We start from the raw sequence: 72,089 nt of genomic DNA, 5'->3' as shown, positions 1-72,089 counted from the left end.
TGAATGGGGTAAACACTGAAAATGGGTTAATTCACTGAAATTGTTGAAATTCTCATGGGAGCCGCTTTGTATGGTATCAGACAAACGCGAGCAATGAGTTGAGAGCAATAAGCAAGTTGAAAACTTAATTTTGAGGTCGGGTGCAATGAAAAGCTATTTTACACGTTATTGATTTTACCGAATTAAACATTTGCGGCAAACTTTTCCGTGCGCGGTAAGCACGATTGCGGAAAAACTATAAGGAGTTGAGATGCGGTTTTGGGTTCATTGGAAAGCTTAGGATGTTAGCTTCAAGTAGACTTTTTTCTAGCATAAAGTATGAAGAAGTTATGCACATTTTCGTGGAGGTCGTATTTTTCAGATAGAGGCAAAATGTGAAACAAGATGCGCTTTTAAAATACAAACAAGGTTTCTTTACACTAGGGATGGACTATGAAGATACAAACTACACGACAGCACAGCCACCATACCAGGATGTCTCTGAATGGTTTTTGCCCGACGAGACGCTTGCCTTCTTCAGATACAATATATCAGAGCAAAGATGATTTCAATAATATTATTACAGAAGGACTATAGGATAAGAGAGAGAGTTCAGGCAAGACAAAAAGGATTTCTAGCAATACAGTTCTGGATCTAAGATAGATTTGATTTGGATAGGGATGGCTATGGACTGTACATAGGCTAGTGACAATCCTATACTATGGATACTCACTACCAATGTTTTGACTGGAATCGTCAGGGATCTGGTTCTGGTCAAAGATTTCTGGGACAGACTGCTGGGCACACCGGACTGGACGGGTCAGCGATCAGCAAGGCCCTCTGGACACCACACGGCAGGAATGGACAGCAAGGCGCTCTGGTCTAGACAGCACAGCACAGCCCCAGACAGGGTTTAATCTTCCCTTCTGGTTATGAAAATGATTCTTTGGCAGGCAAGCAGTTACAGCACAGCCTGGCTGCTTCTTTGGTTTCCCCTTTAAGTTGAGGGATGGGTTCTGGAAGTTAGGCCCAGCTGAAAGTGGTTCAGCTATGCTCTGAGCCTTTCTGCTTGCAAAGTTTTTGGAGTCTGGAACAAGGAGTATGGATGGATCTCCTTCAAAGTGCTTCACCAAATTCGGGATGGTAAGTGGATAAGTGTGTTTTTCTAGGTCCTCAGCTGTCTCTATTTATGTGTTTGATAAAGGGATGGGTATGCCGAATTATCTAAGGCGCACCCCCTAGGTAGTCTATTGGCTAAAGTCTGCTCTCTCCCTTGACTGGACGAGAAAACAGTGTGTCATCATGATGATGTAGTTTATGAAGCTAAACATCCTCCCCTTTGCCTTTTGCACATAAAATCTTTTTTTGATATAATACATCGTTACATCTGTAAAAACTTGATACCAATAACATACATAGATCACATATTTTGTGGAGCAAACCCTCTTCCAATCCTCTTTGCGGTGGGATCTTGGGTCTGGATTTGACACATTTTTGTACACAACATCTGATTTGTTCAGAATTTTGTACATATGTGCGTATGATATCTGGGCATAATCGTATGAAGCTTCATGCTTCTGACATAAATACAATTGCTACAAAACCAGAATTTTCACTGTGCCTACCCTGAACATCGCACAGATTTCTGGCACCTCTTAAAATGTGTACAAAAATAACACATTAACACTGCTACTAATTCTACAATTTTTACAAATTCGCACATTCCTTTATCAGTATTTTTAGAAATATGCTTTCTGTGCTTTGTGAATCAACAAAAAGTCTGTCTCCGCCTCCATCTTGTAGCTCAAGAGCAATCCCCGCCTTCTTCCTCTGGCAGAGGCCACTGTTGACACTTACAATCTGCATATCCTTTCAGCCAAGGAAGGTTCATTGTCTCTCCCAGGAGCAGCCCCAGTGCCCAACCCCTCTTAACACCTGAATGTGAGTTGCTGGGTCAGAGAGCAGAATGGAGGTGCCTTTCCCAGTGGGGAATTTGCTTTGTAGTTTGGCTTGCATCAGGCTTGCTTTAAAAGTCACTTTGTTACATTTTTCTTTGTTGAAAATAAACTTGCAATTTTAAAACAGGCAACCAGAACTCTAATTCCAGTCTCTAAAACATGGAGATTAAATAGTTGCAACCTATATTACTTTTGATAGCAGGTCACTTAATTTATAGACATTTGATTTTCATTGCAAAAGTTTAAGCTTCTGATGCAACTAATGACATCTGTCGTACAGGCGGCCCCTCGTACTACGCCCATATTTTGACAGATTTTCAAAGGCAAGCACACTTTTTACTGCGGATATTTTGGTGATAGATTCTGCTTTTCTGACATTGTGTCTTCCTTAAATGAAGTGGCGGGTAACACCCAGCAAAGATTTTGGATGTTTTGTGGTGTTTTGGTCAGGTATTTTATGTTTACAGCGACCAAGAAAAAGGTATTTATGAGCAATTTCTGGGTATCTTGCAATAAAGCACTGCCTTTCCTGCAGTGTTTTTTTTTACTTGGTAGGCAGCCCAGTAACATGTTTCAGCAGTGAGGTCTTCTTTCCACTACTGACAACAGGCAAAGTAGATCTGGCAGCCATCTTTTCCAGTTTCAAAGCGCAATTTTCATAGGTTTTGGCGCGCATGGGGTTTTTGCAGTCCTTTTGCTGATTCAGGTGCCATCAGCACACAGGGATGTCGCAGGGCAGAGCCTAGTGGGTTAAAACATCCCCCAAAGCCCCCCCTCACAATTTGACTTTTGACCGCCCGTCAAGGGGAAGTAGCGAGATTGGGATGTTCAGTTTTTTTTCTTTCTGGTCTAAAATTCATCTGCTTCTTGCATCAGTGGTGGATCGACAGGTTCCCCTCGCCGGTTCTGGATGAGAGTTTGGAGCGATACCCCGGACGCCTTGGGTTTTTCCTTCCGGTCCCCCGAGTGGTCCTCCTTGATGTTCAGGATCCATGGTTTCAAATTCTAGGATGACAAAACAGAGCATATTTGTAGACATTTCCCCACCACTATTCATGTAGTGGGGCAGACACATACACTTGACATATAGTGACAATCTTTTCTGTTTGCAATTTATTACTCATTTTCAACAGGTGGAATAGTTTTATAGTTGGAATTCTAGGGGTCTGGAAGGTCCCCCTCTGGGTTTCCAGATTAATCCTCTAGTTGCTGCAGAGTGTGCCTAGGATGGCAACACTTCAGCTGGTTGATGTGGACCCAATTATCTTCCCCCTCTGCCAAACTGCCTTTGGGGATGTGGATTTTGTAGGCAACTGGTTGAGATTTTGTCTACAATTTCAAAAGGTCCCTGCCAGCTAGGAAGACATTTGCGCTGTTTGGCCTGGTTCCTTTGGAAATTGTACAAGTAGACCCGGTCTCCTACTTGGTATTCTTTTCTAGTAGTCTTAAGGTCATAGTGGGTCTTCATACTGTCTGCAGATCTTTCTAGATTTCGCTGACCATAGGCAAAAGCATGTTGAAGGTGTTTTCTGAGATTTTCAACATACTCATGAGTTGTGGAGGCATTTATCAATGTCTGCTCTTGGGTTCTGTAGAGCAGATGCTGGGGAAGCACCAGCCTTCGTCCAGTCATCAGCTCAAACGGTGTCATTTTAGTTGCAGATGAAGGGGTAGCTCTGATGGCCATCAGGACAAGAGGTAGTCGAATGTCCCAATTTGGGCCAGAATCTGCCACAATTTTTTTTTAATATGCTCACAATTGTCTTGTTGTATCCCTCTACTGAACCACTCGAGGCTAGTCGGTAGGCAATGTGTAGTTTCCTTTTGACCCCAAGTATCTCCCACATCTTTGTCATTGCTTCACTAGTGAAGTGGCTACCTCGGTCTGACTCGATCCTTTGGGGTAGTCCGAAACGCGAGAAGATGTGGTTGATCATATGGGCAGCTGCTGTTTCTGCCTTGCAGTTTGGGGCCGGGAGACATTCCACTCATTTAGTGAACAAGCATGTCACGGTCAACATGTACTTGTTCCCCATAGAGGAGCGAATCAGGGGCCCGATATAATCGACTTGTAAATCTGCCCAAGGCAGTGTCATCCTCCTCTTTTGGAGAGGCACACAGTGTGTGAGGGTTTTGGCTGAAATTGTGCACACAGACACCCCTTCAGGTATTGGTCGAGGTCCTTCCCCAGTCTGCAACCTGCAACCTCTCTTAAGATTTCAAGGGTTGTTTGAAACCCACTATGACCGGCTGTGGACGCATCATGGGTGTGACTTAGCATCAGGCTTCGGAATGAGGTAGGGCCCACCCACTGATCATGGACCTATGGATCTCCTCACCAACAAACCGTCTTGGATTCTGAACATTTTTGGACATTTCATCAACACTCCGAGGTCCTCTTTCCCAATGCAATCGGTCTCCGTCAGGGGAAAGTTCTCAGGGTCCTCAATGTGCTGATAAAACTTACCAATTATTGGATCCCCTTTTTGAGCCGTAATCACATCAGCATCTGGGGTCTCCTTACTCCATTGTGCAGTTGAGAGTTCATTGTGAGCATTTGTCTGGGACCTAGTGATAGCAGTGACCTTGATTTCCCCCAACAAGGACTCGATCTCAAGTAGATCCCCTTGGATGGCGCCAGTTTTGGCCAGCTGATCAGCTAGGTAATTTCCAGTTTTGTCTGGTCCCTCTACTTTAGAATGACTCTTGATCTTTTTCCAGTAGATGGTCATTTCATTCGTGATGACCAGATCATCAATATTTTGGATTAATTTCCCATGTTTCAATGGTTTGTCATTAGCACATAGCATGCCTCTGGTTTTCCAGTTAACCAGGTGCTCCACGAACACGTTCCGTACATGATACGAATCTGTGATTATGACCTGTTTGTTTAGTTGGTGTTGGACATTAGTGAGGATGGCTTGATGTACAGCCATCAACTCTGCCACTTGACTACTTCGAGGACCGATTTTGTACCCAGCGGAGGGTTCTGGGGTATCATTCACCCATGCATTCCCTACACCGGCCACAAGTTCTTTTTCCCTGTTGTCAACACGGAAAGAGCATCCATCCACATAGACAGTGGGCATTCCCTCACACTTGTCTTCTTCAAAGACTTTGTGTGGGGTTTTAAGGTATGGCTCCATGTTGTCCTTGATTTTAAGACTTTCGTCCTCGCGACAGTTTTCTCTGGCACAATCATGCAAGTCAGCCAGACCTTGCGCGAGGGGACTCTTCTTGTTTTGGCCATATCTGACCTCCACAGGAAAGCCATGCATTGACAGAATCCAGAAGTAATTCAGGAATTACTCACATTTCCGGCTCGGATTCTGTCACTTTGGAGATATTGCAGAGGCTGGTGTGGAGTCTCCACTATGATGTGTTCCCCCTGGATAAACGGGCGGTAAGCCTTCAATGGGTTGTAGGTCAAAGGATCGACAGTGAAAGGATCGACAGTGAAAGGGTCGACAGGTCAAAGGATCGACACCAAAGGGTCGACAGGTCAAAGGATCGAATTCTTTTTGGTTTTTTTTCACATTTTTTTTTTGGGGGGGGTCCCCCCAACCCCCTTTTTTTGCCAAAAAACACTTTTTTTCCCTAAACGAAAATCTAAAAAAATATATAATTAAAAAAAAATTCGATCCTTTGACCTGTCGACCCTTTGGTGTCGATCCTTTGACCTGTCGACCCTTTGGATTTGATCCTTTGACTAGACACCCCTTCAATGCCTACACCGTTGCCAGGAGTGTCTTCTCACAATCGTTGAATTTTTCCTCCACAGAGGATAGTTTTACTCGGATAGGAGATGACCTTATTGACCTTGTCATGCTTTTGATATAATACTGCAGTCAAGCATGTATTTGAGAACCCTGTCTCCAAGAAGAACCCCTTGTTTTTGACAGGGTAAACTAGGCAAGGTGCTTGTGAGAGGCTTCATTTGAGTTGTCTTACTGCCTCTGCTTGTTCTGGACCCCACACCCACTTGACCCCCCCCTTTCAAAAGATGGATCAGGGGACTTGTGATCTCTGCCTAGTCCTCAATGAACATGCTGCTGTAATTAGTTAGTCCAAGGAGGCTCCATAGTTCCCACAGAGTTCTGGAGTCTTTCAATTTCTGAAGTGCTTCCATTTTCTTTTCCTGGGGACCGAGACCCTGAGGAGTAATCTCATGCCCCAAGAAATTGACACGCGTTCTGCACCACTGTGCCTTTTGAAAGGAGAGTTTTGCTCTGGCAGCCCTCAACTGTGTCAGGACATAACGGATCTCCGCTATGTGTTCTTCCACAGTTGAGCTTTTGACTAAAACATCATCTACATAGGCCAGGTTACCCCTTTCACCCAGGTAGGGCATAGCCTTGTGCAGTAAAATGTTAAATTAATTGCCGGAGTTGATGTATCTGAAGGGAGTCCGGGTCCATGGGTACGGCTGCCCCCCGAAGGTGAAAGCCAGCTTGTATTGGTCCTCCCTACTGACAGGTACAGTCCAGTACACATTGGTCAGGTCTATTGCAGTGAATACCTGTGACCCTTGGATCTGGGCCTGCCGTTGGTCAATGTAGGGAAGAGGCCATCGGGAAGTATGGACCCGTTTGTTGAGCTCCCTTAAGTTGGCACAGAGTCTCCACTAGCCGCTTGGCTTCAAAATCCCCAGCACTGGATTATTGAAGGTGCTGTGGACTGGACGAATTATCCCACAGTACTCAAGGTTCTTAATTATTTCAGTAAGGTACTCCATTGATGCGAGAGGCAAGCAATATTGCTTCACAAACACTGGAGTCATGCCAGGGTCTGTGGGAATTGTTGTTGTGTGGATTTCGGTGCGACCACAGTCATATGAGCACTGCAAAGAGATCATGAAAATCTAAGAAAACCTGTTTCAATTGTTGCTTTTGCTCCAGAGTCTCACAGGCATCAGCTAGGTTGACTATCTCTTCAACCATCTGCCTGAAGCCTGGAAAGACTTCCGGTTTTGCTATCTCAGCGGCCTCCTCCAACTGGGCGGAGAAGTCCCTGGTCAAAGTGCTGATTTGGACTGGTGGTTTCAGGTGGGGAAGGCAGTCCTTGTGGACTTGGAATATCACCTCATCCCTCCTGAAGTCACAGGTCACGTCTTCCTTACCATAAGGGCAGGAAGTGTACACCAGGGAATTCCCCCCATGCCGGATGAAGATCCTGTCTGGTGTTGTGTCATCGTCGCTATCACTGTCAAAACAGTCCTTGGGTTTTGGCCCTAACAGCTCATTACCTAAATCATTGGAAAAATGTCGGTCATCAACCACCATTCCAATAATGGTGCCTGCGGCTAGAGTGATACTCTTTAAGTCGATGTTATCCACCTCTATTGGAATGGTTTCATGTTCTATATTGACTAGTGGTGTCGGGTTTACCCCCAACCCTTGCTGTTGGAAGTGAGCATTGAGATGAATATAGGCGTCAGGGTTTTTCAGTTTCTGTCCTCTTTTAACTTTCACTTCCAGTGAGAATTGTCGGGTCCTTTCTGGGATGGTGACTTCCTCTCCAATCTGAATTTCAACTGCATAGGCAGCAGTTGAGCTGACCTAAATGCTTTCTCTGGGTCATCAAAGCCCATGGAATTACCCGCTAATCGGGACCAAGCTTTGAAGTTTATTAGGTCCAAATTAATGGCAAAGTGATTGAGAATGTCACTGCCTAAGTAAAATGCGGCTGGGACATCTCGCACGACCCAACAATTATGGACTATGCTCTTGTTGCCTATGGAAATTTTGAGCATACACCTGCTAGGCAGGAGATGTTTGGAATTGGGTGTTTCCAGGTCCATTTCCCATTTGTCTATCAGTTTAAATGTGGGAATGGCTGGATCTTTTGGGAGTTTCTGGAACATAGCTTCGCTGATGAAGCTCTTCCCGTTGTTCACACACACTCGGGCGAGAACAGAGTCCTTCCCTTCATTTAACTCAATAGGGATGAACAACTGCTCTCCAATTTTCTGAATATCAGCCAGGCCTTGAGCTGATCTTTCATCTTTCTGGACTATAGGAGTGGGATTTTCTGATTGTGAATTTGTAAATAATTTTAGAGTGTTTTCTTCCAGTGTGGAATGCCACCTTAGACTGTAAGGAAGGTTGATTTTCAGAAATAGAGAGGACCCCCCATCAACAGTTTGTTGTCCTACTGCAATTATTGTCACGTCTGTGATTTGGTTGTTCTGGAAGTGAAATTCTATTTGGTCAGGTTTTTGTTCAACCATATGGCAAGTTCCGTTTAAACTAACATGGTTGACACACTGTTTCAATTTTATTGGTCGGCTAGTCTGGGTCCAGAGGACCTTGTTTACACAATCTATGAGGGGTGACAGTCTTCGCAGGAGGTAAATCCCTAGTAAACAAGGGGTGCCCTCTGGAGTCACAACTATGACCGGGTGTTTCACCTTGTTTTGCCCAATGTTAATGTCCAAATCCACAGTCCCCTCGACGGGAATTTCCTTCCCATCGAAGTTCTGAAGTTGTCCAGGAAGAGGGGTGAGAGGAATTTGGTATTTCTCCCCCCTTCCCGAATTCAGTTGGTCAAAGGCCAAAATTGTACACTGCTCCTGTATTTGAACCGGGGCATAGAATCTTCCCTCCTTCTCCTCAAGGGGGCAAAGATAATGTACATTTTTGGACAACTGGTGGGTTAGTTTCTTGGTTTTGGACACTGACAGGAAGGTGATTTGGGCAGAATTCTGTTTGGAGTCTTGGGAATCTGAAAGAAAAAGGTGACAGCTAGATATGGAAGAAGTTTTGGGTTCCCCTGGTTCTGATTCTGGGCTGCCCCCCCCTTTTTTGGAGGCAGTCACGAGGATGGGTTTGAAGCAGGGGATTTGTATGCTGGTGATTCTGGGGTTGGATGATGGGCGGTGTTAACTCAGTCCCCACATCTACCCAGTCTGGATTTGGATCCTTTGGGACCCATTTTTCTTTGGGAGGAGTTCCCCATCCCTGAAGGAGAAGATCCTTTCCCCAGAATCCTCTGAGGACCCCTCTCCTTCAAACTGGAAGACTTGCACCTCCTCCTCAAAAGGGGTCTTTTTTGGCTCTTTATTTCTCCTACCCCATCTCTGTTCCTTGGGTTGCAGATTGTCGGGGGCAGGAGATTTTGTTTCTGGTTCCTGGGTTTCCAGGGGCGTTTTACAAGTGGGGAAGGAAGCTTCCTCCAAGACTTTACTCCCCCCTTGCCCTTGTGCCGCCTCCCTGGGAACCGGTGGGTTGTCGGGGTTCTTCCCCGTCATTGCTCTGGAGCACCAGGTCCTGGATTTGAGGCATTCTGCGCCGCCATGCTCATCTGAGGGTTCTGTTGAGCCCTCAGCAAGTGACCCAGATCCTGTGCCATGTTTTGGACCTGGCGCTCTAGTTGTGACACCCGCTCTGGCTGATACAGGATTCTCATGTCTCCCCTGGGCTGATCCCGGGAAGGGTAGCTATCCCTTCTCACAAAATACCCTGGGTTCAGGAAGTTTGGGTACCCTCTCAACCCTTGGCCTCCCCTCTCCCGGATTGGGTTGTCTGGGCTCAGGAAAGTGGGGACAAAAGGATGGATTGTTTTGGGGGTTAAAGTTTGGCGGGTACCTTGGGAAGAAATTCTGTCCGGTATTTGGGGGATTACTGCCCTCCTGGGGGAAGTGAGGAGGGAAGTTCCCTGGGTTAGCTGCTGTCCAGTTGCCCCCCCCCCCAACCCGCTTGGGCTGGAGGAGTCCACACATAACCCAGGATGGGTCTATTCCCCTTGTAGCATGGGCTGATGCAGTCAGGGGAGTTAGGTGCCCATTTGTGGGACTACCTCCCTGGCTCCCTGTTTGTGATTGGCCCGAGGGCCTTCTGGGTTTGGGGTTGTTTTGATTCTGTGCGGGCAGGTTTTTAGGCCCCCCATCTCTAAATCTAAAATGGGGGCAAGCTTCACCTCCGCCACTTTAGTAGCAGCAGGGGTGTTGGTTGTTTTGGGACTATTTTTGTTCCACTGGCTTTTGCACCTCATAAATGCATGCAGCTTGTTCAATGACCCAGTCTAGTGATCTTTTCTCGTGAAAGTCCCTCACTAGCTGGGTCATGATGTACTTAGGTAGAGCATGGAAGAAAGGATTTACAAACTCTTTGCTGTCGGTGCGCACCCTTCTAGTGGGATGCGCAAAGGCATGCTTTAATTCTTGAACAAATTCTTGTGGGGCCTGATCTTCCCCACATTGCAAGTTATAGGCCGCCTTCAGAGCCTCATGGGGATCCCTGTGTACAGAAAAGTGTTTTAAGATGGCCGCCCTATAGGTGGACCATCTGGAATGATTCTGACCCTCCAGCCCAGCAAAGAAGCTGGAGTACTCGGGAGAGAAGGTCCTCTTTACATATTGAATACAGCTTTGGCTGTCCTTCAAATGGAAAGTTTCCATCATTTGTTCAAAGAGCTTAAGGTGCTCCCAAACTGAATATTTTGCATTCTTATGATAGGGCGTGATGATGCTCCTAAAGGCCTTTATTTGTATTAGGGGATCCTTGAGCAAGGCCCTCTTGACCTTGTTGGCTCTCTTGGTTCGGGTGACCCTGGTCCACTCATCCTCTGACTCAGAGGCACTGCTACCAGAGGTGGCTGTCTGGCCTTCTAGGCTCTCCCAGATTCTATGAGCTAGAGAATGGCTGGCAGAATGTGGGGGCCTAGTTTCTTGAGTCCTGTGGCACTCAGAGGAGTCTTCTGATTCCTCCTTCCTCCCAGGATTTGCTGAGTATCCCCCCCGCCCAATGTCCTAGATGGGCAGAGGTTTTCAGGATGCCCTTAGTGGGCCTACTCTCATGGAGTTCCCCACAAAATTTTACCATCTGGTCTCTGGGTAAATGGTATTTTTGAGGATCCATTTCTCTGACCCTCCCCTCATTGGAGTCTCCCTGATCAGAGAATAGGGCCCTAGCACTTGGGAACCCATACATAGATGCCCGCCCATCCATTCCTGGGAGGTGCTGATTTATGAGCCCCATATTCCTCATTGGATTGAAGTCTGCCATCCCCGTGGCCCTTGGCTCATGTGTGCCAGTGGACGAGATGAAGGCCTCTGATACTAGGGTTCCTGAGGTTATGCTCAGGTGTTTCCCTTTCCCAGCGGACCTCATCTCTCTCAGCCCCTGCTCCCTGTTGCCATGCAAGAACCTGACCTTTTTGTTCCTCTATCAAGGCCTTGCTAGTCTCTATCAGTTGTTCCTGCATAGCTACCTGTCTATGGAGCCTATCATTTTTCTCACAGAGAGCCTCATTGTCTCTCTGGCCTTCCTGTGTCATTTCTGAATATTGGGCCAATTTCTGCTGCAGGAGGGTTACCTCCTGAGTCCTGTCCTTACTGGCCTGGTCACTCTTTGCCAGAGAATCTTCCATCCTCCTGGAGTTCTCTAACAGTTTTGTGTAATCTTTTTGGAGCTCACCCAGTCCCTGGAGGGCCAGGTGATTTTCGTCCATCTTATCATTTAAATAACTGACCTCCTGGCCTAAGGTGTCCCTTTCCTGAATAAGAGTATGCCTCTGTGCAGCCAAGTCGTCCCTTTGTTTTTGGAGTGCACCAGCTTTCTGGCACTCCTCATCGAATTCTGTCTGGGTGTCAGGGTCTTTGAGGATTAATTTATAATTTTCTTCTTTTTCTTGGTCTAGGTGGTTTTGCAAGGTGACTACCTGCTCTGCGCATGCACTGTTAAAATGTATTTGCTGTTGCAGCTTTTTCTGGCTCTGCAGTAGAGAGTCCAAACTTTCTTGGCACTCTTTCTGCAGCGCCAGCACTTTGGTATCCTGCTCTACCTTCTCCTGCTGCAGGATATCCATATCTTCTTTTATTTTTATCAGGTACTTCCTGGTTTCATTTTCTGATGCATGGTTCTTTTGTAGCCTTTGCTCTGCAGAGTCCAGATCAGTTTGTGCCTTTTCTAGTGATTGTAATTGCTTGTTTGCCAGATCTAGGTTTTTGGTATATTTGTCCTGTATTGCTCCAATGTGGAGGTACAGATATGCCGCTATTTTGGCAATCTTACTTTGCTCTTCTTTTACCTTAGGGGACATATACAGTTCACTCAGTGCCATATGTAATGGACCCTGATCTTGCCATATATTTAATCCTGTTGCAATGGCCTGTTCCTTGATTTCCTACAACCACACATTCTGATCCTGCTTTGTCCATTCACCCCTGACAAATAATTTGTGCAGTGGGTGTTCTTTTGCCATATTGATTTCTACTAAGGTCGCCATTCCGGAAATATTAATTTCCTCTCGGACTTACAAGAGTTTATTTTATTTTTGCAAAACAGACCAATTCCTTAGAGCGTTCCCATTGAAAGGTGCTTTTCACAGTGTAACACAGTGTGGTAGCCCAACAGGGTTTCTGTACCCTGTCAGTTAGCACGCTGTATTACACTGTCACAAGTGGTATGTCTAATTCAAGATCTCGAGACGAGGCCCAAATCTGGGAAGTGATTTCAACCTGACACATCACCTAAGTCAATACCTAGCGTGTGATGCACAGCTGAAACCCTTAATTATTTGTGTCTATAAATTATTTTATTTCTGAACGATGTAACACTTCTATCACGCCCCTCTCTTTTAACCCCCCCCCGGTCACACTGAACAAGGAATCAGGCTGGTTTGCAAAGTTAAAATATTTATTTATGGATTTCACAATATATATCACACTATTTTTAATGTTTATACAATAATCACCAATGGGATGATGTCACTAACCATCTCTTTAATCACAGGGAGCAATGGTGGGAAAAACAATGCAGAGTAGAAATAATACTTTTGTGTGTTCAATCAAATGGTAATGTGATTACTATTTCCCCCTGCACACCCCTCAATCCCCCCAAGATGCAATGTAAAGAAATAGAAGGAGAGAGAACAGGTTTCAGGAATGCAGAAGTCAATACAATATATTGATCCCAATTCCCCCCCCCCCCAACAAACACCAGAGAAAAACAGAATTGATTGGCAAATTTGTCAGAAATGGTTTTAAAGTTGGCTTTGAATGAATGGGGTAAACACTGAAAATGGGTTAATTCACTGAAATTGTTGAAATTCTCATGTGAGCCGCTTTGTATGTTATCAGACAAACACTAGCAATGATTTGAGAGCAATAAGCAAGTTGAAAACCTAATTTTGAGGTTGGGTGCAATGAAAAGCTATTTTACACGTTATAGATTTTACCAAAGGAAAGATTTGTGGCAAACTTTTCCCCGTGCAGTAATCGCGATTGCGGAAAAACCATAAAGAGTTCAGATGCGTTATGAAGTTTTCGTGGAGGTCGTTTTTTTTAAGATGGAGGCAAAATGTGAAACAAGATGTGCTTTTAAAATACAAACAAGGTTTCTTTACCTTGGGTATACTAGGGATGGACTATATAGATACAAACTACACGACAGCACAGCCACCATACCAGGACGTCTCTGAATGGTTTTTGCCCGCCGTGACGCTTGCCTTCTTCAGATGCAATATATCAGCGCAAAGATGATTTTAACAATATTATTACACAAGGACTATAGGATAAGAGAGAGAGTTCAGGCAAGACAAAAAGGATTTCTAGCAATACAGTTCTGGATCTAAGATAGATTTGATTTGGATTTGGATAGGGATGGCTATGGACTGTACATAGGCTAGTGACAATCCTATTCTATGGATACTCACTACCAATGTTTTGACTGGAATCGTCGGGGGTTTGGTTTTGGTCAAAGATTTCTGGGACAGACTGCTGGGCACACCGGACTGGACGGGTCAGCGATCAGCAAGGCCCTCTGGACACCGCAAGGCAGGACTGGACAGCAAGGCGCTATGGTCTACACAGCACAGCACGGCACCAGACGGAGTTTAATCTGCCCTTCTGGTTATGAAAATGATAGGTCCTCAGCTGTCACTATTTATGTGTTTGATAAAGGAGTGGGTATGCTGCATTTTCCTAGGCGCACCCCCTAGGTAGTCTATTGGCTAAAGTCTGCTCTCTCCCTTGATTGGAGGAGAAAACAGTGTGTCATCGTGATGATGTAGTTTATGAGGCTAAACATCCTCCACCTAAAATCAATTTTTGATATAATACATCTTTACATGTGTACAATCGTGATACCAATAACATACATAGATCACATAGATGTGAGAATAGTATCCTATTACATCATTGTAAGTAATCATTCAAGCTATGCACCTATACCTTAATACTCTGTTTTGAGGTCAAGGTTGAATCTGATTATCTATTAACGGGTGTGCCCCGTGCTTTTGATTTCCCAGGACCAGACTGAATAGTTTAGATCTAAGGTACCTGCGAGGGATTGATCCCATTACATCTTCCATAGCTCTGAATATTTTATGCGGAGGCGAGTAAGATGTACGCTACTATTGAGAGAGTTGCCAATGTCACACCTAAAGTGTATATAAATAAATGAGGATGGCAAGAGACCATGATAGGTTTTATAGATTTTATGATATGTTTTTGTAGATGATGGGGCTCCAGTCCATGAGCGGCAAGACATAACAGGATCTTCGCTGTATGTCCTGATGAAGGTCTAAGACAGCAGATGGGCGAGATTGATAGTGCCCAAAATATATGACTGAAACACGTGTCGACTATAAAACTGTTTGTAATACTAACAAACGGATAACGACACCTGTATTGAAGAAAGGGTCCGAATATGATGCTAAAGTACTTGTCCTAAAAATTGTGTAATATAAAGTTCCATTTACACAAGAAATTGGAGAGTTGCTGTGTATATGAGAGTGTGTGTGTGTGTGTGTGTGTGTGTGTGTGTATGAATGACGGAGAAATTGTGTGAGCCCAAAATTGTATAAAATTGGTGTAGAAAGTGTTTGAATAGTATTGAAATGTACTGTAGAATATTAATGATGTACATACATATATTTTTGTATTGATGAAATAAAACTGTGAAGAAACAAATAGAATTAGAGAATCCTGTCATCCTCAATCTACTGGTTCATTGTGCTATATTCCTTGTTTACTTACCTGAAGGACTAGAGATCAAGTACAGGTAATCCCTATATATATTTGGGGACGTCAGTAAACTACAGCGGAGACTAAAGTGAAAGCTAAACTGGCAATATTCCTTGACTACACTTTTCAGGTACGGAGAAGAGCCCAATTTATAGCCACAAAGGAGAGACTGAGGCAAGCAGGTCTGAAATAAATGCTAATTTATCCGGCCAGGCTGAAGATACTACATAATGGTCATGCCCTGTTCTTCGACAACCCAGCAGAAGTGCAAGACTGGATGGACAGCGTGAAAATACTGACAATGAAAAAGGACTGATCAGCACATGTGCTTGAGTCAAGATCAAGCGAGAGTAGCAACAATGGTTGAAGTAACTGATGGCCTGATAATTATAGTGGGGTTAGGTCTCACGTACGAGGTGAGATCAAACCGTGACCACAAACAGGGCTGGACTGGGAACTAAGAGAGGCCCCGGAAATAATTACTGGGGACCAAAAGAGGCCCTGGAAATAATGTTCAAAGTGGCCCCATATGACACATTTTCAGAAAACCCAATGCTTTTCCTATGAGAAAATCTGAAAATACCACAGAAATTAGGCCCAGGGTGCAGAGGCCCACCGGGAAATCTCCAGAGTTCCCTATAGGCCAGTCCACCCCTGATCACAAATAATGGTTGCCGTCTCGGAAAAGCGGGTTGGAGCAGGAATGCAGAAGAGAGGGCCCAAGCTTCTTGGTATAAGTTGCATGGGACAGAGGGACGCTCCGACTACCCCATTCATTTCTGTTAGGGTACCCGCCTATTGGGCAACGAACGCCTGGTATGTTGACTAGGAAGCGAAGGAGTGGAAGCGGGTTAGCCTGAGCATGAACCACATTGCTGGACAGTTAAAGTTGGGAAGGGTTGGTTGGGTAAATGGGTGGGTGGGGAGTTGTGTAAGGGAAAGTGTAGAACACCAGAGTATTCCTAAGTCCTGACACACATGGAGTCACAATCTTTGGAACAGCTGTGGCATTCTGGAAGCAGCTACAAAGGCCATTTAAACATGCACATGATGGTGTCATGGTCATGAAGTCAGGGGCACAGGCATGCAGGGGTCGCATGCACAGGAGACCTGGGCGGACACTGTCCTGGCGCCTTTGACACCAGGCTCATGAACAAAAGTAAACAAGAACATCAATTTAACACCAAAAAGCCTTTATTAGGGAGATAGCACTTCAGATGCATTAACATTGAACATTCCATCCATTAAGCAGGATGCCTTAACCTTGAACATTTCATCCATTAAGCATCCCCAAGTGTATTCTTGGGTGTGGCTGCTAATGGATTGCCTTCGCACATGCTCACTCTTTAGGAGTGGCAGGGTATGGCTGGTAATCCGGCCCTAATGGGCGTGCCTGCGATTTCAGCTATATAAAATGACCCGATCCTCAAGACAGATGCTTTGCGTTATTCTGCACTTGCAAGCAGCGTAACGCTCACCGTCGCCTAAGGTCAGACTTACCGTTGAAGATCCTGCTTCCTGGACATCCTGCTTTTTGCCATCATACTTACCAACTGGGGGAAGCTGTTCTTACCTGTACATCTCTTTGGCGAACCAAGTATTCATCTTTACACTTTCCGGAACGCTGAAATCTCATCTTGGCACTGCAGCACAACACGTTCCAACGTCGACAGCAGCGCCAGCAAGGAAAAACAGAAGACAAGGTTAGACATCGAAAAAACAGTCTGTTTAAGGTTGCGCTTCGCCATACTTTGCGCTTTCCTTAAACCATCACTTACCTGCTGTTGAACATTGCGGTAGAATCCATCTTCCATCCGGCCGCGTCTCACGTCCTACAGCTGCATTGAGGCCGCATTTCAATGTAAGGGAAGAAAACAGAAGAGGGACATTACTGCAGGCATAAATAGGAGCAACATATAAATACATTAAACAGAACGAACAGCATCACAAGAGCTCAAGAAAGACTTACCAATCATAAGGAGAAGCATAGTCGCAGCTGGACTGGACTAATCCTTATCAGGGATCAGTGAAAGAACTAGATCCCATTTGACGCGCCCATGCCCGAAGTAGCAGGACGGAGAGCTTATCTTCCATAATTCACTGGTGAGCTTTATGGGCTGGCGTATGCTCACAGAAACCGTACTTTGAGGTGGGGGTTCGAGAGGTACAACAATCACAGATTGGCGCACTCACACACTCTTATTTCCACGCAGGAGCAGTATCAACATGTACCACAGCTCACAGCTTTTCTACTGAGAGAGAGGCCTGAAGGGGGTGATTCAAGTTCAGGGGGGACTGCAACCGTGCCCCATCGCCTCCACAGAGACCAGGTGAGCGTAAAAGAACGCAAAGACTCTAATACTCTCTGGCTGGGCGTTATGGAAGCTTCAGAAATAGATCAGTTAGCCCTCTTACTAGGGGAATTACGGGCTGAAGTACATGCTTCAAGACAGGAAACCAATGCATTACGGAGGGATCTTAGTGTCACTCGAGAAAGAACTGACGAATTGACAAGACAAATGCTACAAGCACAAGCAGGAGAGGTTACACTGCCTGGACTGACCCATTCTTCTCATTCTTTCACACCACAACAGTTAACACTGGTTCAGGTGGTTCTTCCAGGAGCAGTGCCTCTAGCCCCTCCGGAACGCTTCATCTGCGACCCAAACAAGTTTGCTGTATTTTTGAACCAATGTTGCCTTCATTTCTTGTGCAGACCAGGAGCCATTCTTAATGACCAAGCCAAAGTGGCATTTGTACTTTTGTATTTAGGAGGTAGTGCGGCGGACTGGTCTATACCTTCGGTAAATCAAGATGACCCTTTACTCCGGAACTCTGGGAATTTCCAACATGAGATGGAGATATTGTTTGCCCGTCATACTCAAGGACAAGCTCTGAACAACGAGTTGTTGTCACTCAGACAAGTGAGTCAAGAACTATTAACCTATATTGCAACCTTCAATCGTCTCATAGCCCAGACCAACTGGCCAGAACAGAAGAGGACTACACTCTTTTACAGAGGATTACGTGGAGAACATAAGGATGTGTTGGCGCAAGTGGTGAATCCCCTGAGAGGTGTGCGGACTATATAGACCTGACGGTGCAACTCGATCATAGGTTGCCGAATCGGAAAATGGATCGAGCTAGATCAGAGGGACGGTCAGTTTACGTACGACCTCGTGAGAATCAGACTAAACCACATGAACAGTCTGAGCCAATGCAAATTGGTGGATTACGAAGTCCCCATACCAAAGCAGAAAGGGAAAAAAGAAGACAACAACAGCTTTGCTTATATTGTGGACAAACAGGTCACTTCCTCAGTGACTGCCCGGTAAAACCAACCAAGAAAACGGTTGGGGCAACAGACAAAACTGATGAAGAAGAAGAACAGAACTCGGGAAACGCCAATGCCTGGCAAGTGTAGGGGTCTGCTTGTCGAGCACGAAAAAGGAATCCGTACAGACCTCACATTTAGTCCTTCCAGTGCTTTTGCTGAATCACAAGCAACCATCAAATGTACATGCCTTGGAGGCATATATTGATTGTGTAGCTGTGGGTAACTACATTGACCAAGATTTGGCTCTCTGAATAGGCCTTCCTCTCCGACAGAAGCAGAAATCGGAAAACGTCACTGCTGTGGATGGTTCTCAGCTATCAACCGGCCGGGTGACACAATACACAGAGAAAGTCAAGCTTCTGTGCCAGGACGGGCATCAAGAGGACATTATTTTCGATCTCATCTGTGCTCCTCAGTTCCAGATGATATTGGGAATGCCCTGGCTGGAGACCCACAATCCTAGGATCGACTGCCGAAAACGAGTTCTGACATTTCCTCATGATTGTGCCGACACATATTACAAAAAAGATGACACCAATCTGAAACCGAAGAAAGTAATCGTGTTGGGCCTCATCAGCTCCTTACCGCTTGAATACCAAGATTACCAGGATGTCTTCAAAAAAGAGCAAGCCAACGTTTGCCCCCGCACAGACTCTACGATTCTCAAATAGATCTTGTACCCGGAGCCCAGATCCCTTGCAGCCGAATTTACGCTCGGACAGAACAGGAAAATCAGCATCTTAGAACTTACCTGGATCAGTACCTGGTGAACGGTTTCATTCAACCGTCCAAGTCACCTGCCTCCTCGCCCTTATTCTTCGTGCATAAAAAGGAGGGAGACTTAAGAACTTGCATCGACTATAGAGCCATCAATCAGATCACAGTAAAAAATCAATATCCTTTACCACTTATACCAGAGCTCCTGGACCAAGTGAAACATGCTCAAATCTACACAAAACTGGATTTAAGAGGAGCATACCACCCTGTAAGAGTAAAAGAGGGAGATGAGTGGAAAACGGCCTTCCGCACGAAGTACGGCCTCTTTGAATACCAGCTCATGCCTTTTGGGCTATGCAATGCCCCTGTGGCGTTCCAATTCTTTATGAACGATGTACTCCGTGAACTACTGGACATTTGCGCTCTTGTTTACATTGACAACATTCTTGTCTACTCAAATTCCATAGAAGAAGATGTAGGCCATGTCCGGGCAGTCTTAGAGAAGCTTCGACAACACCAATTGTATGCCAAGTTGGAAAACATTTTTTTCCATGTAACCTAGGTCGAGTTTCTCGGTTTCATGATCACACCACAAGGCGTACATATGGATACACGAAAGGTGGATGCAATCCTCCAATGGCCCTCACCAACATCTATGAAAGGAGTGCAAAGCGTGCTCGGATTTGCCAACTTTTACCTTTGGTTTATACCTGGGTTTTCACAAATTGTACATCGAGTTACCTCCTTATTAAAGAAAAATCAAAAGTTCCATTGGTCGACAGAAGCTGAAGAAGCCTTCCAGAAGTTGACTAGCATTCACTACAGCACTAGTCCTTCGACACTTATGACCAGACCTACCTTACATAGTTGAGACAGATGCTTCAAAAATAGCCATGGGAGCAGTATTGTCACAACGAGCCCCTGAAACAGGACAACTACACCCCGTTGCATTCTGGTCCCGCAAACTTTCAGCCCCCGAGTTGAACTACGCAATCACAGATAAGGAATTACTGATGATTAAAGCAGCATTTAATGCCTGGAGACATTACCTTCTTGGGGTGAAACATACGGTCACTGTCATCACGGACCACCGTAACTTGCAGTACTTGAAAACCACCAAAGCACAATCCTCGCGTCAACTTCGTTGGGCTCTCTTTTTCGCGGAATACGATTTTATTATCACATATAAATGGAGTACGCAATGGGAAAGCAGACGCTCTATGACGCATGAGTGAAGAAAAAGAGGCTTTTACAGCATCCTACCCAGTGGCCACAATTCCTGAGGAAAGGATTCAAACCAGAATAGCTGCCACCACGTGTGTGGATGACCAAAGAACCAGTTTGCAATCCCTGATGGATCAATCAACACAACAGGAATGGCTGTTAAAACCAGTACACCATCAAAGACAATCGACCGTATTTCCAAGGACGATTATATGTCCAAGACCAAGAACTGCAAAAGCAAATCATCACAAATTACCACGATTCATTAGTGGAAGGACACCCAGGAATAGCCAAAACTCAGGCTAAGGTAAAACAAAACTACTGGTGGCCAACCTGGCGAAAAGACATTGCCCAATTTATTGAAACCTGCGGTGTCTGTGCACAACGCAAGTGTCAGACACAGAACGCCACTGGCTTACTACATCCCCTAACAGTACCGACAGCACCTTGGCATACCCTGTCAATGCTTTCCTTAAACCATCACTAACCTGCTGTCGAACATTGCAGTAGCATCCGTCTTCCATCCGGCCGCGTCTCGCATCTCACAGCTGCATTGAGGCTGCATTTCCATCTAAGGGAAGAAAACAGAAGAGAAACATTATTGCGGGCATAAATAGGAGCAACATATAAAGACATTAAACAGAACGAACGGCATCACAAGAGCTCAAGAAAGACTTACCAATCATAAGGAGAAGCATAGTCACAGCTGGAATGGACTAATCCTTATCAGGGATCAGTGAAGGAACTAGATCCCATTTGACGCGCCCCTGCCAGAAGTAGCAAGACGGAGAGCTTATCTTCCATAATTCACAGGTGAGCTTTATGGGCCGGCGTATGCTCACAGAAACCGTACTTTGGGGTGAAGGGTTCACACACTCTTATCTCAACGCTGGAGCAGTATCACCACGTACCACAGCTCACAGCTTTTCTACTGAGGGAGAGGCCTGAAGGGGGTGATTCAAGTTCAGGGAGGGCTGCAACCATGCCCAACGCCTCCACAGAGACCAGGTGAGCGTAACAGATGGCGGGAAGTATTAAAGTAATTACCTGGAACATTTGAGGTCTCAATAACTATGGGAAGAGGCATAGAGTAATTACATACTTGCGTAGGCATAAAATAGGAATCGCTCTATTGCAAGAGATGCACCTCAAAAACCCAGTCAAGATAAACTTGCCCAAAAATAGGCCGCCCTGGTAGTGGGATCCACATACTTGACTTAATGTGGGAAGCACCGACTGTCCCTCTGAAGATTTTACACGCCAAGACTGATGATGAAGGCAGAGTGGTAATGATCCAAGGTATGCTTGAAATTAGGAAAATATGCATAGTGAACACGTATGCACCGAAGTAAGACGCTACAAAATGTTTCTGGTCCTTGTATGCAAGGCTAGGGCCGTACAGGGATGGGTTCATTGTATGGGGAGGAGACTTCAATTGCACACTGAATCCCAAAATGGATAGGTCAGATGACAAGTTCAAAAGACCGGCACCACCTGCAAAGGTGCTGAATGCACTCCTACAATCCTTTAATCTGGCGGGTATATGGAGGACACTCCACCCAGGAGAGAGGCACTACTCGCACCACTCCACTCTACACATAGACTACACCAGACTAGATTACCTATACACCAGACTAGATTACCTATTCACTGGGGAGGAAGATATGAGGGAATTTGAAGAGGTGGAATATAATGCATGAATATTGTCGGATCACGGCCTGCTAGTGCTAAAGTGGTTTATGACAGCCCCAAGACCACCAATACCAACCTGGAGACTCCAAAGTGAGTCCCTTCTAGACACTGCATTTAAAGAACACGCGAGGGAACATACGGTAGAGTTTTTCAAAATTAATGAATCTAGCATTAAATCAGTTGTAACGATATGGGAGACATTCAAGATATTGAGCAGGGAACACATGATAGCCAAAGCGGTGGGGGGGGGATACGCAAGTCCATCACTTCAGAATTAAATAGAACTTGTGTCTGACCCAGTGGTACAGACTGGATGAATTCAGCTATCCGCAACATCTAGAGAAAACTCCTGCACAAGGGGATAAACCTGGCAAACTGCTGGCTTGGTTATACAAGAATGATGGTAGGAAAACACCAATACACTCTGTCCAAAATAAAGAGGGCAACATAAGCAATACTCTGGTGGGGGTGAACAAAGCGTTTTATGACTACTATAGCGAGTTGTGTAAGGATTCTAGTGTAGAGAGAAATGGAGATATGCAAGAAGCATTAGACCTCATAACCTTACCGCACCTAGAGGTTCAGAAAGTGCACTTGTCGGATGAACCCATAACGACAGAAGAGGTGACAGCCATAATAAGAGCACTGTCCTCGGGTAAAGCACTGGGCATGGATGGGCTGCCGGGCAAATACTATAAAGAATACGCAAACAGCCTTGCTCCGGTCCTGACGAGAGTATGCAATGAGGCGTTTGAAACAGGGTCACTCCCAGAAAGTATGGGAGAGGCAGTATAATCCCTCTTCCTAAAACCAATAAAAAAAACTGTAGATTGTGGCTCTAAGAGGCCCCTGTCCCTATTGAATCAGGACAGCAGAATTCTTACTGCTGTGCTAGCGAATAACGGAGCTCATACACCCTGACCAAACAGGATATTTTCCAGGTAGGAACATTTCCGGGAACCTGAGGAGGTTACACCACGTTATTAGTAGTACTGATGGCAGGGAAGGGCACTGTGTGGTGGCCTCGCTAGATGCAATGAAGGCATTCGATTCGGTCCGTTGGGACTGGTTCTATGTGACTATGGTTAAATTGGGTTTTGGACCAAATTACATGAGATGGGTAAAACTGATTTATCCTAAGCCTATGGCGAGGGTTAGAATAGGGAACATCTTCTCTGACAGATGGGAGTTACAGAAAGGCACCAGGCACCACTATCTCCAATGCTTTATATCATTGCAATGGAACCAATAGCAGCATTCCTGCAGCAGAAATACCAGGAGGCAGGGATCACAATATATGGGGTGCAGCATATAGTCTCAATGTATGTAGATGACATGTTATTGTATTTACAGAACTCCAAGGAGAATCTACAACATGTATTAGACATGCTAGACAATTTTAGCAGATTGTCTGGAATTACAATTAACAAGAATACATTCTGCTTATTCCCGCTAGCCAAATTAGCTGTGGGTAACAACGTAGAGTTGCAGATACTAACAGTCTCAAGGGAAAGAAACTCTTTTAGGTACCTTGAACTAGACAACTACCATGCCCGACCATGACCATGACAGGAACACATACACAACACCATAGAAATGATGGAATGCTAGTAAAATCAATTAAATTCTGGGGGAAGTTACCTCTGTCAGTAATGGGGAGAGCAGTGCTATTAAAAATGGTGGCACTGCCCAGGATGCTACATTGCTTTGGGAACGTCCCATACAACATCCCAAGGCAATTCTTTACAAGACTCGAAAAAGAGTGCAAAAGCTTTCTATGGCAGGGCGGTAGGCATAGGGTGGCACTCAGCACTCTGCAGAGACCTTATGAAAAAGGGGGGTTGAGGATTCCAAATTTTGAACTATACTACCTGGCATGCCAGATGCAATATGTGGTGGGTTGGCTAGCAGATGACCCCACAGTAGACACAACACTCCTACAGCCAGCAATTCACATCTACACCTGAAAGACCTAGTATGGGTTACCCTGCCAGAACCACATGGATATCCACAACTAGTGAAACTGGGCATGCAAATATGGTGTAGAACTTGTGTAAAAAACATGAGATCAGAGATCCGATGTCACCTCAGATACCCCTGGCAGCAGTAATGACGAATAGTAGAGGACTGAGGGCCAGTGTGCGTTTACACTGGGAGTCGTGTGGGATCATTACCATTGGGGACCTGGGGGGAGAAAGTACCTTATTAAAATGTCAAGAACTGCAGGAAATTACAGGAATACATGGGGATGATACAATAGGCAGCAAAGAAGTAGAAACAATTGTAAATATCTCAGAAGGGGGGCATACCATATCAAGGCTATACGATGTGCTAATAGAACATCACTCCAGAGGACAGTTGAGAGCTAGGGCAAGATGGAAGTCAGAACTGGGAAAAACTTTCACAAATAAGGAATGGCTGAAGGTAGCTAACTATCATAGGAAGGTCTCTAGAAAGGTGAGATTGCAACTAATACAATTATAGGTAATACAGAGAGCTTACCTGACTCGTGAAGTGATTGCTGGATTCAAAGGTGCAGATAGACAATGTTGTCCCAAATGCAAGGTCATAAACACTGGAATGGTACATATGTTTTGGGAATGTAACATTTTAAAGAAGTTCTGTTTCAAAGTTTCACATAAGGTTTCCCAAGGAGGCCTACATTTAGCAATCCAATCTCCACAGGCATGCATGCTGGGTCTCTTCCAGAGGGGTAAGAAGGGAAAGCACTTGGGAAACTTAAATACCTAATACATCTGTTGGCCCAACACACTATAGCCATGAACTGGAAATCAGGGACGGGGGCAGCTTGATTAGAAGTGGAGGCAGGATTTGCAAAAATTGACAATAGCAGAAACGGGAGTATGGAAGCAGGCGATTAACGAGCAAAAACAAGACCCTGGAGGAGACCTGTTACAATGTACTGACCTCACACTAACTTTATTCATCCCGAGTAGGGGAGGAGATGAGAACTAAATTTGCAGGAAGAAAGGGATAGTTGGGAAAGAAGTGAACAGGACCAGAGCATAAGGGAGGAACGGATACTATATTTTGGCTAGTTGAGGGGTAGGGTGGTGGGAGGGGGTGGGGTACGTTCGAATTTGGAGATGCAAACAGTTCAGAGACAAGAAACACTGCTTAACTGTATGCTTGGAATTTATTCACCTGTATGTTGCTGTACATAAGAATAAAAGAAATGTAATTTAAAAAAGTTAGAAGTAATCCATCGGATGAAACGAGGATAGCTAAAACCGCTGTCCATGTGAATCACGTTATAATAAATGGGAAACCTGTGTCTATCACCAGGAAATTAGAAGGTCCTCAGTCTCCACAAAGATTGTGAGCCTGGATCAGATTCCCCCGTGCAAAGCATGCCAGAAATGTTTAGTGATCAAAGGAAATCAAACAGCATACCTAAACTCTATGAACAAATACTCAAATCCTTCAAAAGCATGAGTGATGTACCAAAAGCTACATTGTAGACCGGAAAAAAAACAAATTATGGAGGAGATCTATAGACCAGGGGTGGCCAGTCAGCAATGAAATATAAGAAGTAAATAATAAAAGTAGAATGTACCTCAAAACCTATATGGAATCCCATATGGGACCAAACTCTGGTCGAATCAATAGCGCAGAGACTCCAAGTTGAGTCAGCAATCGTAACAGTGATTATCGCGAACTAGTAAACACTTGAGGGCAAAGCTGTAAAAATATATATGTTTATGTAATATATATATACACTGCAGTCCAAACTAAATTCTTGATGGGGCCTATTTGGTATCCAGTTGTTTTATTGCAAACAAAAGAGAGTGGTACATTTCAGAGTGGACCATAACACTGAAAAACAGTGCAACCCTTAATTAAATAAATAAAGGGTAGTGGGATAGTGGTTAAAAAGGGTCAATATGGGTTTGGGTTCTCATTAAACAGTAACAAAAAATGGTGGGGAGTTGTGAGGGGGGACCCGCGAAATAAAAAAAAAAATCATTGATGTTTTCCAGTGTTTTGTCCGCTATGAAATTTACCACTCTGTAATTGTGGTCGGTAAGATCACATCTAACCGGTCTATATCTCTTACCTAATGCAATTCTATACCCAGTACACAAAGCTGCTAAAAGAATGCCATTGCCCCAGACGCGTACGGGACTGTTAGGAAAATGATCAACATGGAAATCATTAGAGGAAAGTGAGGTAGGACTCAGTGTGGACAGAGGGGGGAAAATCAAGCTGCCTTGACCTTAGAAACTAGTTATATGCTAAAGCAGTGATTCAAGAGAGGTTGAAAAAGCTGCAGCCATGTTACACTTAAAAGTGTATCTTACTGAACGGAACGATTACTCCATATTTCTAAGTTATTATTGACGCTATATCCAACAATCAGTATGGTTTAAACACACCCCAACTATAATGTTGCTGAATAAGTTAACTAAAGCGTGTGTAAGCAATTCCTGCTGACATCAAATAGTAATTCGAAATAATTCTTTACAGACATGGCATCATGTATGCAGATTGATACTCTGATATAATGTATTAACTTTGCAGAAACCCACAATCTCAAACATAAAGGTGAGTTAAAAACGCATTAATCATACATTTTCCCTTTGGGCATAGTAATGTATTGATAAAGCAAATAAGAGGAAGAAACTGCCTTTAAACAATTATCTTTGATACATTCTAGTCGAAAGCATCTCTAATGGTACCAGCATAGTCTTTTCTATGAAGCAATGTAAATTGAACTCTGTTCATTCCTTTAGGGTGGACCGTGTCCAATAAATGGATCCAGTGCATCTCTCTCTGGATGAGTTTCTGAATCTTGTTGCCACCTCTTGGTGATATTCAGACAACTTCCAGAATCCTGAATCTAATTTGAGATCAGTTATGTCTGTTATTCTTGAAATGTCCTGCTACCGGTGACCTGAGATTCTGAGTGTAAATGTTGCACTTGTGTTGCAAGCCATCTTTCACTGTTCTGTTGGTTTGTCAACATATAAAAGACTTGTCTTTAATAGAATCTAAACCCCCTCTCATGTTAGTGAGGAGGATTAATCACTGTGGATGCTTCCTCAACAATATGTACTAACACTGCCTCCTTCATGCTGCCTGTTCAAAAAAGACCACCCTGAGGCTTGCCAGCACTGCCCCCTATTAAGGTGTGCTGAAATAAAATTCTGGCAACAATAATCAACTCTAGGTCATTCTTCCTCCCAACTTAATCGACAACACATTTTTACACATTTCTTCACCACCAAAACAACACATGCTATGTTAAATGTCTTTCATACAACATCAATCATACCGGGTCGGTTGTAATGAGGCCAAATGTTTATTTATTTTTTTTTTTTTCGGTTATTACAAACTTTTAAGAACATTTATTTTGTACATCCTGCATAAATAGAGGTATAAAACGTTATACTCTAGATAAACAATCCTATGCATCATGGTCTAGGAACTCAATGCCTCACTTCCAATTCAAAACTGGGTCCATAACTTTCAGATTGAGGTGTTAGTTTAACAATAAACAATTAATTTTCTCAGAGCCCTCAAGTTTCCCATGGACATGCTTGAGAAGGCCACCCAGTCCTGTTTTTCTTCCCTTTGGATTCTGGGATTTGTCGTTTTTTCTTCCCTTTTTTGAAAACTACAAGTCTTAGAATTCCAAACAAAAACAGGACTGAATTTTCTTCTAACGCATGACCACAGGAAACTTGAAAGCTCCCTATTGTAAAAAAGCTATCCTGTTTTGTGTGTAAAAATAGCAGTGGTCATTGATATACAGTAAGTTTTACAAAAGACGATTAAGTTTTGACTCACCTTGTCTTAAAAGACTTGAGCAGCAAAGACGGCGGGGCCAGCGAGGGACACCAAACACCAATAGTCTTTGGAAGGCATTAGGCTGCATTTATTGTTACATCTCTTATGTCATCAAAATGTGACGACCATGACATCATCAACTATTGCGGAAGGGGGGGTTAAAGGTGCACTACTTATTCCTGTCTATGTGTACCCAGTAATTTAGTTAACATTCCTGTTTATGTCAATAAATTCTGCGGTTCAATTGAACCTGATTATTTCAGGTGCAGGAAAGTGTAGAATCTCTAGACCAACAGAGATCCCAAGTAATTACAATGCAAAGAATTACCCCTTGTTTGCAAAGGGGTGAAACTTTCCTGCACTCCTCAAGGGTCAGTGCCCTTCTTATCTTCTTTCTTAATTGTAAAGTAATATTTTTTGGAATTCAAGCGTATTTACTTGTATTGTCATTCACAATATTCAAATCTTGATTATTTCAGTTTCAGAAATCCAAAATGCGTATTTCTACACACATTCAAAAATTATACATATTTTAATCCAGTGAGTCACAATAAGCAATCATTACAAAACCTAACCGGCTTTGTTGGCAATTATGACTTCCAATTGTTTACCATATTCAAAATGCACGTAAATTACTTCAGTTAAAACATAACAAATTCAATTCAAACATACAGAATGTATCAAGGTGTGTCAAGTAGTTAACAATCTGCATATTCCCCATTAACTTCATGGGGTTCTATGGATCGGTGTCTTTCCTTTATGAACCATCCAAAATAATCTTTTTCAATATAGGAAATATTTCCAGAGTCCAAAAGTTACTTGAAAAGATGTTATTTCAAAAGGGGATTAGTGCCAACGCGTTTCAAACTCATTAGAGTTCATCTTCAGGGCCATCAAGTACTCTGTTCCTTAGGAAAATATCCATTCTGTAGATAAAACAGAAATGGGCATAATTAAAGTATCTTTGTAATGTCTCTGTAATAACCATATAAGTATAATGGCTGATTATTACTTTTACAAGTTTCCATCTGTATAACGTGCAGCTTTCATTTCTATGTATGTGTAGAGGTCAGTACTCACCACAAGGGCGATTGTATTCTTTCCCTGGTAGGTACGGTATCAGAGGGTAGCTGGTCATTCACCCACAGGAAATGTTACCAGATACTAAAAAGATAAAGTTTGTTTCAATGGAGTGAATTTGTGGCATGATTTTCACAAGCTGTTAACTCATACGTGTTTTCAAGTCTGTTGGGCGGCGGGATAACTCGTACGTGTATTTGAGTCTACTGGGCGGTGGGATATCAACGCTTAGAAGTGCTCTTGATTAGCTAGGACGTCTGATTACTCATTAGTGCTCGTGACTTATGTAGTTTTATCTTTATTCGACATATCGTCTAAAAAGGTATTGCTATGAGCCGGTGATGGTTATAGCAACGTGTAAATGCTAATTACCTTGCTCGCGGGGTTCTTCACGCCGTGCGACTCGGGCGGTCACCATCGAGATTGTATTCTCGTAACTATGGTGACCGCGCGCATGCGTCTATCCTAATATAGCGCCCGCCATCTTGGTGTGGGCTCTTCACATGTAGTCATGGGAACTGTGTTTGTATCCTTACGATTATGTCACAATCTACATTTTGACCAATACAAGTAATCATGGATCACGAGCGCTTGTCAACTGTCAGATTAACCAAGTTTCGCCTACTATCTTTCTCAATTACAGCGCTGACTGTAAGATACATAATTCTATGACCCTAAGTGCCCGGGTGTCGGAACGCTGGGAAGTAACCCTTCGTTCCTCTAAAGCACCTGGGTCATCTGCTATCGGATTTTTTGTGTTTTCATTCTAAGCTCATCTTTCGCTTATTGCTCATACCAAATTTGCACGCGAGGGAGTTAAAAGGGATACTGTTTACCAGTTGTGTGGGGTGGCCCCATTATACAAAGGTCATCTTTAATAATCACAATAGGCGTATTATATATTCATGAAAGACGATTTTGGGGCAATCACAAATTGTACTGTACATCACATATCTCCAGATTAATTGCATCAGTCTCTTAGATGGTATAAGGTATCTGTTGGAGATTCTACTCACATTCTATTTGTTTTGTTCTTCGAGTGATACAATCCTGTTCATACAAAACACATCAAGTCGAAATCACAATTCATTCCTCTTGGGTGTAGTGTGTCTAGCTTATCAACCCAATAGATTTCTCGTTGTAATAATTTTTTCCGTAAATTGCCGCACCTGGAGGCTACTTTAACTTGTTCCAAAATTACACATTTCAGTTGTGCAATGGTGTGTTTCTGTTCCTTAAAGTGTGCTGCGACTGGTGATTTTGTGTTCTGTGTTCTAATGTTGGATTTATGTTCGGTCCATCTAATTTTGACTTTGCGAGTGGTAACTCCAACATAATAGAGGCCGCATGGGCATTTCAATGCATACACTACATTACTGGCATCGCAAGTGCAAGAGTGTTGAAGTTCAATGTTTTTCCCTGAGTGTGGATGTGAAATATATGTGCCTGTAATCACATTGCTACAATGTTGGCAGTTATGGCACGGCTGAGTGCCTCGATGCTGTATCTTGGTCTTCGGTACATCTGTCATTTCAGCTTTTATCAGGCTGTTGCGTATGGATTTACTGTTTCTGTAAGCGAAAATCGGGTTTTCTGGAAAAAGTTCTTGTAGTTGTGGGTCTAATTGAAGCATAGCCCAGTTCTTCTTGATAATGCTTTTAATCTTCTTGCTTTGCGTAGAGTACGTAGTTACATATACTAGCTGTCCTTCAGTTTTTTTGTTTTTACTCTCGAAAAGACTCTCTCTTTCTATGGCCTCCACTCTGGTTGCCAATCCGCTGATGGTGCTCTGTTTATAGCCTCTTTCGAGGAATTTAGCTTCTAGAGGTTTCGATTGTTGTTTGTACTCCTCTGTGTCAGAGATATTCCTCCTGTATCTTAGGAATTGACTGTAAGGTACACTGTCTAGTGTCCGTTGAGGATGAAAACTTGTGGCTAATAAGAGGCTGTTCCTATCCGTTGTTTTCGTGAAAATTCTTGTATTTAGACGGTCTCTCTCCCAGTAGATCTGTACGTCCAGAAAGTTAATTTTTGTGTCACTGGTTTGTGTGGTAAATTTAATCCATCTGTTCATATTATTCATCAACTATTGCGTCATCAACTACGTCATCATTACGTACTTGAGCATGGTGGTGGAGCAGTGGCAATCAGCCTCCCGCACTCTGGGATGGGCCATAGGAAAATAAGTGACCCCCTAAACCGACCAGACCCTCTCTCCCTTGCACGAACCGGCAAGGACCGCTCTATGAGCCCCGGGCCTTACACCTCTCACAGTTCCCCGCCAAACCTAGGACCATAACCTGAATTAAGCCCTCAATCTCCCTTCCCGTGCTTCCAGTGACCTAAATGGTTGAGCCAATAGCTCAATTCAATGCAATGTGCTCCAACCTACCGCGACGCACCCTAGCAACCCCTGATCTAAAGGGTGGGTTAGGGGGAAAACAAAAAAGTTGCTGCTTTTGCAGCTCACCTGCCTCGAGGAAAGGCAGGAGAGAGAGAGGGGGAGCACCTTGTTACCCCCTCACTTTATACCTGCCTGGGTCCCCTTGTATCATCTACCTCTGGTGCTGGCGTGTGTCAGTGACATCACTGTGCCACCCGATGCCGGAAAGGTCCCCATCCCCAAACTGCTGCACTCCCTTCTTGGCCCGCCTCCACGGCTCTCAAAACGCCAGGACTGCAATCGTGAGCATCGAATTCGGCGGGACCAGTGATGGACACCAGACACAAATATTCTTTGGAAGACATTTGGCAGCATTTATTGTTACATCTCTTACATCATAAAAATGGGACGAACCATGACATCAACTATTGCTTCATCAACTATGTCATCATTATGCACTTGAGTGTGGGGCCGTGGCAGTGGCTATCAGCCTCCCACACTCTCTGGGATGGGCCTGAGGGAAATAACTGACCCCCTAAACCACATGGACCAGCAAGGACCGCTCTATGAGCCCCTGGCCTTATACCTCCCATGGGCCTCGCCGAACCTAGGACCATAACCTGAATTAAGCCCTAAATCTCCCTTCCCTTTGCTTCCACTAACCTAAATGGTTGAGTCCATACCTCAATTGAATGCAATGTGCTCCAAACGGTGTCTGGTCAAAGGGTCGACTACAAAAAAATCGAATGCAATAGGGTCGACGCAATAGGGCCGAAAACAAAAAGGATCACATTTTTTTTTATTATATATATTTTTGGGGGTTTTCGTATAGGTAAAAAAAATGGGGGTTGGGGGGGGTCCCCCCCAAAAAAAGAAAATGTAAAAAAAAAGAAAAAAGATTTTCGATCCTTTTGTTTTCGCTCCTTTTGAATCGATCCTTTGACCTATAACCGCTCCAAACCGCTGCCACAGGGCCACTGGCCTACTGGCCAGGAGCACTCCCCCCTTTTTGAGCACTATGCCTTTATCATGAGACAAACCTACGGCCAACCACCCTGACCTATAACCCAGTGCACCCAGATCGCCCATGGAACCCCATAATATCTACCCTGATGCGTCCCCCACCTATGCGACACCCCCTGTGGGGCCCTTAAATCGTACATATATATATATACATTTTTTGCACTCCTTCCATTGCCCACTGCAGAAGCCACCAGGGAATTCATAGGTGCGCCCGTCGCGTCGGATTTGGCCGACCACTGCAATCTTCTTTGAAATCTGAGCTGCCCGAAGACATAACCCCCCCCCCCCACCTGTAGCAGTATCCCTGTGTGAAGTGCTGGCAAATCCATTGACCATGATGCCCCGGTGTCCTTCTCCCGTTATGTGACATCTAGAGATAGAAAACAAGACAGGTTAACACATATCTCAGATGCCTGACCAGCCAGCCCAGAGACCTAGCCAGCCATGGAGCTGGCCGCCCTCACCGTGGCCATAATCCCTTGACCGTCCCAGAAGGACGGGGGGGCCCTCTCCGAGCGCACCTCTGCCATGTCCAAACAAAGGCCTAGCACGGCGGTCCTCAATACCCACGAGAAACCCCAGTCAGTGAGCAATAAAGGTGCTGCCTTTGCAGCTCATCTGTTCCGGGCAAGGCAAGAGAGAGAGGGGGAGCACTTTGCGCCCCCACTCTTTATACCTGCCCGGCACCCCTTGGCCGCCCGACGCCTGAAAGGTCTCCTTCGCCAAACTGCTGTCCCTCCCTTCTTGGCCCGCCTCCACGCCTCTCAATCAGCAGCCCTGGCTAAACGCCAGGGCTGCTATTGGATCCTATTTGTCTCCTGCAGCCTTTCATATGGAAATGCCCCATCACCGTTTCCCTCATCTAAATAGTTAAATGTAAGAAAAGATTGTGCTGATAAGAGATATTTATTAACTAGGTAATTGACAGGCGTTTATTCAGGTGCCGCCACAGTGTCCTTCCGCGTGTCCATATGAAAGCTCTGAAGGCGGTCAGGTTGGATGGTCCGAGGTGAAAGGGGTTGTGCAAGGACTCTGCTTACTTAACTGAAAGGTTACACAAATAAAAGTTATTGCACCTAGAGTGCCGCATGTGGATCCAGGACATAGACGCCCGTGTGGTACTAGGCAGGCAGAGTTCAAATCAACACGTGCCTTGACTGGTAGCCAATGTTAAGCACGAAGATCAGGAGACATATGATCAAACTTCTTCCTTCACATCAAAAGGCGAGCAGCTCCATTTTGCACTCTCTGCAGTCTATGAATGAGTGCGTGAATCCGCTGCAATCATAACCTGTACTATACCAGGAACACGAGAAAGGGAAAATGCTCTTCAACAATCTAAGGTTGATAAAGCCATTTTTTAGACTGAGGCTACCGAGGTGGACATAGTGAAATCCTCATCCTTCCAGACCCCCATTTTTTTATACTGAGCTGGAAGGTTTTGGCCACTGACCTAGTTAAGATGGCAAAATAGAATATTATGCACATGTGTTCAGCGTGGTCAAACATAATGGGCGGCGCAGGTGGTAAGTTCGAGGGAAGAAAAACACTGGGAACCTTCCTGGGGGAGCAACGTTACCTCTTGTGAACCATAAAACTCCCAGACCCAATCCCTCCACCCCTGTGCACCAACTGGATCAGCACTAGCAGCAAGTAACCCCATGGTAACTCCACGAGCCAGGAAACTAAGAGCAAAACATGTATCGCAAACATCCCCAATTGCAGTCCAACCTATTATACTTTGCAACATTTTAGACACACACTCATTTTCTGCCAATAGTCCACAGTTCACTAAATCTCCCAAAAAAGGCCTGGGTGTGGTTAGAAAAGCAGAAATTCAGTGATGCAGGGGAGACACTGGGCTAAGAGTGTCCTCCGGGAAAACAAAGATGGGCAATACTACTCAACTCTCAACTGTAAGTGATTTCAATCCGGCACACTCCCAAGTCAATGCCTAGCGTGTAATGCACAACCGAAATCCTTATTTATTTTTGTCTAAAAGTTCTTTATTCTGAACGATATACCACTCATATCACGCCCCTCTCCTGGAACACCTCCCCCTTCCCCCCACCCCCGTCACACTGAACCAGGAATCAGGCTGGTTTGCAAAGTTAAAATATTTATTTATGTAGTTACAATTCAATCACACTATGTTTTAATGGGTACACAATAATCACCAATGGGGTGATGTAACACTGAATAATCTCTTTAATACACAAGGAGTAATAGTGAGCAAAACAATTCAGCACATAAATAATACTTTTGTGTGTTCAGATCAGATTGCACTGTGGTTAAAGGTTCCCTCTGCACACTGTAACGCTCACCTGGTATCCACGGGGACGTCACTCAGCCTGTTCTGACCTCTTACGACCTCGAACCCTTCCCTGGAGTCTACTCGACTGGAGACTGGGACTGAAACACAGGATTGGTAGAGTTTAACTCCCTACTGTCTCTGTGTGCTTGAACCCCTTCTTCCCCGGGATCCAACCCTTCCCTTTGATCCACAGCTCACCTTGTTTTCTTGGAAAGTGTGCTCTCCGTCCTGCTTTCAGCGCAGGGGTGTGTTGATTGATGCGGGCTTGTTACTGCCTAGTTACTTCACTGGCAAGAGTCCGACAGGTAAGTATAATGAGTCTTTTGAACAGTTCTCTAACTTCGTACCTTTCCTTCCTTCGATGATGGCCGGCGTCCAGGGATGGCGACGTGCTGTTGAGATGAGTAGCGCTGAAGGTGAGTGAGAGCGCGATGCGCGATGCGACCCTTTCGTATTTGTATTGAACTGAGTTCTTTTCCTGTGTCTTTTAGGTGCCGCGACGTTTTCAGCGTGGATGCCGGTTATGAAGAAGAAATGCGGTGAGTAAGCGCGGTACGCAGCACCTCTAGATGCTAACCTGGAGTGTCTTTTCTCTCTTGCAAATGGATGAGAAGTTCCGGAGACAGAGTTCCCCCAGAGCGGCTGGGATTCAGGTAAGGGTTTGAAGCTCGTACAGTCTTTAAAAAATAAGCAAAGATTTGCTTAATGCTTACTAATGCCTTTTTTCTGTTCTTTTCCCTTTTCCTTAGGAAGCGGCATGCCGGGATGGGAATAACACAGCCGAAGATGCTCGCAGAACAGAAGCAGCGATGAATGATGGGCAGAAGCGCCGCAAGGTAAGGCTGTTCCTAACGGTGTTCTTGTTCTTGCAGGAGCTGAGCGCTGAAGAAAGATGCAGGCCTACTGGAGACCGATCCGAATACGGTGAGTGTCACGCTGCAGGTGCAGAAAACGCAAAGCATGCTTCTCAGCCTGGGCGTGGCTTAAATAGTCTCTGGGTATCCCAGGTGTCTCTGGGCTGAACCACACCCAAAAGACTAGGCTACACATGCAGTTCTGGGAACCGAAATATGTGGGGGCATCCATCTTGTCCCCATCAATGCACTACAAGTCCAATACCCAATGTTATCCTATGGGAGTGAGTGAGTCTGGTGCCACAAGCGCCAAGTCTGACTCCAAGTGGGTCTTTGGAGGGATGGAGAGGCCCTTGAGGGCCATGTAGGTGATCCTGGCCTGGCTCCAGCCTGACATCTTGGAGGGCTGGGGACATGAGGGCCAGAAATCATGACACACACCCCTCAACCCCACAATAGGCAATGTAAAGAGATAGGAGGAGAGAGCAGGTATTCAGGAATGGCAGAATTCAAACAAAATATCAATCCCACTTTGCCCCTTTCAAACACAAGGGGAAACGGAATTGACTGTCAAGCTGTCAGAATGGCTTTTCACGTTATCTTGAGAATGGATTGGGTAAAAACACTAATATGGTCAAAATTGCTGAACTTGTTATACATTCTTATGGGAGCCGCTTTGGATAGTTGCACACAAACACAAGCAATGACTTAATACCAAGAAACAATTTGAAATCTTCAAATTAAGTCGGGAGCAATCAAAAGCTGTTTTACAAGTGTCAGAATTTCCCAAAAATGAAATTTGCGGGAAACTTTTCACTAGGCAATAATCACGATAACAGGAGAACCATATGCATTTAAAGCTGTGGGTGCTAGCTTCAAGCAGAAGTTGAAATTTTGTTTCTAGCACAAAAACTGAGGATGTTATGGACGTTTTAGTGGAGGTTGTTTTTTCGAGATAGGCGCAAGAATGGAATACCGGAATGCACTTTTAAAATGACAAAAGGATTTCTTACACTAGAGGATGACTATGAAGAAAACTAATACAATACAGGAACACAGCCACTTGATCAGGATGACTCCCTGCAGGACTCACCTTCTTCAGATGAGAAAATATCAGCGCAAAGATAGTTTTAGCAATACTAGTACAGGAGGAAGATAGGAGGGATAGGATATAGAGTTCAGACAATTCAAAAGTACTCCTAACAATGTGGTTCTGAATACAAAATAGGATGGGTTTAAGATAGGGATTAACTAAGCAAGGTACATATGCTAGTGACACAGTTCTATCTATAGATACTCACTAGATATGTTTTTAAACTGAACCGTCAGGATTCTGGTCCATCAAGATTCTCGTCAGGGAATGGGATCTGGTTTTCGGACAGACAGCTGGGAACATCGGATTGGATCTGCAATCAGCAATCAGGCGCTCTGGTCACAGCACGGCACAGGACTGGACTGGATCTGCAATGGCTCTGGTCACAGCACGGCACAGGACTGGATTGCATCTGCCCTTCTTGGTTCTGATGATAATTATTTCAGCAGGCAAGCAGTACAGCACAGCCCAGCTGTATTTTGATGCTCCCACTTAGGTTTGTGGGGTTCTGGAATTCGAGACGTAGCTGAACATGGTTCAGCTATGCAATGGGTGTCTGCTTTGCCAAGTTTCTGGAGTCTGGAGCAAGGGAGATGGAGGGTTCTGCAACAGGGTGCTCCGTCAGGATCTGGATAGTGAGTGAATCTGTCTTTCCTTTTGAGTGGTGAGCTGTCTCTATTTATTCTATGATAAAGGGGTGTGTGGGCTGGTTTATCCTAAGATCGCCCCTTTGACAGGCTATTGGGTCAGAGTCTCCTCTCTGCCTTGATAGGAGGAGAGAAAACAGTGTGTCACCTTAATGGTGTGTTTTTATGAGGCTGAGAATACACCCATAGCTCCTTGAACAAAAAATCTACTTTTGGCACCATACATATTTACACATGTGCAACCTCTATAAGAATCCTATATACAGATTACATATTTTATATAGCAGCTATCCCTCAAAACCCCGTAGCCGTGGGATCTTGGCTCGGCTTTTCACAGAATTTTGCCCTTTTCATCAGGAACACAATGTCCAATTTATAAAAAAAAATCTACAAGTGTGCGTGTTTACGATGGGCATAAGTGTATAACGTTTCATACTTCTAGCAGAAATACATTTGGTGTAAAATCACATTTTCTGCTGTTTCTTTCCAGAACATGTCACACGATTTTTCCACCTGGGCGGGCACACCCTTCAAAAGAGGGTCGCTGAGAGGTGCGTGGGGTGTGAATGGGAACTCAGCCCTTTGAGGTACAGACCAGGGAGGCAGGCACGGCACAGAAAAGTTAAGCACGGTAAAGGCCTGCGCGATTAATGAAGCACACTCATTGCTGCGCTCTCTGACGGCATCGAACCATTACCGAAAACTATCAATTTCTGAAACGTGCAGCCAAAATTTAGATTCACAAATCTGTTACTCTTACGTTTTTCACAATTTTAACTGGCAAATCCTAAGTCTTTTAAAAGCAAGTGTTCTTTGTGAAGGTTCACCATAGATGGTTGTTTGGGTCCGCCTCTCTCTGTCACCCTGCAGTTTAGGAGCAGTCTCCTCCGTGTTTGCTCTTGGCAGAGGCCATTTACGACTGTCCTCACACCTCGCATTTCCTGAGCAGTTGCTGTTCATTGTTCCCTTTTGCCTCTGTAGACCAGGTTCTTTCCAAACCCTATAATTATCGCTTAGGTGTGATTTCCTGCTGGAGGAAAAGGCCTCTGTGAGGAAACCTGTTATTCTAGTTTGGTTAGCTTTAGCCAGGCTTGATTTAATTGTTAATTCTGTTGTATTTTTCCAAACTTGTGATTTCAAAATAGCAGCTAGAATTCTCATTCAAGATTTTAAACCATGGGATCAAACAATAACAACATAGGTGACTATCAGCAACAGTCCTCTTAGATGGCAAACATTTCATTTCAGTTTATACATGTTTAAAGTTTAATCAGGCAGGCTTCCTGACAGCTGTCATCTCTGCAGTCCTCTGTTGCACAGAGATTTTGGCATCCACAGTCAGGCCACTTTTGCTGTGGAAATCCCTTTATGCTTTCAGCTTTTCAGGACCTCGCAAATTCACAATGATTTCTTAAACTGAGTGAATTGTAACACCCAGCAAGAATTTTGGATGTTTGAGGGTGTTTTGTACCGGCCTTTTGCAGTTTCAGCAACAAAGAAAAAAGGATTTAAAGCGAGATTCTGGGGTTTCCTTAGTAAAACACTGCTTTTTCCTTCTGTACTTCATTTTCACTTGTCGTGGAGCCCAGTGACATATTTCAGGAGTGAGATCTCTGTTTCACCACTGACACCATGCGTGGCAGGTTGGGCAGCCATCTTTTTGTGCGTTGCAAAGCGCGATTTTCAGAGGTTTTGGCGCACACAAGGGTTTTTCAGCCATTATGATGTTTCTGGCACCATCATAACACAGTGCTGCAGCTTAGCAGAGCAAACGGTGGGTTGAAACATCCCACACTGTGTTATGTTCCCACGTGCCGGGTGTGTCCACAACCCAACGCTATCACCTGGACTTCTGACGCCGAGCAATGGGACCTACAACTGAACGTTTCCCTGACGTTTTCTCCCCCTGGCCATCCCCTGCACCTACCAACATTGCCGCTGTGGCATGGTGCTAGGGCTGACACGTGGCAAGACGGCCACACAATAGGTCTTTGAGCCATTGCAAGCTTCCATCCCCCAACAGGTTAAGGTAGGAGCTCACTATTCAACCTCTTATCCGGTTGCCAGTGGGATTCCGCAAGTCTCCTCTTTCTCCTCTATTGTTTAACATCTGCATCCAGCCACTTATACACACATTTTCAAAGTTCAATCTATACTATCATTCATATGCGGATGATACGCAGAGTTACGTGCGTGTGAACAACTCCTCTGACTCACTTCAATGCATTTTGGATTGTGCATTGGAAATCAAAAGTTGGATGATGTCCAATAAGCTGTAGATAAATCCCTCAAAAACAGAGGTTATTCTTCTTGGTCCTTAACATCTTTTGAGTAACTCATCAAAATCGCCCCCCTGCCCTGCCCTGTTTGATTTACCTACATCTTATGCACACCAGGTTAAGAACCCGGGTTGTATTTGGCTATCCAAACTGGACTATAATCATCAGATTAGCAAAATAGTCAAGTCCATCTACTATTCGTGCAACCGATCCTCTCATTTATCCTGGAGAACAATCGGGTGGTAGTTGTTGGCTCATTGAGTAACTCCAAATTGGACAATTGGGACGGCACTCTTACAGGGACCCGTCAAAGCAAATCGATTGATTACAAAAAGGCCAAAATGCAGCTGTGAGACTTTTGTTTCATTCACTTCATTGGTTGCCGGTTCTAAAGGGGATTATTTTTAAGATTCTCTGTTTTATTTTTAAGTGCTTCATGGTCTTACCTCGCATATGGAATTCGCTCCATATTGAACTATGAATAACCGATTCTTACCTACCATTCCAAAAAAGTCTAAAACCTCATGCCGTCCAATAATTCTAATACTACCTTTTGTTACTAACTATTTTTCTTTCATGGTAAAGACAAGCCCACAAATGCAGTTTATTCTGCCGAAGTTATCACGTTCATGCGAGAGAATACGAGCATGATAAATAAATAAAATAACAGAACATATATACAAATTCAAGTTTGGGTCCCTGAAATGAAGGTCGGATCTATATGCAATTTTGGAATGTAACACAGACTACATATATTGCTTACACTGGTATATCTTGCCCGAACTGTCCTTTACAGCGTGAGCATTTATCTCGACAACTTTGCCACACAAGGTCGTTACTATGCAGTGCATTGGGAAAGGGGCAGGGAGGGTGCAGGATGGAGGTGGCATGAAGGGGGCATAGAGGGGGCAGGCAGTGCCGGTAGGAAATCCAGAAGGAACAGAAGGCTGCCCAGAGACCACGCTGAATCTGGTAAGTGGTGAAGCCCTCAAGGACGAGAAGAGACTTGATGGGGAGTGAAGGATGGCCTGGCGGGAGGTTTGGGGGGGGAGTCACCCTTCAAAAGAGGGTCGCTGAGAGATGCGTGGGGCGTGAATGGGAACTCAGCCCTTTGAGGTACAGACCGAGGAGGCGGGCACGCCACAGCAAAGGCCTGCGCGATTAATGAAGCACACTCATTGCTGCGCTCTCTGACGGCATCGAACCATTACCGAAAACTATCAATTTCTAATGACAACGCAAATGCAAGAGATTTTTAACCAAGCAAAAAAGGCATCCTTTACACAAACAATTTTTAAAATTCATGACGAATAATGATTTGTGAAGAAATTACACTACTTGGTAGCCCACGTTTCCCAACTGCAGGGTGATTGAGAGCCGGCTTAAAACAGACGAGCTGTGAAACCTGCAGAACAAATATTATTTAAAAAAAGATAATTGTGGGGGAATGCAGCTTTCTCTTGCCACTATTCTGTGCACCCACACACTCTTTGGGGCGACAGTACAGTGCCCACATGCACCAGCTCCGGCTTGTCATTCGCCATATCTCAGGCAGAATGCCAGTGGTGAGCATGTCGCACCATAACGGCATACCTCCTGGTCAGCAACCCTATGATCATTGGGGTAAAATGATCACAGCACCTGGTGGCAAGTGGCAGTTCATGATTACTTCACCTCAGGCGATACTGAAATCACACTGCCAATGAGCGAATATATCATGTGTTTATTCGGTCTCCCCTCTCCACCAGAGTTTCCTTGCAAAATACTTAATATCCTCAATGAAGACATCTGTTCCCCACTTTGGCAAATGCAGCCTGTTCCTATGAAACATTGCATCCCCTTTCCATAATTCATGCAGGTTCGGAATGGCCTCTAGGGCAACAGGGCAATGCTTGAAGTGCCAGCCCACGAGTCTAGGCTGGGCCAGTTTTATTTGACAGAATGGAACACATTGTTGGACGAAGTAGGCCAGTTTCATAAGTTTCTACACTAGTTTTAATCAATGTTACTATGTAAATATGTTTCCAACTGCATTATTTGCAACATATTTTAGCAAAAAACACCACGGGGCTCGCACTCAGTCTGTTCTGAATAGTAATGAATTGTAATGTGTGATTGTGGGGCCCTTTTTCATTGGTGCCTGGATCGATTTTATGCCCCATTCTGATCCTGGCTCTTCCCCAGGGGCATCTTCATAGTTTGCTTCTTTGACCGCTATGTGATGCAGAAATCCATGTTTTTCTGAAGGTAGAGACAGTAGCGGGAAAGCTAGAACATGGGTTTACTAGTGGCAAAGTTGTAATTTTAAATACGCAAACTGGCAGGTTGAGATGGGTGTTGGGAGGGAATAGGTGACATTTTTTATGGAACTTTTATTGACTGTTATAAAAATATGATTTGATCTGCAGTTCTATTATAAATGGCTCCGAGAGGGAGACCAGCACCTTTGATTATCCCAAAAGGCAATGTGTTCCCGGATTCAACGTCATCCATTACACCAGTGAACCCTATGTCACAATGCAGAAAGCTATACCTTCCCAAGAGAGCCACCGTGGCTCAGGTTAGAGCACGAAGGCTCAGACTGGCCAATATGTCAATAGGTTAATGCCTGAAGTGCCATTAATCTACTTACATTAATCTACTTACCTCTTGAAGTGTGTAAGTCATTTGAAAGCATTTTAAGAACGTGTGGTGAATTTATTTATGTTTATTGAGTGTTATGCAATGTCACCTGCTAGTTCCATTTTTTAAGTGTGTGTTTAACGTCTACAATACATATTTTATTTTCATCCATTTCTGTCTAAATTTTCTTATTGTGTACTTCACTGTGTAGACGCGTTGTGGACCCCTGGCCACACTCACACTCTCTTGAGAATAGCCTTGACTGCTCTCCACGTTTTCCTTAATTGGGTTTTGGCTAACCTCTCACAGTTCCCTGTTCACTAGAACAAGAGTGGCAGCCTAAAATATGTCCACCAGGCCAGATTCTGGAAATCCATCTGAACAGTTACCAATTGAGTCAGTCATTTAAGAACGGGTGCGCATGTATATTTGGAAGGTCTAGCATCCGCGTACCTATCTTCCATAGTTCCGAAATATCTGCCTAGCAAACCTCTTAGAAAGTTGTGTAAAGAATTATTGCTTGATGGCGAGTTCTGCAAATCCACATATGCAGGAAGCATGATGCAGTCTTTCTGCTGTCATATTTTGAACAAGCTTCCAATATCCATTAGAAATAGTAATTCGCAACCATCAAATAGACTGAACCAGGACTTTTTTTTAATTCCTACCTCTGCCATTGTAAACTTAATGTTATGTATTTTTTGTCTGTAAAATGTTCTGCATGTGGCTTGGTATTTATTGTCTGTATGTCTGTGAACAAAATGGTTTTATCAGTAATGTGTTGTGCTCAATGAATACTTTTACTACTTCAACTACATCATGGTTCCCAGATGCAGTTTTATTGATTACACCTTTGACAGCTATGTTATTATGTATTATGCACACGCTATGTTTTCTGAGGGGGGAGCCAGTAGCTCAGAGGTTAGAGTGTGGGTTTATCAATGGAAATATTACAGGTTCGTGCGCCCTCGTTGGCATGAAAATAATCAAATTGCTAGATTGACATCTGTGTTGGAAGGCGAGATAATATGTTTTTTACAGTTATACACATATTGTTGTTTTTATATCCATGACAAATGCCTGAGAGAGAGAGAGAGAGAGAGAGAGAGAGAGAGAGACCAACCATTAATACCAACCGGCATTGCTAATTCCCTGATGCATCTTCATAGAATACACTTTTGACTGTCATGTCATAATGCAAACAACTATGCTTTAAGCAGGGCATCCCAGTGGCTCAGAGGTCGGGGCATTCGTTTACCAATGGCAAGGCTGTATGTTGAAGTCCCCTTGTTGTCATGAAAGTACTGAAACTGGTAGTTAGTTTGAGCTGCAGGATTGGGGGAAATAGGAGCAATCATGAACATTTCATATTTTTTATTGTTATAAAAATATAGTTTTATCTTCATTTCCAGTATGAATGGCTCAGAGAAAGAGACCAGCACCTTTCTTTATCCCAACTGGCATTGCTAGTTCCCAGATGCCTTCTCATCCACTACACGTTTGATACTATGTCATAATGGAACAAGCTATGCCTTCTCAAGGGAGATTGAGAGGCCCAGAGGTTGAAGCATTCAGGCTTGCACTAGGCCATATGGGCAGTTCCTGTGATTCTAGGATGTACCAGATATTTTTGACAGAATGGACCACATTTCTAGCCTGAATGAGCTAGTTTAATAAGTTACTTCACTGGTTTTAACCAATAATACTAAGCAATTATGTTCTCAAATGCATTATTTGCATCATATATTACAAAAAAACATTCAATAATATTATAATATTGAAACAGTCTGTTCTGGATAGTAATGAATTGATCGTAGAGTGAGATTCTGTGCCACTTTTTCATTGGAGCCGGGAGCCCTGTTCGTTCGTGGCTAGTTCCCAGACGCAGTTGCATCGATAACAACTTTGACAGATTTGGTATAATGCTAAAAACTATCTTTTGTAAGGGGGATTCAGCAGCTTCGAGCTTAAAGTGTGAATTTAACAGTGGGAAGGTTGCTGGTTCAAGTCACTTAATTGGCATGAAAATAATCAAACATATAAGTGGACCCGTGTTTTGGTAGGTGATATGCATCATTTCTAATGTTCTTTACTGTTATAAAAATATTTTTTATCTTGATTTCCATCAGAAATGGCCCATAGAGAGAGATCAACACCTTTGTTTATCCCAACCCACATTGCTAGTTTCCAGATGCATCTTCATCCATTACACCTTTAAACTCCATGTCATAATGCAAAAAGCTATAATTTTTGAAGGTGGACCTAGTAGGGCTGAGGTTAAAGCATGGGGTTACTATTGGCATGAACATTCTCAAACTGGTAGGATGCACAGTGTATTGGAAGAAAAAAGGTACAATATATAATGTTTTTACTACTATATAAATGTTTTTACCTTTATTTCTGTTACAATTGGTTCAGAGTGAGAGACCAGCACCGTTGTTTATCCTAACCAGCATTGCTAGTTCCCAGATGCATCTTCATCCATTACACCTTTGACTGCCATCTCATAAGTCAAAAAGCTATGCTTTCAGGCGGAGACCCAGTAGCTTAGAGGTTAGAGCATGGAATTACTATTTGCAATGTTGCAGATATGAAAGCGACGAAACTGGTAGCTTGAGATATGCCTTGGGAGGAGCAAAGGGAAACATTGCATTTGTAATGGGTTTTTACTGTTATAAAGATATTGATGTATCTTTATTTCCATCAAAAATGTCTCAGACTGCGAGATCTTCTTAAACACTTGAGGCCTATTGGGGAAGCTCACTTCCTCTCTAACGCCCAATTCATAACATGGACACACAGAAGAGAGAGGAAGAAAAACCAATCATTTGTGACTTGGGAAACCTAGGTAAATGTCCCTACAAAGACTCTAAATGTCCCTCGGGGTAGGTGCCTGAACCCTAGTAAGCGGTGGTGGGCTGCCTATCTAGGTGAAAGATAGAAGGAGAAAACTTGCCCACTGTTAACTACTAGACCTAGTTTTTCAAAATAAAAATGGTTATTAAAAAGTATGTTTGGATTGGTATATTCTTTGGCTGAAGAAGCCCTCACAGAAACAAGTTTGGTCTAAAGAAGTATGAAACTCGCTTGAAATTGCCAAGAAATTATATTCTGAACACCTAGATGACACGCATTACAAATCGAGCTGAATTATGCCAATATGAACTGGCTGTTTTGTATCTAATAATGTTATGTCCTGATGAGGTGCACCAGATAGAAATATTACATGTCTATTGTGGTACCCGGAACTCGAGTAGACAACACCACAGAGCCCACTTTGTTGCGTTGGGCCTCTTTGAGTTCTATAAAATATACAGGCAATTGACATATGTTCACAAATAAGTTCTTTTGAACATATGCCTGGTACAACTTTGTGAAAAGAAATATTCAGTGTTAAATAGGTTTTTGCAATTACATAACAACATTGGAACCCTAATAGATGGGTGTTCTATTTTTAGAACAAGGTGATTAAAATTGCGGTTTTTTGCACAGTACGAATGGTGGATGGTATGAATGTGGATGAAAGTGGATGTGAGTAAGGATGGGTGAGATGTGATCACTGGTTTTGATATGATACGAGTTTTTCTAGATGTGATATGTGTTTCTTCAAAATTGTTTTTTAATATATGAAATGTTAATGTGTTATGTGTGGCTATTTTCTATAAATGTGCTTTTCAATGATTTTTAAGCAATAAATATAATAAATGAATCTCAAACATACCTACTGTGATTTGTCTAGAATACATGTCCTTTAAGTAGGGCTATCTCTTTGGAAAGGATGACTGTCAGCATTTTTACGCATGAACTGTCTCGTAAATGAATGAAGGGGATGCACTTATCCACGGATAATTCCAACTTTGTATGGACTGGTATATAGAACAGAATTTATAATTTACTGTCGACACAGCTTAATAAAAAAACTGTAGTCAGATTATCTAATTATATAGCTTCATAGAGGTTAGGACAAGCTGCTTTCTCTTGTGTCTTTGAAGTAGCTTCTAGTATGACTTTGTCCATAATATTGCATTTTTTGGTATTAACCTGCAATCTGGCAATAAAGAGCAAGTGAGGTGATAATCTTTACTTCTAATGAATGTGTCTATTCATTCTACTTAGCGGTGTGCAATGCTATTTTGCACATCCGCACTAGTCAACCAGTTTCAGTGGAAAATGAAAGCTTTTACCACCTTCATCAGGGCGGACCGTTGAGTAGCACTTCAGAACCTCCTTATTGCCCATTCTGTTGCCAGAACGATACTCAGCACAGGTGACTGCATGCTGTCTTTAGCACACAATCTCTAGGGGACAGAAATAGAGACACAAATAGGTGCTCTAATAAAATCATCACTTCGTGAGGTCATACGAATATAAGGATCTTTTTGCAATAAATTAAAATGAAATAGAAACTGCGAGAGAGAGAGAGATAGAGACAGAGAGAGAGAGAGAGAGCGAGAGAGAGAGATACCAGCACCTTTATTTATAATAACCAGCATTGCTAGTTCCCAGATACATCTTCATCCATGAACCCTTTGACTCCCATGACATAATGCAAAAAGCTGTGCTTTCTGAAGGAGATTCAATGGCTAAGGGGTTAGAGCATAGGCTTATCATTGGGAAAGTTAGAGGTTCAAATCACCTCATTGTCATGAAAATAATCACGCTTGTAGATTGAGCTGTGAGTTGGGACAAGTATTTTTTTAAAATATGTACCTTTTTATTGTTTTAAAAATATTGTTTTATCTTTATTTACATTACAAATGGTTGAGAGAGAGACAGCGAGAGAGAGAGGGAAAGACCATCACCTTGTTTTTTTTTATCACAACCAACATTGCAGTGTACGAAGTTCCAGCACATGACTGGGCTGCTTCTCATTTTACAGAATGGACCACGTTTTTGGCCAGAGTGGGCCCGTTCCATAAGTTACTTCACTAGGTTAAACCAGTGGTACAAAGGAAACATGTTTTCAAATGCCTTATTTGGTGGGAAAAGTTGTATGTTGGGGGTAAATCAGAATAATTAGAAATGCTTAATGTTTGTTTATTGAGATATATATAAGATGTAATGCATGGAAATGCATCTGGGATCTAGCAATGCCGGTTATCTCTTTTGTTTATTCCAACCGGCATGGCTAGATCCCAGATGCATTTTCATGCATTACATCTTTGACCACCATGTCATAATGCAGAACGCTGTGGCTTCTGAAGGTAGACCCAGTCACTGAGACATTAGAGGATGGGTTTACCAATGCCAGGCTTGCAGGTCCAATTCCTCTTGTTTGCATGAACATACTCAGACTGGTAGGTCGAGCAGCATATTGGAAAAAATAGGTAGCATTTGTGACGTTGTCTTACTGTTATAAAACATTGTTTATCTTTATTTCCTTTACAAATGGCCCAGATAGAGAAACCAGCACCTTCGTTTATCCCATCCACATTGCTAGTTCCCCGATGCAGCTTCATGTAGTGCCCCTTTGATACAATGCCATAATGGAAAAAGCTGTGCTGGTTAAAGGTAGGACCATTGGCTGAGGTTAAAGCATGGGGTTTCCAATGGCAAGCTTGCAGGATAAAGTTCTTGCATTGCTGGAAAATGCTTGCACTGGTAGGTTAAGCTCTGCCTTGGGAATTAAGAGGAGGTTTTTTGTATTGTTATACAAAATATTGTTTATCTTTATTTCCATAACAAATGGCTCAGAGATAGAGACCAGCACCTTTGGTTTATCCCAACCCACATTGCTAGGTTCCAGATGCATCTTAATCCATCACACCTTTGTCCGCCATGTCATTATGCAAATACCTTTGCTTTCTGAAGTCTGACCCACGGGCTCAGAGGTTAGAGTAAGTAGGCTTGGGCTGGCCTATAGGGCAATGCCTCAATGCCAATCTGTTATTCTAGGATGGGCTGTTTCTGTAAGACCTAACGGACCACTTTTCTGCCAGAGTGGGTGAGTTTCATACATTACTACACTCGTTTTAAACAATGTTACTAAGCAAAGATGTTTTCAAATGCATTGTTTGCACATATTTAACCAAAAACAACCCTTCGATCGAACTCAGACTGTTCTGCATAGTAATGAATTGTAATGTGTGATTGTGGGCCACTTTTTTTCTTTGGTGCCTCGACCGATTTTATGCTCCAGTCCTGGATTGTTTGCAGTTTAATCGATTACACCTTTGTCAGCTATGTTATAATGCAAAAAGCTATAATTCTGGAAAGAAGAGCCAGTAGCTCTGAGGTTAGAGTGGGGGTTTACCAGTGGCAAAGTTGCAGGTTCAAGCCTCCTCATTGGCATACAGATACTCAAACTGATTGGTTGAGCTCTATGTTCAGAGGCAATAGGTTTGTACTGTTATACAAATATTGATTTATATTTATTTCCATTAAAAATGGGCCAGAGTGAGAGACCAGCACCTTTGTTTATCCCAACTGACATTGCCAGTTCCCAGATGGATCCTCATTCATTATGCGTTTTGATACCATGTCACAAGTGAGACCCCTTGGCTCAGAGGATAGAGCACAGGTTGCCAATTGTAGGGTTGCATGTTCATGTCCCCTCAATGGCATGACAATACTCAAACTGGTAAATTGAGCTGTGCATTTGGCAGAACAAGATATCATTTGAATGTTTTTTTACTTTTATATAATATTGTTTTATCTTTATTGGCAGAACAAGATATCATTTGTAACGTTTTTTTTACTATTATATAATATTGTTTTATCTTTATTTCCATCACAAATGGCTCATTGAGGGAGATCATATATTGTAGTTTGATGGCAAAAGCTATGCAATACCAAAAATATACCTTATTTGAATAGTTTAAACAAATACCTATCTTATGATGCTGGAAAGGTCTCACAAATTCATATTTGAGCTCTTATTGATCATTAATTGGTGAAGTTACATCAATAGTAATACATCAAACCATCAAGTAACACATAATAACTAAAGGTGAACATTACATCAGAACCAAATACAACATACATCTACCAAAAGTGATACAAATATAAGAAAAATACCATATGTGATTCTAAATTGTTACATTAGGCTATTTAGTATGCAAATGGAGATCAATTCCTAGATTAAGGCATATGAAAAATCACATCCAATCATGTCTCCAACACGTTTATGTCCTTTTCAGTCAGTGTTGGACATTCACCAGGGAGATGCTTGTCCATTGTCTAACACATGTCACCTCTAAGACTGTAATAACTTCAATTTGCCTCCTATACATAGTGTGCCTGAATCATCCCTAATTGGATTTGTTCCAGCAGCAAAATATGTTGCTAAATGTTCAGGTACTAATTTGTGGATATATTATTTTCTGCATCGCAGTTCACTGTAAAATTCAAATTAAAACAAAACCATTAGTGTTTGTTGTATGGAATCAATCCTACCTGTATTTAAGTGGATTAGGAGTCACTATTGAGAATAAATCTTCAGCTACTATATCCTGTTGTTATTTTGAGATCTGAGCAGGATCAAATGGATGCCTGTACCAATGGGAAAATACTCATTCTTAACGTAGTTTAAATACACTTCATCTATAATACTGTTCTTTTTATGAATAGCCATGGGACATAGTCTAGCATGTATATAATGAGTATCCCAATATGGTGTGAGAACATTCTCTTTTTCTTCTCATCTCTTCGAATGGTAAAAACATTTAATTATTTTTAAAGTTTGTTTTACTGTTATAAAAAGTATTATTTTATCTTTAATTCCATCAAAAATGGCTGAGCGAGAGAGACCAGCACCTTTGTTTACCCAAACCGCATTGCTAGTTCCCAGATTCATCTTCATCCATCACACCTTTTACTGCCATGTTATGATGGAAAACGCTATGTTTTCTGAATGGAGAGCAAGAGGCTCAGAGGTTAGAGCATGGGTTTATCACTGTTGAGGGATCAAGTCCACTCATTGGTATAAACATACTAAAACTGGTAGGTTTGACTGTGCATTGGAATTAAATCAGTAAACATGTTTTTTTTTACTGCTATAAAAGTATTGTTTTATGTTGATTTCCATTACAAATGGCTCAGAGATAGAGATCAGAGATAGAGAGAGAGATATGATATGATATGATAGTTTATTTATATAGCGCCTATACGAAATGTGTTTCAAAGCGCTTCAAGGCAAGGCAGAGAACAAGGGAAAATACAATGACATTCTTACAGGCCATGAACAGTAAGGATGTGAAATAATAGTGAAAGAGCTAAGACATAGATAAGGAAGGGAAGGAGAGAGTGGGAAGGAAATGGATACAGACAGGCGACTACCGTACTAGGCCTGACAACATTTCTGGTAGAGCCAGAGAAAAACAAAAGGTGAGGGAGAGGGGTGCAGAAAGGGAGGGGAGGAACAAAACAAGTGACTACTGCACTAGGCCTGACAACATTTCAGATAGTGCTGGAGGGGGAAGGGTGGGGGTTAAGGGGAGGGGGAAGAGACAGACGAGATTGCTATCATACTAGGTCCAGTGACAATTCTGATAGAGTAAGCGCATAGAAGTAAGGAGAGGAGGGGAGGAGATAGGAAAAGGGAGAAAGCGAGAGGAGGAGAGAACAGAGAGTAAGCAGTCAAAAAGTGTGGGTTCCATGTCTTAAAATCGCAGCAAAAATGGCCGTGTATACAAAATATCGTGGCAAAAATGCGGTGGTTTTGCCACCACAATGATGTAAATGATGCAGGGGACACCCCTGCAAACCCCAGACCCATTATACCATTTAAGAGGAGAAGGGGACACCCCCGCAACCCACGCTCTCCTTAAATGATATAATGGGGTACACATTTACTGGGTCAACCACAGCATTTTTGCTGCAATTTGTTTTACTGGCGACATTTTAGCCGCAATTTTATTGCCTGATACCAAAGTGTGGAGAAGCAAGAGGGGAGAGCGAATACAATTGCGTAGTAACACATCATTTTCAAGCCAGGATACAAGATGAAGATGGGAACAGCATGATTCAGGGCCACCATGAGTACTAGATGCAAAGGAAGTCCAGCATGAGAGTTGAGAAAGGGTGACGCACCGTGAATCAATGAAGTCCATAAAAGTCAAATCCAGCATTGGCTACAAGACACTGATGGTGAAACCAGAATGTATCAGGACAGACTCCTGCAGATGTAGGCTGGAGGGGGGGCTGGGGGAGCAGGGTAGCATAATCAAGCAAAACAGGCAACACCTGTGTGCAAGAAGGGGGGAGCACAAGGGAACATCACGGGGGGCCAGAGGGGGTTGGGATGGCCTTTGGGGACAGAGGGAGTAAACACATGTTGGTGCATGCTTACATGCTGTCTGAGCAGGGGGTCGGGCCCTGGGTCCTTCTGGTGCGAATAGGTCCAAACAGGAATTGCCCTTTTCTTTGACTGCCCTTCGCTTTGGATGCCCGGGAGAGAGACGCCCTTGATCTAAGAGTTTAGAGCAGAAAGGAAGAGGCAGGGCTAAGAAGGTGGGGGGTGCTTATGCCAGGTGACCTAAATCCACTTGCACCTGCTCCCCATCTGCAAAGGAAAAGAGGCTGGAGGGCTCCTTAAGTAGGGAAAAAGAGCAGCAACCAGGAAGGCACCAGTTGGGCGGGGCTTGCTAAGTGTGGTAAAGAGCGGCAACCAGGAAAGCACCAGGTTGGCAGGGCTTAGGTCAGGCTACCTAGAACCACTTGCACTTGCTCCCCATCTACAAAGGAAAAGAGGCTGGAGGGCTCCTTAAGTAGGGAAAAAGAGAGGCAACCAGGAAGGCACCAGGTGGGTGGGGCAGAGAGAGAGAGAGCAGCACCTTTGTTTATCGCAACTGGCAGTGCTAGTTCCCAGATGCATCCTCGTGCATTTCACATTTGACCACCATGTCATAATGCAAAAGCGATCTTTTCTGAAGAAAGACCCAGTGGCTCATGGGTTAGATCAGCAGGCTTGGACTATTTATTTATTATTTTGCCCGAGCAGCAGTACATGTAACTTCTCATTTGTTATCCATCATCCTGGTACACAAACCAGTATACTGTAATCAAAACACTGCAATATAATCGTAAAAAAACTCAATTTTGAACATACATTGACAACACGTGGGCTACATGGAAGCTAAACATTCACTTTCCCCAGTGCCATTTCTATACACTTTATCACCTCCCCCTCACTATCCTCCAAGCAGTCCATTACAATATTGAGAAATTTCACAGAAACACAGGTTTGTTATAGTATTGTTCCCTTTCTCTGACAAGTTTTTGAAAAGGAGACCACACTTCCACATATTTAAAAGAACTTGCAGCAGCGAGAGCAGTTCTGTGGTTAGGACCATTATTTACACCCACTATTGTCCAATAATTGGGCCCCCTACTGTTTTCCAAAACTGTGCCAACCTCAGTCTAGCTGCATTCAACAGATGCATGATCAGCACCGCCGTAGGACCCCTCATGTCATAGGTACCATCCACAACATTTCCCAATATCAATACAACCGGTTCTATGGGCAGGTGTATGCTGTGATATCCCTAATATGTCCCAGAATTTCTTTCCAAAAGATTGGGAATTCTGACATGTCCACCACATGTGCCCCAAATTCCCTATTTCACCACACCGTCTCCAGCAGAGTGGGGAGGAGTGAATAGCATATTTTGCAATCCAGTGCGGGGTGAGATACCACCGAAATCATATCTTTTGTATGGTTTGCTTTATTGTGCTACATTTAGATGCTCTATGCGCTCGTTCCCAGATATGTTCCCATTCCTGTTGTGTGATCTCCAACCCCAATTCTCTTCCCCACCTTTCCATTTAAAGCAGTTTATCTCGAGGGGTATCAACATCTAAGAAGTTATATAGTTTTGAATTCCTACACTGTTCTATACCATCCTTCACTGAAATCTCTATTGCTGTGGGCACCCTGGTTCTCACGTGTTTCACCATACTCTTCACAATCCAGTGCCGGATGTGCACATAACGGAAACGTTCTTGCTCCCCAATTCCATATGTGGTCTTACACTCCTCAAATGTCAGCGGGCTACCATCCTTGGAAAGATCATTTAGTCGAATCAGCCATTTCTTTCCCAGTTGACTAAAGAGGTTCCGTTCATCCGTGGCATAAATTCCCATTCTGGGTTGTGACTAAGTGGGGAGAAGGGTCCCAAACCTGGTGTCATTCCTCTCATCCGTATAGCCCTGTACCAAACATCGTTCACAAACTGTGAAACCAAGAATACTTTAACGAGCAGTCCATTGAGGCCAATAGTCAGCCTCCAGTGCGCCTCAATGCCCACTCTAAAAAGGGAAGTTCATGTAGGGGGATCAATATGACTCCTTGTTCCAAATCCCTCCACCTTTTAACTCCCTGTTCCAATAACCATTCTAGCATAGGGGCAATTTGTGCGGCCTATAAATATCTTTTTTTTTTTAATTCAAATTTTTTTTTTATTGTGTTTTCAAGAGCCAGAAAAAGCAAACTTATGCATGTAGTATACATTGGGCACATGCCCATAATGACTTCAAAACTTAATAGAAACACAAGGCTTTAACGCTTTTCATCCCCCCTACCCCCTCACCCCCCCTCTCGGGAACTCAGAGTCTGCAATTTGTGATTCTTCTCTTTGGGCAGCACCAGCCGGGCCCGGGGCCAACTATTTATAATCGACTCTCCAGATTTCCATGCATAGGGATCCATGCACAAGGTAGTTATGGGCCTGGGTGGAGGCGTCCAATTACCCTGGAGACTTGTCCTCTGAGTTGACAAACACTTCCATGAAACGCAGCCAGTCGGTTTCAATCTGTACACTAGAGCCATGTATTGCGGCCGTTAGTTTGTCCATGAAGTAGATGTCCTTGGCCACTGTCACCCATTCCCTCTTTGTTGGAAGTGTTTGGCTTTTCCAGGTCCTCGCCTGAGCCGCTCTAGCAGCCAGCAATAGGGCGTGTGTCAAGGCCGGTACCTTTTCCCAGTGCTCATCTCTATGTTGCAGGCCAAAAATCACCAGTATTGGGTCCAACTGGTAGTCCCCCTCCCCCGCATCCCAGATCCAACTAAGCACCTCGGACCAATAAGTCTGGACTTTGTGACAGGTCCACCACATATGCCAGTAATTGGCTTTTTCCCCACACCCATGCCAGCACACTGGGGCTACGTCTGGGAACATCCTGGAAAGAGTAATCGGGTTGTACTGCCACCTGTGGAGGAGCTTGACCGTGTGGGACTTATATTGGCATGAAATCGACGTCTTGAAGGCCCTAGTGCAGAGTTTCCCCCAGAGACCATCCCCTATGGTGCAGCCTAGATACCTCTCCCATTTTCTTCTGAGGCTCCCAGTGGTTCCTTCTCGGGGAGCCAGGAGGGCCGTGTACAGGAATGAGATGAGGCCCTTCATTTCCGTATGGGAGTCCAGTATTTTTTCCACTGGGGTGAGCCCCCTCTGTAAGCATTCCTTCAGTTTTGGGTTCATTAGAATGCCCTTGAGTCTAAGGTATATGAGTGGCGAAAGTCTGCTGATACCCAGCGCCTCCTCTAGTTCCTGGATCGGTATGAAAGAGTTAACCCTCACCAGTTGGCCAACCCTACAAAGCCCTGCTTCGAACCAGGACTAGTAATGATCGTGTCCCGGAATCTCTTCCAGTACTGGTGTGGACCATATGTGACTGAGTGGGGAGGGCTATGTGGTGACTCCATCCTTATGTCCCTTCCCTGCTAGTGCCTTCCACATAGTTCCCATAATGGGGTGGTCTTTAATTCTTCTCGGAAATTTCTTAAGTGGGACCCACAACCATTCACCCACCGTAACTGGGCTCAGGAAGGAGTTTTCAATGTAGACCCACTGTTTGTTGGGGTCTTCTCTAAGGTGGGGGGCCAAAACCCTGAGCTGGGCGGCCCTGTGGTACGTGTCGAGATCTGGGAGGGCCACACCTCCTTTTTCTTTGGGAAGGGTGAGGGTCTCATACCCTATACTGGGCTTCTGGCCTTGCCATATAAACTTCAGTATGCGCCTCTTGGCCTCTCCGAGGTATGCCACCGGGGCCTCCAGTGGGAGCATCTGGAAGAGGTAGAGCACTCTGGGGAGCAGGTTCATTTTTATCGCATTTATTCTACCCATCCATGATATTTGTCCCTTCCCCCAACCCTCCATCTCCCTGAACAATTTCTCAAACAGAGGGGGGGTAGTTTGCCAGGCTCAGGTCCTCATTGGGTCTTACAATGTTGATCCCCAGGTATTTTATCCCATCGACACAGACCTGAAGGCCCAAAGGGGGCAATTCAGGTAAGCACCTATTGGCATCCGAGGCAAATGGGAAGATCATGGACTTGCCGACATTAACTTTAAAACCTGAGAACCTGCCAAACTGGTCGATGATCTAAAGGGCCGCCGGGACTGAACGCGTGGTTCCCTCAGGTGGAGCAGGATGTCGTCCACATACAGGCCGAGTTTAAAGGTACGGTCTCCCACCACTATGCCCCGCACCATGGGAGAACCTCTGAGGTATTCTGCGAGAATCTCCATGGTCATGGCAAAGAGAAGGGGGGGAAGGGGACAGCCCTGCCTCGTCCCCTTCTGGAGGCCAAAAATGCGAGACAGGCGACCATTGACAGTCACTCTGGCCGAAGGTGACATATATAGGGCTTTGACAGCCCGTCTGATCCCCATTCCAAAGCCCAGCTTTTCTACGACACAATGTAGGAACCCCCAGTCGACCCAATCAAATGCTTTCTCGGCATCTATGGACACAAGGATTGGGTTCTCACCCATCGGAGCCGCGACCCGCATGAGATGCAGAGTTTTACGCAGGGTGTCGGCTCCCTGTCTTCCCTGTATAAACCCCACCTGGTCTGAGTGAATTAGGTTCAGCATATGGCCGTCCAGCCTCGTGGCAATAATTCTCGTGAACAGCTTTGCGTCCACGTTAAGGAGGGAGATAGGTCTATAGGAGCGGCAGTCCGTAGGGTCCTTCCCCTCCTTCGGGATCACCGTGATTAGTGCCTTGCCAAATGACGGTGGTGCCTTCCCTGTCTGCATTATGTTCGAAAATAGACCCGCTAGGAAGCCCGCCAGTAAACCCGAGAAAGCCTTGTAGAAGCCTGCGGTGAATCCATCCTCCCCCGGGGCCCTACCCAGCTTCAGCCCTAAAATTGCTTTCAGCACCTCCTCCTCTGTTATTGGGGCATCTAGGGCCGCGGATTCCAACATTCCAAGGGTCGGGAGTGAGACCCCTTTGAGGTATGCCTCCTGTGCTTCCCTCTCCACTACCCCCTCTCTTCCATATAGGGTCTCGTAAAAACTGGCAAATTTCTCTGCTACGCCTTCCGGATCCGTACATTCCCCCTCTACATCATCCCTGATTTGTTGGACCCACCTGTCTGCTCTCTGACCTCTGAGTTTGGCCGCCAGCATAGCATCGGCTTTGTCCCCCTTCTCGTAGTACCTCTGAAGCAGGTGTTGGAGTCCCGCTACTATTTTGCCCAATTCTAGATCCCTGAGTTCCTGTCTCTTTTCCCTCGCCAGGCCTAGGTCCCTCTCTTTTTCTCCTTCCCCCTTCCCCTCAGATCTTTCTAGGGAGCGTATATCTGACCTCAACCTGTGAGCTAGAAGGGTCCTTTCTCTTTTCTTGGAGGCTCCTTCACTTATCATCCTACCCCTCCAAGTTGCCTTTGCCGCCTCCCATACGATATCCCGATCCACTTCGCCCGTGTCATTTAGCTCAAAATATTCTCTGATAGCCGAGGACATTTCTTCTCTAAAGACTGCGTCCCTGAGCAGGAAGTCGTTGCATTTCCACAAAGATTCCCTGGCCTTTAAGCCAGAGATGCTTAGGTCCGACCAGACCATATCATGGTCTGACCAACTGACAGGGCGAATATCACACACGTCTATTCTACTCATGAACTGGTGACCTGTGAACAGATAATCTATTCTTGCCCTTGTCCCATGGGCTGCTGAGTAAAAGGTGTACCCCTTTGCTCTTGGGTGACGTTCCCTCCAAATGTCCACAAGTCCCCTTTCCCACATCAGGTCTCTGAGCCCCCATTCCGGGCCTCCCCCCACGCCGCCTGGTTGGGTGGCCCCCCCGCTATGGTCTAAATCCCGGTCCACCCACATATTGAGGTCCCCACCCAGTACCAGGAGACCTTCCGCCCTGCGCATCACCTCTCCCATGGCCTCGTGGATGAATTCCTTCTGGCCTACATTGGGGCAGTAAATGGATACCAAGGAGACTCTGGAGTTGTGGAGATTACCAGATACCATCAGGACCCTCCCATCCTCCCTCTCCCAATGGGAAACCTCTGTTAGTTTTTGGTGCCTGTGGATCAGGATCCCAACCCCCGCCTTTTTAGTGGTGCTGGACGCCCAAAATACCTGGCCCACATGCGATCCGGGGATGGCCCTCTCCTCACCCTTCACCAATCTGGTCTCCTGCACGAAGAGGATGTCTGTCCCCGCGTTCTTCATTTCTCGCCCCAGAAGAGAGCGCTTAGTTGGGGAGTTAAGCCCTTTGACGTTGAGTGAGCCAATTCTGATCATCTCGACCCGTACCTTTCTCTCATGGTCTGCCATTACTCCCAAGCATTGTGTTCATCGGCTTCCCGATTCGGCGGGAGCTGCCCTGTCCCCCGTTATGGCTGGATCCCAGGAGATCCCGAGAGTTCCTTCCTCCCCTAGCCCGTTTCCCCCATTCCTTCCTCCCTCCCCTGTTTGTGACGCCTGCCAACGGGCAAGCCGCCAAAGCCAAAACATGATTGTGCACCGCAGTTCTCTTGGTCAAAATAAAATCCTGTCCCCGGCTGGGGTTGTGCCACTAGGGACCTGATGTATCCCTCCCCTCTCTCCTGCGCAGGTTGTTTCGACGTTCCCTGTTCTCTAGATCGTCCATCTTAAGGATCATGTCCTCTTCTCTCATTTCCAAGTCTGTTAACCTGGCCTCATATTTCATGTCGAGGAGCCTGTAGATGGTTGTTTTCCATCCCCTCCATTTTGTCTTCCAGGGTGTCCACTCTCCCCTTGAGGTCTACAATGGAGGCTTGTATGTCTGGCCGGAGCGCCCTGATCTCCTGGAGGATATCCTTGAGGTCATCCCTGGTCAGTGCTGTCGGGGGGGTCCCCCACAGCCGGCATGATGACCCCGGGGCCCTCGGGCTGGGTTGGGGACTGGCGGTGAAACCGCTGGAGAGACCTGATAGCGCCAGAGAGTGGGGTCTGCTCCAGGATCGGGGGTAGGGCGGGCACCCGGGAGGTGGCGCCGCTGTGCAGGGTCCCCTTGGAACGTTCTAGAAGCTCAGGTCAGGGGATCACGGCCCCTTCTTGTTGTAGGGTGCTGCGGCCACAATGCCAACGCCAACCTGCTTTCCCCCCTTCGGCTCCTCACCTTGTATCGACGGCTGATTTCGGGCCGAGCCCCTCCGTGGGGCCAGAGAGCAGCGGGAGCGAGGTCCCTCACGTGTGCGGCCCTCCGGGCCCAACTTTCTCCAGGTCCTCTGTGGTCCAGGCACCCAGGCTTTCACGCGGGGCGTGGCCGAGGAGCACCTGGATTGGCACAGGGCAGTCCCGTCCTCTCTGGCCAGGGACGGGTCCGGAGCAGCCTCGTCTTTCTCCCCCCTGCGTTCTGGTAGCTGGCCCCTGGTGTCTCGCTCCGGGCTGTGGACGAGGGGGTGCCTCCCTCAGCGCCCCGGCTTCCCTGATATTGTGGTGATTGTGGGGGGGGTAGTTCCCGTCCCGCTGGCGGTTCCTGTGTGCCTCCAAGGGGCCCGCTCGGCGAAAGCTCGGAGGTATCTCCCATGCTGCAGGCGCCGCTCGCGTTCCACGGGCTGTGTCTTTCCCGCTCCCAGCGACTCTCTCCGTGGTTGCGCCTAGGGAGGCTGGCGTCTCAGGCTGCTGGGCGAGTGGGGCTTCCCACTTAATTCGGGGACAGTGGTCTCCTCTGGGGCTGCTTTAAAATCCCGGCTGGGGATCCTCGAAGCACACTAGGCCCTGCGGTGCTGACGGAGCGCAAGCTCACAGGTCCGTCATGTTCCGCGCCCCCTGGCAGTCTCCCAATAAATATCTTTTAATGTTCGCAATCCCCAACCCTCCCAGCAAAAGAGTCCAGGTCAGGGCCATTTTTGCAATTCTGGGTCACTTTTCCATATAAATGTAAATATTTCCCTGTGCAATTGTTTGACCATTGCTTCTGGGTTTAACACTGGTAGGGCACATAGCACATATAATACTCTTGGTAGCAGGGTCATTTTTATGGCCAAATCTCTGGCCAACCAGGACAGCTCCTGTAAATCCCATCTCCATAGGTCCTCAGCTGTTGACCTCCATAAGTATGGGATATTTGCCCTATAGAGGTCTTCATAGGTTGCAATCAGTTTCCTTGGAGAACCATTGCCCCGCATTAAAACTGCATTTTGCAGCTGCAAAATGATAGCTGCACTGTTTTGCTAAGCGCCATTGGGCAAGATGGAACAGGGAGCACCCCGAGAAAGGCCGCCAGGGTGTGTTCTTGTGTGTACTAAAGAAGCAGAGTGAAAAAGCAGCGCTGCTTTGCTGCAAACCCAAAGTTTCCCATTGAAAAAGGGAAATATTTTACATTTAAAATGATGCCACTCTGATGCTCTTTTCCTCTGTTCCTCATCACACTACTTCCATCAGTGAGATCCTTCCATGCGCATCCATATTCATATTGTGCTCCATCAGAAAAGAGCATTATTCCTGGGATGACAGGCTGCGTCAGCCAAATCTGAGAAATCAAAGGAAGCTGTACTTTCAGCTACACAGGAAAACGCTTTACTTTTGGGCTACACGATGTCAAAAATCAATGCTTCAAAGAGGCCCTGGCTCTCTGGGCCTATGTCAATTTCAGTGGATCTGTGTTTTAAACAAATTGCTGTATAAAAGAAACTGACTCTGACTGCAGAAAAATGTGGGAAAGTCAGATGGAAGAGCAAACCTTTTAAAAGAGAAATCCCAGCAGCATTCATCATGTGTCAAAATGGGCTTTTGCAAACCAAAAATAATTGCCTGTTTTAAAAGTACAATGTTGAATAAGGCCTTATCCTGGCCTAGCAATGTAAGGGGGTTGTTGCTGGGAAATACATATGGGATGTTTTTATTCAACAGGCTTGCTTTTGATTCAGAACAATATAAAATAAAATCAGCCCAAACAGGTTTCTGTCATGGCTCAAGGGACCTTTGGCTGACAACAGCAGTGCCCTACCCCCAAGAGAAGCCACAAGTGAGATCCAGGACACCTACCTGGTAATTGCCACCTTTGAAAACTTTGAATGGACCAAGACAAAGAAAGGTCACACGCTCGTCAGACATTTGTCTGGTTAGAGGCCTCTTACAATAGAGATTCTGGGACACATAGGTGCAAAATTGAAAGTCACACGTCCTTGCAACGTTTACTGAGAGCTTCAAAGCCAACTCAAGAGCTGCCTCCAATGTACATGACCGTATTTGGAGGACAAAGGCAGACCATTTCTTTCAAAAGACTATTTTATTAATAAACTTTTATGACTTTTATCTTTGCAACAGGACGTCACAGGAATGTAAAAAGTTAACAGTTTAAATGTAATTTTGTGGTTTTTAATTTAAGACGTTGTAGCTTTCACTGCCATATTGGGAACAGAAATGGCAGAGAATAGGATATTCTGAGGACAATGTATATGGTGCCTTTACAATACTTCAATACTTACATGCCTTATGATAATCTCTACACATGCATAAAGTTATAGAATTGTAGGTCGAATATTTCTCACTGAAAATGACGAAAAATTGTTACGCGGACGAAACAAAGTCTTACAAACTGTAGAGTTGGACTGGCATGCTCTGCATAAAATATGTAATCTGATTATGTAATTTGTCCAAATGCCACAACTGTAAAAATGTACCATTTATGTCAAAACTGGGTTGTGGCAAAATTAACTGGGGGAGGTTCTGGACATAGTAAACCCACATCATAAAGCTGATGTCATATCCTTAAGAATCCAACCAGCTGGCAGCAAGGCGGTAACAATCACCCCTGACCAATCCATTTGTTTAGAGGCGTGCCCAGCTAAGCCTGCCCCACCATATAATTCTATGATGTCACCAGGCCTTCTAAGTAAGGGTGGTTGACAGAGCTCTACAGACTCTCTCTCCTGAATTTCCAGCGCCTGTGTATCCTGACATTCCAGATCCACCTTTGCAAGATTCCAGACTCTACTGCAAATCCAAAGCATAGCTGATCCTATTACTACCAGGCCAAAGCATTGCTGACCCTATCCCAGCAAGGCCTTGATCCTGAAATCCCACAAAATAAAACCCATACAAAATCCCACTAACTTCAGGGAAAAAGGGGAAAGGTGCCTGAGCCCGCTTTGGGATTCTTCAGTGCCGCCTGCTTGCCTGCTTACCCGCTCCATCCCACTGAGGCGTTGCTGTGCCGTGACCAGCCCTTTGCCCAGCTGTCTTTTGCCAGGAGAGCCCGCTATCTGGTGACCCGAGCCTTCTTTTTTTTTTTTTTTTTCCTGGAGTCGAGAACCCGTTTGGCTGTTCCTAATCCCAAATCCAATAGTGGATTGTGAGTATTTCCCCTGCCATAGCAATCCATAGACTACCCCATCTTGATACTTTGTTTTTGTTCTACTCACTAAGTAATCCTATCCATACCCTGGTAACTTGTCCAAAATGGTTAGAATTCTCTGTGCACCTCATTCACCTCATCTTGTAACTCCTTAGCAATATTTGGAATAATTTAAATTAATTCCCACATAGATCTGAACGTGGGGTGAGAGGGTTAATTTGCAAATTAACCTGGGATCATACCGTGTCTTTGTTTAACAATTTATTCATAATAATCGAGTTTAAGTAAAACTTTTCCTTTCTTTCCAAACTGATTTGCTCTTCTTAATTGCTTCATTTTACCAAAACTGAACGTCCTTTTATCTTGCAAATCACATCCAGTTCTTCAGCTATAGCCCTCCTTTCACTTCTATATTGTCCCTGTGATGTGCATCTATTCCCCAGCCCAAAAACCGCATTCTGATTCAGTGTTTTTAACCCATTTTTAAAAAAGAACACCATTTTGACATTTAAAACTGAAAACTAGAAAAAATGCAACTTTTCCATGTGTGATTGACTGTACTGGGTTTTCAATTTGAACCTGCTTTGTGAACTGTATGCCTTTGTAATACCCTACCTTCCGGTTGCTAGTGATATAACATACCTGATACTGTGATAAAACATATGTATATTTTTATTTAACCACACATATAATTAATTATTTGTTAACATCCGAGTGCCATTTCAGGACACATGGTTTAACATCTGTTTTTGCCTCTTATTTTGTGAGGGAAGGTCGGATTTTGATTCTGTTTGCTGCCTCATATCCCTGAGTACCTGCTGCTATCCACTCACAATTTGATTAATTGGAGTTTGAGGGAACATTGAAACGGGAACCCTTAACTTGGGTGCTATCTATCCTAATTGAAAAATGCTCCTATTCATTTGTGCTTTGGGTATGTTCTTGTAGAAGGTTAACCACATGTATTTCAGTAGTTGTCATTGTAATTATCACCCCATTGGTGATTGCTGCCCAATATTAAAATGTGTGTGATTTCTTTGAATTTAAAATAAATAAATATTGCATTCCCACCAACCGGCCTGGTTCATGTCCTTTGTGACACTGGGTATTTGTAAAAGGGGATGTGAGACGGGTTTTGTGCCATCTCAAATTGAATTAATTGAAAATAAAGAGAAATCATTCCAATTGTGCGCTACATCCTAGGCTAAGACCAAGGTGTGTCGCCCGATTGAAATCCTTAACAAATTGGGGGCTTGTAGCTGGAATTTAGGTTTGTGTTGCCACCCATGGCAGTTTAACAAAGCAGACTAACCTGCAAGGTAGTGATACTTTGTGTGGTTGGAACACTGGTTAGACTGTAGAAGCAACTCCCCAAAACAAATAATCCTAAGTACCAGGCCTGTGTATAAAATTAAAACTAAATCAACCCCAAAATAGACAAAAAGCAACAGAATACAGGTTAACCTTACATAAATAAATTAATAAAGAACACTTTCCAAAATGACCACGGAAGAGATAATTATGGCCAGGGAGCACCTTCTACACAAGTTATTTGTCAGAGGGGAATGGGCAGAGCAAGATGAAAAAGTCTGGCTAGAAGAAATGATGCAACAGGTCACTGCCATGGACATGTGGCAGGACGGTGGTCTATTACATCAAGCTTTGAGCGAGTTATACATGACCCCGAAAATTAAAGAGGAGCAGATTAAAATTGTCAGAAAAGCTGCCTACTTGTATCTTTATATAGGAGTGATGCGGGAAAAGCATGAGGAAAATAGAACTCTTGCGCAAAATCAATCTGGACTTTTAACTAAAATCCAGACTGAACTAAAATTAGCGGAACACAAATTGGAAAAGAACCAAGATTCTAAGGCAGAATCTGGAAATTATATAAAAAAATTAAAAGATAACTTGGCTCTCCAACAGCAAAATAATGTAGACCAAGAGGCCTAATTAAATGACTTAAGAATGGTGTGTCGAGAAAAGGTTGACTCTTTGGAAGAGGGTCGACTGAAATTAAAACAACAAATAACATATAATAGAGCCTGTTCAGAGCAAGTAACCGCTTTACAAAAGCAGGTTGACACATTGGAAGAGGAGAGTAAGGAACTAATAAATAGAGAGCTTCACCTCCAGACAAACTTTGATCAAGAACGCCAAAAACTAAATGCCATAAAGCAACAAAGAGATGACCTGGCTGAACAGAGGGGCACCCTAAATCAGGAGAAAGATGCCTTTTGTCAGCAAGTAAGCAATTTAAAAACAGATTTACAGGAAAGTGAGATGGACCTACAGAAACTAAATGAACTCAAAACAGAATATGGAAAGTTATTGGAGCACACCAGACGGGTAGAAGGGGCTCTGGAAGAGAACACCCAAACTAAAATGCACAGACTCAGGAGGTGAGTCTCCTGCAACAAAAACGGGCTCAGTATTCCCAAACTATACAGGCAGCACAAAGAGATAATGATGTGCTCTCTGAGGAGAATGATGGGCTCCACAAGCATGTGGCAGCTGAAGTGCCGGTCATAGAGGCCAGTAAAGCAAAAGGCTCAGAGCTTTGTCTATTATCTACAGGTAGGGGCTGAGAAGGAAAAACTTGCGAGATTGGAGAAAGGGTATCCTAGATCTAATTCAAACTGGAGGAACCCCGAACAGGTAAAGAGGGACAGGGCAACCCCTGATCATAGTATGATGACCTCCGTACTGAGGGAATCCAACCCATTTAATACTTTGCGCACTGCTGACTTCATGGCTACCGGTTCACATGAGCCAGAAACCATGAGGCCATCAGAATTAAATAGGCCCAGCATGATGGAGCTGACAGGTCAGCGCACCCCATAAATTGATAGAAGGGCATCCTTAGATAGATACAAAAGTATAATGGGTGATGTTTCTGACCCGGAAACCTCCTATGAGGATAAAGTCAGGGAATTCGATCTGCAGAATCACTACCTCCAAAGGGACCCGTTGGTTCGATTTGCACAAGAACAACAGGAAAAGAGGCCCCAAAAGAGCATCCTGAAGACCTCCACCCAATCAGGGAAGTGGGGGGGATACTTGGGTAACCCTGGAAGCAGGGAGGAGTCAGAAGACTACTCTCCTGTGCGCCACAGAGTAGAAGAAACTAGAGCCCACCATTCTGCGAGCCTCTCCCAAGCTCACAGAATCAGGGAGCGCCTAGATGATCATGAGGGGACCTCAAATAGCAGCGCCTCTGAGTCTGAGGGTGAATGGAATCGGGTGACGCGGTGTAAAGAAGGCAGATAAACCAAAAAGAGTTGTAGTGAAAGACCCCTTTAGGCAGATCAAGGCCATCAGGAATTTCATGACAGTGTACAATAAAAATGCAAAATATTCTGTCTGGGAGCATTTGGAACTCTGAGCAAATGATGGACACATTTCACATAAAAGATAGCCATAACTGTATAGATTAGAGGCCCGCGGGGAAAGGGCGCAGGGTGTTTGCGTCCTGCAGGGGGACTTCATTTTGGCACAAGAGGGCCTCCTTACCAAGTCATGCCCCCTCCACTACTTCTGCTAGACTTCCCAACCCGCTGGGTGAAGCCCGTGGGGAAAGGGTGTGGGGTGTTTGCATCCCGCAGGGGTGCTCGCGGGCCGCAGGGGGGAAGCGCTGTACCCCATGTATATTGCCTACCCACCATGCCCACATGCCGATATCGAACGTTGGGAGCTTGGAGTTTGGAGGTTGGTGTTTGAAGTGAGCCGCTGTACATCGTATGGAAGTTGCTGTTTTCTGCTGTCTGCAAAGGAGGTAACTTAGGTGACATCTCCTCCCTGGTGTCATTTCTGTCCCATTTTGGAAAGAAAATTCTGGGGGCCACTATGCTGGACCATCTTGTTCAAGACACTGGGGGGACGCCAGCCCCTGCACCTCTTGTGTTGTTTGGACCTGAGCCCGGCCCGGGCATTCCCCCCCGGCACCATGAGGAAAATCAGACAGCTAAAGAGGAATCTGAAAGTGGACCCCATAGCTGCTGTGACAACATACTGCGCGCCAGTAAGCCCCCATGAGGTCCCAGTACCTACAGCCTTTGGAGATGCCCACCTGTTGATCAATGAGATTCGTTATTTTCTGGGCAGCTCAGGGGTAGAGCCCTCCCCCTCATCTGCACTGAGCATGGTTGTTGTACCCCCCGAGCCCTGGCTGGCCAATTCCCTTTGCCCAACCCCTGGTGGCCCCACTACACAATCTGTACAATCTGCACAGCCTCTGGAAGGGCCTCTTCCTGCCACAGACCCCACAGAAGTCCACACGGTCATGGGGAGGGAGGGCAAATTTGAAGCTGACCCTGCATCCCCCCACCAGCGCTGTCCTACTCCTTCTCTGTCCAGCACGCCTGGGCCCACCACTAGCCCATCACTCATCCCAATTGACACTTCTGCACCTGAGAGGGAAGTGGTTGGTAACATGGGCCATCCTGTTTGTTGCTGTAACTGCAACCAAGTTTTGGCCGAGCTATCTCAGATTAAATCTCTACTGATGACCCTTGCCGCAGCGGCGGCCAGTAAAACAGCTACAAGGGAACTAACATGTAAACAGGGCGAAGAAGGGAGTGATATACGCATTGGAGATGACCGGGTCTGTGACCCTCCCCGATCTTCTACACGCTGATATGGGTGCCCATCGCCCTCTACCCACTGCCATAGAAGCAAACACTGAGTCCAATCACAGGCAAGCAAAATTGAATGAGGGGTCACCCATTAAGCTCCTACAGCCCAATCAAGTGCACAAGGGGCGCCAACATTTCAAGGCCCCAGCAAGGTCCACACCCTTAAACTTTCATCTCCCCTCAGCCAAGCATGGGAGTCGTCAGGACTTCAGATCCATTTCACTGCAAGGAGTTCCGAAACATTTTCAAATTGCCCAGAACCACGGGAGGCACTTTTTAAAAAGAAAAGCCTATACTTGCTGAGAACCATGGGGGTGGGTTGTGGGGGGGTGCCCATTCTTGACTAAGGACCACATTGTTAATTGTGCTCAAAGGTCTAAATGGGGGGAAGCTGACTCTGTCGAACTAATTTTCTGTGACAATGAAATGGTCTGGAACATACTGAAACCCTATAGGTCCCGCACTCCACATCCGAACAGTGTTATAGAACTGTGTCTGCACCCTGAGGGCCTCGGACTTCCTGGGCCAGTGTTGACTGGGGGAAATGCCATCCCTCTGGGGGGGGGAGGGTTAACAGGCCCTTCCGTAACCATCACTGACTACCAGGGGGTTGTGCTTAAATTTGTTTATTTAATCAAAGGGGGCTATGGATTTGATTTTGATTTTGATTCATTTCTTACGCGCACCAATAAATATGTTTAGCTGTGGAGGCTTAGGGTCACCATGGTTACTTAAGTTCATTTGAATAGGAATGTTTTTAATTCCTTTCTGAACGTTGCCAGTGTAGTGCATGAACGAATGCCAAAAGGCAGCTGATTCCACAGCTTGGGGCCAAACACGGAGAACCTCCTGTCTCCTTTAGAGGTGTATTTTGTCCGAGGGACATATAGCAGGAGTTTGTCTCCTGAACAGATGTCTCTGGTAGGGTAATACTGGTGGATTTTTGTGTTCAGGTATCTGGGTGCGAGTTTGTGGTAACATTTATAAACCAGACAGGCCACCTTGAATTTAATACGGTCCTCCACCATCAGCCAGTGGAATGCTTTCCGAGATGTAGAAACGTGATCTCTTTTGCCCAGGTGGGCAGTTAACCTCACTGCCGCATTCTGGGCCTTTTGTAGTCTTGACATTTGTTTCATAGGAATCCCTGTCATGAGACTGTTACAAGTCAAGATGGGCATTTACCAAGGCTCCCACCACCACTGGCTGATCTTGGGGTGTTAAAAAAGGAAGTACGTTCGTAAGCAAGCGCAGGGCGTAATATACTGCTTTTATTTTTGCCCCAACTTGTGCTTCACTGGCCAAGTTTTCTTGCCAGATGCAACCAAGATTTTTTACTTTCCTAGAGAACGGGATGTTTTCACCTAAGATCTGTGGAGGTATGTGGGTTCCTTCCTCTCTGTTTTTGTTCTCTGATCTGAACAGGGTTACCTCCATTTTGGCTGCATTGAGCTGTAACTGGTTGCAAGCCATCCATTTTTTGACATCTTGCATTCACCGGTCTATCCTTTCAAATGCCTCCGGCAGATTATCTGTCTCCACATAGATCTGCGTATCGTCGGCATAAGAGTGGAAACGTAGACCGTGTTTCCTCAGGATGTCAAACAGTGGTCGAATATATAGGTTGAAAATCAGAGGTGAAAGCGCTGAGCCTTGGGGGACTCCACATCTCAGTTGTGGCCACCTGTTGAGTTCTGTCTTGTAGGAAGGAATCAAACCAATCCACCACAACTTTAGCTGCTCTGCCTATACTTCCAATCCGTTGGAGTATAATTTTGTGGTTGATTGTGTCGAATGCTGCTGACAGATCGAGCATCAACAGTATTGTGTTGCTTCCTCTGTCCGCAGCTTCTAGTAGGTCATCCTGGACTGCCATTTGGCTCCTTCCGAAACCCCCTGCCCACACTGTCAAGTATCTTGGCTGTTTTCAAATGTTGGATATGTTTTGTATTGGAAATGTGTGTTTATTATGTATACTTTCATGCGTACATAGCCAAATAAAGTTATGTTGGTTAGTATAGATTATGCCAAATGGACATTCTCTCCAGAGTACTCTAGCTTCTTTGCTAGACTGGAAAAACAAAAACATTAAAGATGGTCCACCTACAAGGCGGCCATCTTGAAGCACTTTTCCACCCATAGAACCCCCCACGAGGCTCGCAAAGCAGCCTACAATCTACAATGTGGAGAAAACCGGGCCCCACAAGAGTTTGTGAAGGAATTAAAATGCGCCTTTGCCCAAACTACCAGGAGGGTGCCCACGGATAGCAGAGAGTTTATCACTACCTACTTTCATGCACTCCCAAAATACATTATGACCCAGCTGGGGAGGGATTTCCATGATAAAAGATCTCTGGACTGGGTAATTGAGCAGGCTACCCAGATATATGAAGTCCAAAAACCTGCAGAAAATATTAATCAGACCAAAAACCCCAAACCAGCCAACACCCCTGCTGCTACTAAGGTGGCAGAAGTGAAGGTTGCCCCCATTTATGACCTAGAAACGGGGGAGCCTAGAAATGCACCAATCCCAAACCAGCAAAACCAAAGGCCAAGAAGGCCTTCAGGCCAATCACAAACAGGTGGCGGACAGGGAGGCAATCCCACCAATGGGACCCCTAACTCTCCTGATTATGTAAATCCCAGATACAAGGGCAACCAAACGATCTTGTGGTATGTATGGACTCCTCAAGCCCGAGGGGGGGGGATCCAATCAGGTAAGTACTGCCCCGGGAAACTTCCCTCCAAATTTCCCCCAGGAGGGCAGTAATCCCCCAAATACTGGGTTAAGCTTCTTTCCCCGGTATCCACAAAACCCCAACCTGCAGGACAACCCTCCTTTCTTTCCCCGCTTTCAGGAGCCCAGACAACCCAGTCCAGGAGAGGGGAGGCCAAGGGTGGCGGGTTACCAAAATCCACAATATCCAGGGTACTCCGGGAGAAGGGACAGTTACCCTTTCTGTGAGCCACCACGATATGAACAGAGACCCCTGCACCAGCCGGAATGGGTGTCCCAACTGGCGCGCCAGGTCCAGAACCTCACACAGGATCTGGGTCGCATGTTGAGGGCTCAATAGAACCCTCAGATGAACATGGTGGCTCAGAACCCCTCAAACCAAGGGTCTGGCAACCCAGAACAATGACAGGGAGAGAACCCCAATCTCACCGGTTCCAGAGGAGGAGGCACGGGGGGAAGGAGGGTGTAAAGCCCTAGAGGAAGCTTCCTTCCTCACCTGTGAAAAGCCCCTGGACACCCAGGAACCAGAACAAAAATCTCTTGCCCCCGAAAATCTGCAACCCAGGGAACAGAGGTAGGTAGGAGAAATAAAGACAGTAAAAAGGCCCATTTTGGGGGGGAAGTTAATGTCCTCCAATTTGAAGGGGAAGAAGCCTTAGAGGATTCTGGGGAAACAATCTTCTCCTTCAGGGACGGGAGAACTCCTCCGAAAGAAAAATGGATCCCAAGAGATCTAAACGAAGACTGGGTGGGTGTTAATGATTCAGTCACCCATCACTGAACCCCAGAATTGTCATCCTGAGAAGAAAATAGTAATGTAGGGATCCTCCCCACAAATTGGTTGTAGTGACTACCACCCGGTAAGCGGAGGCAGCACAGAGCTAAGGGAAACAGGGGATTCCAAAATCTCCACTTTTTCAAGATGCCACATTACAGATTCCCAGATTCTGGCACAGAAAATTGTCTAAAACTCCACCGTGTCGGAGTCTACAATAAAGAAATTGACCACCCAGCTTTCCCAAAATGCACATTACCTTTGTCCACTTGAGGAGAAGGAGGGGAAATTTTATGCCCGGTCCAAGTACAAGGGCAATGTACATTTTCAGCACTGGTGGACACTGGATCCCAAGCCACTCTTCTGTCAAAAAGGGACTTTGACCAGCTAAATTCAGGAAGGGGCGAGAGATACCAGATCCCTCTCACCCCTCTTCCTGGAAAACTCCAGAACTTCGACAGGAATGAAATTCCTGTCGAGAGGACTGCGGATTTGGAAATAAAAATCGAGCGACACAAAGTGAAACACCCGGTCATAGTCGTGACTTCAAAGGGAACACCCTGTCTACTAGGGAATGACATCCTGCGCAGGTTATCTCCCCTAATAGTCTGTGTAAACAAGGTCCGCTGGACTGGGCTAACAGGCCAATAAAATTGAAACAAGAGTGTCAACCATGTTAGTTTAAATGGCACATGCACATGGTTGAACAAAAACCTGATCATATTCAGTTTAATTTCCAGAATAATCAAATACCTGACGTGGCAGTTATTGCTGTAGGACAATAAACTGTTGATGGGAACTCCTCTTTGAAATTTTATACTGATTCACAATCTGAAAGTCCCAATTCTATATCAAAAGTGATGAGAAACCAGCTCAAAGTTTAGCTGATATTCAGAAAATTAGAGAACAGTTGTTCATCCCTATTCAGTTAAATGAGGGGAAGGAGTCTGCTCTTGCCCGAGTGTGCGTGAACAACAGAAAGAGATTCATCAGCAAAGCCACATTCAGACAGCTCCCAAAAGATCCAGCCATTCCCACATATCAATAAGTGGGAAATGTGCCTGGAAGCTCCCAATTCCAAACATCTCCTGCCTAGCAGGTGCATGATCAAAAGCATAGAACATAATTGTTGGGTCGTGCGAGATGTCCCTGCTGCATTTCATTTAGGCAGTGACATTCTCAATTGGTTTGCCATTAATTTGGACCTGATAAATTACAAAGCCTGGTCCCGACTAGGGGCAATCCATGGGCTTTGATGATTCTGAAAAAGCATTTTGGTCAGCCCAATAGCTGACGTATGCAGTTGAAGTTCAAATTGGAGAGGAGGTCACCATCCCAGGACGGACCCGACAATTCCCACTTGAATTAAAAATTAGAAGAGGACAGAAATTGCAAAATCCTGACGCATATGTACACCTCAATGCGCATCTCCAACAGCAGGGGTTGGGATTAAACCCAACCCCATTAGTCAATATAGAATGCAACACCATTCCAGAAGTGGTGGATAACAGGAACCTCAGGAGTATCACTCTGGGCGCAGGCACCATTATTGGAATGGCGGTTGATGACCGACATTTTTCCATGGATCTAGGAAATGAACTGATAGGACCAATCCCCAATGACTGTTTTGACAATGTCATTGACAATGACTTACCACCAGACAGGATCTTCACCTGGCAATGGGGGAATTTCCTGGTGTACTCTTCTTGCCCTTACGGGGAGGAAGAGGTGACCTATGACATCAGGCAGGATGAGGTGACATTCCAGGTTCACAATGACTAACTCTCCTACCTGAAACCCTCTGTCCAGGTCAATACTCTAACCAAAGACCTATCCACCCAGCTGGAGCAGGCCCCTGAGATAAAAAAAAACCTGAAGTCTTTCCAGGCATCAGGCAAATGGTTGAAGAGTGGGTCAACCTAGCTGATGCCTGTGAGACTCCGGAGCAAAAGCAAATGTTGAAACAGGTGTTCTTAGATTTTCAAGATCCCTTTGCGGTGGACTTGTACGACTGTGGTCGCACCGAAATCCATACTACAACAATGTCCACAGACCCTGGAATGACTCCAGTGTTTGTGAAGCAATATGCTTGCCTCTTACATCCATGGAGTCCCTGACGGAAATCATCAAAAATCTTGAGTCCCGTGGGATAATTCATCCAGTCCACAGCACCTTTAATAATCCGGTGCTGGGGATCTTAAAACCAAATGGCCAATGGAGACTCTGTGCAGACCTTCTGGAGCTAAATAAACAGGTCCACATGTCCCGATGGCCCCCCATACATTGACCAAGGACTGGCCCAGATCCAGGGGTCAAAGGTATACACTGCCAATGACCTGACAAATGTGTACTGGACCGTGCCTGTCAGTAATGAGGACCAATACAAGCTGGCCTTTACCTTCGGGGGCAGCAGTACACGTGGACCCGGACTCCCTTTGGATACATAAACTCTGG

The sequence above is a fragment of the Ambystoma mexicanum genome, chromosome 2q (assembly GCF_040938575.1).
Source record: "Ambystoma mexicanum isolate Mex_15411 chromosome 2q, UKY_AmexF1_1, whole genome shotgun sequence".
Lineage (NCBI taxonomy): Eukaryota > Metazoa > Chordata > Amphibia > Caudata > Ambystomatidae > Ambystoma > Ambystoma mexicanum.
The sequence above is the reverse complement of the archived record's forward strand: the minus strand, read 5'-3'. Positions refer to the sequence as shown.